At 36.7% G+C, this 72,089-nt stretch overlaps 4 non-coding genes across 4 annotated transcripts; 1 reads left to right on the top strand and 3 right to left on the bottom strand.

The window, feature by feature from the left end:
- Positions 1-20,929: 20,929 nt before the first annotated feature.
- LOC128290055 (small nucleolar RNA R71) lies at positions 20,930-21,036 on the bottom strand. The gene has a single exon (XR_008279696.1). It is a non-coding gene; the product is annotated as a small nucleolar RNA R71 (small nucleolar RNA).
- Positions 21,037-40,901: 19,865 nt separating this feature from the next.
- On the bottom strand, positions 40,902-41,006 carry LOC128289960 (small nucleolar RNA R71). The gene has a single exon (XR_008279600.1). It is a non-coding gene; the product is annotated as a small nucleolar RNA R71 (small nucleolar RNA).
- An 11,945-nt stretch (positions 41,007-52,951) lies between these two features.
- Positions 52,952-53,058, top strand: LOC128289733 (small nucleolar RNA R71). Its single transcript, XR_008279377.1, has one exon. It is a non-coding gene; the product is annotated as a small nucleolar RNA R71 (small nucleolar RNA).
- An 11,989-nt stretch (positions 53,059-65,047) lies between these two features.
- Positions 65,048-65,154, bottom strand: LOC128289622 (small nucleolar RNA R71). The gene has a single exon (XR_008279266.1). It is a non-coding gene; the product is annotated as a small nucleolar RNA R71 (small nucleolar RNA).
- Positions 65,155-72,089: the final 6,935 nt, after the last annotated feature.

The following is a 72,089-nucleotide window of genomic DNA, read 5'->3' as shown; positions in this document are numbered from 1 at the left end:
AAGAGGAATAGGGAGGTGGTAGTTTCGGCTAGAGAGGAAAAAGAGAGGAAAAACAACCCTAAGGTGTTAAAGCAGAAGAAAAACGGCACCACTCAATACCCTAAGTGCCGAAATACTAACAACATAGCCCCCTGCCGATTTTTCCCTCTTCAATTCCCATAATTTGGCCAACTCCTAGCCTCATCCTAATCCCTTAAATCTCTCCCCTTATCCCTCCTTAATCCAAGCATTTAAACCGATCCAACTCTCCTTTAGCGTAATCCACCGAACTCCAACACTTACCCCTCCGCACTAAAAAAATAAATGCATCTATTTGCCAACATAGGAATCGATCCTTGCCTTCCCAAAGCTCCACACGCCACTTTTCTAGGAGCCTAGTGGCGTCACCTTGCCACTTAACCAAGGCTCTTTTGTGATGCAATTTACCCATCACTCCACTTAAGGCCACTTAGCCAGAACCCCTAACTCCTAAGTCTAAAATTCCAAAAATTCAACTGGGTTTTGGCCAACTCATGGGCCTTCTATAAGCCCATTTACCTACTCAAAATACTAATTCCACATCCAAATACAAAATTTAAAAAAAAATCTTTACAAAATATTGAAAATCGCGAATAAACCCGAAAATCAGGATGTTACATTCTAACTGTGCTAATACTGGAGCTTCAGTCAAAAGAGCTTTCAGCTAATCAAAACTTTTCTGACATTTCTCAGACCATTTAAAATTTACATCTTTTTGAAGCAATCTCGTCAATGGAATGGCAATCATAGAAAAGCCTTTCACAAATCGTATATAATAACCCGCAAGTCCTAGGAAGCTACAGACTTTGGATACATTTTTCAGAGGCTTCCAATCTATAATCGTAGATATGTTTCTCGGATCGACTCGAATACCATCAACTAAAACAATATGTCCCAGAAAAACAACCTCACGCAACCAAAATTCACATTTACTGAACTTTGCATATAACTGCTTATCACGTAAAGTCTGTAATACAATTCTCAAATGCTCGGCATGCTCTGTTTCATCTCGTGAATATATCAATATGTCTTCAATAAATACAACTAAAAATCCATCTAAGTATGGACTGAAAATCCGGTTCATTAAATTCATAAAGACAGTAGGTGCATTTATTAGTCCAAAAGGCATAACCAAGAATTCATAGTGACCATACCTCGTTCTGAATGCTGTCTTCGGCACATTAGAGTCTTTAGCTCTCAAATGATAATAACTTGATATCAAATCTATCTTCAAAAAAACTGTAGCCCCTTTCAATTGATCAAACAAATCATCTATTCTGGGCAGAGGATATTTATTCTTGATCGTCACTTTGTTAAGCTATCGGTAGTCTGTACACATTCTCATCGTGCCACCTTTCTTTTTCACAAACAATACAGGAGCACCCCAAGGCGAGAAACTCGGTCTTGCAAACCTTCTGTCGGTTAATTCTTGCAACTGAGCTTTTAATTTTTTTAATTCTGTTGGAGCCATTCTATACGGAGCTATTGATATTGGTATTGTTCTAGGCACTAACTCAATGCCAAACCCAACTTCTTGGGTCGGTGGTAAACTTGGTAACTCTTCAGGAAACACATTCAGATATTCACACACAATTGGCACTGATTCTATCTTCTTTTAAGTCACTTTTGTATCAAGCACATAAGCAAAATAAGCTTCGCAACCCTTTCTCACATATTTCTGAGCTAACATCGATGAAATCACTGCTGGTAAACCATTCAAATCATCTAATTCAATCTGAATAATCTAATTATTCTAACATCTCAAATCATCCGTCTTTCATTTCCAACTCACAATAGCTTCATGCAATGTTAGCCAATCCATACTTGGAATTATATCAAATTCATTGAAAGGTAATAACATCAGATCAGCCAGAAAACAGAAATCTTGAATCATCAACGGACAGTTATTGTAAACTTTATCAACTAAAACACACTTGCTTAAAGGGTTCAATAGGCTAGTTACAAATTCAGTAGACTCTATAGGCAAAGACTTACTAGTTACTAAATTCATACATATATACGAATGAGTAGATCCTAGATCTATCAATGCAATAACTTTAGAATCATAGAGAGTAAAAGTACTGGTAATAACATCTGGAGATGACACTTCTTTGCAAGAGTGAATAGCGTAGGCTGGTGTAGGTGTTCTGGCTTTAAACCTCACAACAGAGTCTTTGGTCATTCTCCAACTACCACTCATATTAACAACATTTCTGGGTGGTCTACCTTTAGCTGCAGTGTTACTCAGCCTTGTGTTTTTAACTGTATCTTACTCAGCTAACTTAGGACAGTTTCGAATGAAATGATCTAATGATCCACATTTAAAACAGGCTCGATCATTCGATCTACAATCACTAAAATGTAGTTTCCCACACTATCTACATTCAGCTCGATTTTGTCTTACGCTGCCAACATTGGCAATAGATGTAGAGTGAGCTTTAGAACTTACAGGTTACTTTTCACGATCCCTGATTGAATGTCCCACAGATGCATTAGAACGATTAAACGAGTCTCGAAATTTCTTCGATGAAGATTGATACGGCTTACTCATCGATCTTTTTCTTGAGTCTCTAACTTCTGAGTCTGCCTTTCTCTTTTCTTTGCTGAGATCCTTGACTTTACAAGCCCTTTCAACCAAAACAGCGAATTCTTTCAATTCAAGTATCACGACTAATAGTTTTATATCTTCATTCAACCCTTCAATAAATCATTTACACATGATTTCCTTAGTAGACACATACTCTCGAGCATATTTGCTTAAACATACGAATTCTCTTTTGTACTCAGTAACAGTCATCTGGCCTTGTTTCGATTCTAGAAACTCATTATGCTTATGATCGAGAAATATTTGACTTATACACTTCTTTTGGAACTCGGATTGGAAGAACTCCCAAGTAACCATTCTCTAGGGACCACAGATGTCAATGTTTTCCATCAATGGTACGCATTATCTCTCAACAAAGATACAACACATTTAATACATTCATCATGAGTACAAGTTAATTCATCAAATACCTGTACCGTGTTCTCGAGCCAGAACTCAGCTCTCTCAGCATCATCATCAACGGTAGCCCGAAACTCTTTAGCTCTATGTTTCTGAATCTTATCAACAGGTAGCTTACTCAATCAAATCAGATCTATCACTTGTGGTACAATTGGAACTTGTTGAGGAATAGGCGGGGGTGGAGGTTGTTGAGTAGCTGGATTCGTTCAAACTAATTTCGTGAACCACTCACTCATCATTTGGAAGAAAGCTTGCTTAGCCTCTCCCCCTTGACTACTTGCAATCGGCCTAGAATCAGCCGGCGTTGCCCCTTGAGCGGGAGTGGGCGCATTACTTTCTACATTGTCAGCTAAAGCTCGACCGAGATCCATTTGCTATACAAAAAACACATTTTAACTATCAAGAATCATGACTATCACATTTTATATATATGACATGTATAGCTAGACTCTCACATGCTACGTTAGTCCTAGAATTGACTAAAATGTAGCTTTGATACCAATAAATGTAACACCCTTAACCCGTATCTATCGCCAGAATAGGGTTACGAGGCATTACTAGATAATACACATCATTCATATACATTTATGCATTCTTATAAAATATCCATTCAACTCATCCACATTGTCCTTTATAAGGTCCTACAAGACCTTAAAACATGCTTAAAAGTGGTTCGGGACGAAACAAATAACATTTGCAAACTTTGAGTAACTTAGAAAATTTTCATACATTTAAGGGTCACACGCTTGTATGAACAGGTCCAGACATGCCTATGTCATAGGCCGTGTGAAATCAGAGCATACATACTGACTTGCACCACACAGCCAGAGACACGCTCGTGTGCCTTGACCATAGTACATGTATGCATGTATGAATAGGATTACATCCCCATAATTAATATGGGCCATATCTCATGGCCATATACAAAATGAATCAACAAATCATTATAAGCCAACACATTCGGCTACAAAAATATGAAATATAACAAAAAGACCAAGTCCCTATACATGCCATACTCAAAATACTTAAATTAACTATACCCAAAAGATTCGTTGATAGTGTGAATCGTGCTCCAATGTCCTTTGATCCCCGAGTTAGCTTGACGACACTATAAGGAAATGGAAAAGGAAAGGGACTAAGCATAAAGCTAGTAAGTTTGCATGTAGATAATTAGCAACATTAACCATGCGATAATATACACATAACACAATAACATTTAGCACAATGTAAACAAGTATCATAGCTACATTTTTAGTCATGCCATTTACACAATGTACAATAAAACTCATGCTCATAATTCATCCATTCACTACATCCAAGGTCTCATCGATTCATAATCTCAATATTTATGAGATTTTTGTACGTACCTATATTCTTTCAACATGATCATTCCTTGTCATCGCTTTGACATAATCGTTGGATTACCCGTTGAACCACTTGGAATACCAAAGGATACTCGAGAACTCTCATACACATGGTAAGATGCCAATTCCATATCCCAAATATGGTCTTACATGGGATCCCATATAGATGCCAATATCATGTCCTAGACATGGTCTTACATGGGAACGTAGGTCGATGCCAATGCAATGTCCCAGACATGGTCTTACATGAGATCACATATCGATGCCGATGGCCCAACTATGCTCATACATGAAATTACATATCGATGCCAAATCCATGTCCCAGACATGGTCTTACATGGGATCGTACATAACCCTAATGTCATGACATTTGTATCCTAACTAATACTAAGGTTTAACTGAGATTTTGAGGTATCGAACTCATCGAATTGTCATCGAGTCATCATTAATTAAATCCATAAAGACAATTATACAATTCATGCAATATTAAAGCATTAAATACATAATAATGAAACATTGCATTATTTACACACAAACTTACCTCGGTACCCAAAATATGGCTACTATTCAATTTAGTCCACAACCTTGTTCTTTCTTTGGTCTAGGTCTAGACTCTATTTTTCTTGATCTATAATAGCAAATTCACCTATTTAATTATCACATTGTTCAAAATAGTGCATAAATCATACTTTGGAAAAATTACAATTTTATCCCTAAACTTTTACATAATTACAACTTAGCCCCTAGGCTCGTAAAATGAAATGTGTTCACTTTATTTGATACCCAAGCCTAGCCGAACTTATATCATACTCATATCAGCCTAAGTTTTCTTTCAAATCAAATTTTTAACCACCAATTTTACAACTTTTACAAAAAGGTCCTTTTTAGGTGTTTTCATGAAAAACAACTTAGTAAAAGATGTTTATCATGCATCAAACTTTCATATTCCTCCATTAAACACCAAAATACATGCAATTTGCTATTCATGCCCATTTTTGTCCAAAATTTTAGAACTTGGTCAATTTGCTATTTAAGGACCTTTAATTAATGATCTAATGCAATTTCATGCTTGAAGCTTCTAGAACACAAGTTTTACAACTTATTCAATTTAGTTCCTAAAGTGAAATTGGACACCTTAGGCATAGAATTTCTTCATAAAAATTTCACACAAACATGCAATCATATCATGGACCGTCAAATAATCATAAAATAATTATTTCTATTTTAGATTTATGGTCTCAAAACCACTATTTTAACTAGACCCTAATTTAGGATGTTATAGTTTTTGTCCCGTCTTTAATTATTTCTATGTTTTTGAGATAGTTGCACCTAGGTCTAGCTGACTTAGGGATTAATTTACAAAACTGTTAAAGATTTAGAAAGTTTTCAATGATGAATAAGCATTTATTCTTATGTTGGATGATAGATTTTGAAGGTTTGATGATTTTTATACAATTTTTATTAAGTGATTTTTTAGTGAAAATGTAAATTAGGGATTAAATTGTGAAAATGTGCGGTTAAATGTGTGAAAGGTTGATAAATGTGGGCTGCTAGGGGCATTATAGTAATTCAACTATCACTGGTATTAAAGAAATTTCGTTAATTTGTGATTTTATGAAATAAGGACTAAATTGTAAAAGTGGTGAAACATTAGGGGCAAATGTGTAAATGTGTTTAAATGTGTGTTTTTGGATTAAATTGAATTGAAAGATTATTAAATAAGTTAATTTTGAATATATTTAGATCAAGAAAAGCAGAATTTAGATCTAGATCGAGGGAAAACTAAAGTTATCGACTAATTGACTTATTTCGTCATTTTCAAGTCCAAGGTAAGTTCGTATGTGATAAATTTTATTATAAGTGTATTTTAAATGCTTTGATATTGTATAATTTGTGAATATGAGACTTCGAATAAGTTCAAAAATGACTTAATGGTAATTTGGCATTCAAAATCCCGGTTGAACCTTAGTAATAGTTTAGGATACTAGTGACATGTCATTAGGGGATACAATGAGTTGGCTTCAGGCCATGATATAAGCACTTCGAGTGTGAGATATACCGATTTGGCTTCGGGCCATGAATATAGACTAATTTGGCTCCAGGCTATGATATCAGTACTTCAGATATAAGTTACCTTGATTTGGCTTCGGGCCATGGTATAGGTACTTAGTATGCGAGACTCCTGAGTATCCGACTCTATTCTGAATGGTTCAACAGGTTAATGAATGATGTGGTTCAGAATGAGATTGGTACAAGGTGTTACAGGTATGTACTTAAACCATATTAACTTTGGATCGGAGAAAAGGTGAAGAAAGTATATAGTTTTATGAATGAGTTGTTGAAAGGTTTGTTAGTTAATGTGAATTCATGTACTTATAATCAATGGTTGAATTATGTATTTATATGAGTTAATTTCATATGAACAAACTAAGCTATAAAGCTTACTTTGTTTATTTTACTATGTTTTATAGTGATTCAAAGCTTGCTTGGATTCGGGGATCGTCGGAGGCTCTGTCACACTATCCAATTATCAAATTGGTACTTTTGAACTTAAGTTTTTAGTATATGGCATGTATAGATACTTTATTTATGTTGGTTATGTTTTGGTAGTGGTTTTAGCCATTTGAATTAGCTTGTAAATGTATATGTTTTGGTTTGTATATATAGCTTGTAACAGTCCGGTTTAGACCCTAGTAGGAATAGTGGTTTCGAGACCATAAATATGAGTCAAAAAATATTTTAATATTATTTTTTGTGCTTATTATATGTGAATTGACATGTGTGAAAGTTTTGTATGAAAATTCGATCAATTGTGTGCTTAATTCGATAAAAGGACCTAATCGCGTAAAATGCAAAAGTTGCCTATTGTTGTTAAAGTGCTTAATTGTTATATCTTTATATATGTGGGTCCTTATGATGCAATTATACCATGTTTTAAATGAATGGACATTTATGGATATGTGATAGTGGATTTTAAATGAATTTAACAAGGTTAAAATGGTAAAAGATGAATTAATTTATTAATTAAAGAAAACATGAATTTTGTTCATATTTTCACCATATTGCCGAAAAACCAAAGAAAAAGAAAAGATAAAAGCAATCTTAGGGTTCGGCTAATAGATTGGGTGATTTAGGTATGTATTTTCATCTATTTTCGATAATTTCTACGTTTTTGTGATTGTTGCTTTGAATACTATCAAGCCCATGTGTTAATTTTTGATTTTGGTGATGATTTTGAAATATGCCATTGATGAAATTGTGAGCTTTATGGAGTTAGATGATAAAAATTGAAAGATATGTGTTGGGTTAGCATATTTTGTCTTTGAAATTTTGATGAATTTGAGTAAAATGGGCTAAATTGTGAAATTTCTAATTTGAGGGACTAAAATATGAAATAAATGAAATATGTGGGCTTGTATGAGCTACAGGAATTTCGGCCAAGCATATGTCTAAAGAAATTTTGTGTATTTTATGATTTTGTGAATTAATGACTAAATTGTCAAAATATGAAAATATTAGGGCTAATTTGTAAAATTCCCTCAATGTGTGTTTTTGGATTGATTTGAATGATTTGGTGAATAAAAATGTTAAATTTGAATTTATATAGATCAAGAACAAAAGAAAACGAAATTAGATCGGGGAAAGTCGAAAGTCGTCAAGTAGCCGATTCTGTCTAACCGAATCCGTACGAGGTAAGCCTATATACAAATAAATGTATTTGAAATGGTTTATTTATGTTTATGTGTTATTGAACAATAATGAATGGCTTTATACTTTGAATATGAGACATCTGAAAAAGTATCGACAAAGTTCCGACATCTGAAAAGTCCTGTATGAACCTTAGGAATAGTTAGGATACATATGTCATGACATAGGATCCAATACGTGTTATCGTGTAAGACCACGTTTGGGATGGTGGCATCAAATTATGATTTACGTGTAAGACCATGTCTGGGACGTTGACATCGTACTTGATTTTATGTAAGACCCTGTCTGGGACAGTGGCATCGATATTTGATTACATGTAAGACCATATCTGGGACGTTGACATTGTACGAGTTTTCTGAGTTATTCGCGTATCCTTATGATTCCGAACGGTTCAACGGGCATTCCAAGATATGAATGATAATATGAAATGTGTATCTGATTCAAGTAGGTTTGAAGTTGTATATCATATTTGATGTTGAAAGGTAAGTTTATGTATCTTTATGATCAAGTGAGTATATGTGACAAAAGTATAAGAAAATATGCATTATGTGCGTGTAAATGAATAAAGAATATGTGAACTGTATTGGAGCTATATGTTTTGTGATAGCATGTGGTTAAAGATTATATGTTTATATTGTTAAGTTTATTTGTATAAGGCTTACTAAGCTTTTGAAAGCTTACTTTGTGTGTGTTTGCATTGTTTTATAGATATTGTAGCTATCAGAAGATCAGGAATTGTCAAGGATCGTCACCATACTATCGAACTATATTTTGGTATCTCTTGAAAATGTATATATTGAAGTATGGCATGTATAGGATAGAGGTAGTTGAATATGTTTTGTGAAGTGTATATTTAGCCATGTGATATGGCTTAATTATGGTTGAACTTATGGTTTGATTTTGATATATGATATGTGATGCAATAGTGGTATGTTTGATGTGTTCATGAATGGCCAAATAAATTGGTCAAATTGATAAGTTTTTTAATTGTGTTTATTTGGAGAAAAGGTAAGATTATGGCATGAGACTGAATGATAGATATTAAGGTTATAAATCATATGTTTTGGTATGTATTTGGCTATGGAATGATATGATTTGGTATGTGTTTCAAGTATGAATTATGTTGATAATGAATTGATATAAATGGTGTATATTTTGTTTGTGAAATGGTTGAGAATTTGGTACAAAATGATATGGTTTTGATGCTTGTAGGGAGGACCCTTTATGGGTGGCAATTTGGCCTTGCAAATGGCCTATTTTTGCCCACACGGGTAGGGATATGAGCATGTGTCTCAGCCGTGTTGCTCGAGGGCCATTTCAAAATAAGCCTGAGCATACCACACGGTCGCACACACGGGCATGTGCTAGGCCGTGTGGCCAAGTCAGTTTCGACCATGGCCTAGACACACTGGCGTGTGGTCAGCCGTGTGATCCAAGTCAGTAACCTCCCTAATTTTTACACGGCCTGGCACATGGGCGTGTCTTGTGGTCGTGTGGAGAAGTCAGTATGTATGCCCTATTTTGACACGGCTTAGACACACGGGTGTGTCTAAAGCCTTGTGAGGCACACAGTCTGTTCACACAAGCGTAGGACTTGTATAACTTTGAAAAATGTTTAAGTTTTAAAAAATTCTGTATGAGCTCAGTTTAGTCCCGACCTCTTTCTAAAGCATGTTTAAGGTCTTGTTGACCTATGTAAGGGACTCTATAATGATTTTATGATTAAGTGTGAATGATGTTTGGGAATTATTTGTGAAATGTTTTTATTTGTCTGGTAACACCTATAACCTTAGTTCGGCAATAGATGCGGGTTAGAGGTGTTACATAGCCATGAGTGATGGCTTATTTTAGGTTATTTTGGTATGGTTGAATCAATTGTGTGTATATGTGTGTCTATGCTTGGTGAAATGTGTTGGATGATTAAGGTTGGATTCATGATGCTTGTTGATAATAGGTAATTTTGAATGTTAAATAGGTGATGATTTGTGAATCAGTATGTTTGTGGAATTGAGCATATTGATGCATAATTGAAGGTATATAATTAGTTTAATAGTATATAAAAATTTTGGTATAAATGGATTGGTCTATTTTGCAACATGTGTGTCTTGAAAAAAAGTGATATAGAATATGCATGAATTATGTTTGAATTGGCTGGTTTAAATGATTAGTTATGCTATGTATTGGTGCCAACTGATGTGGTGTAGGTACGTGAAAGTTTGGGTGGCAAATTGGCTTGGTAAATAGCCTATTTTTGTCCACACGGGCGTGTGTCTCAATCATGTGTGACACACGATTATGTTACACGGTCGTGTGTCCCCTGGTGTTGAAATAGAAATCAAGTCAATATGCTCCACACGGCTTCACACACGGGCGTGTGACTTGGCCGTGTCGCATAAGTCAGTATACCCTACAGTTTTGGCACGGCTAGCACACAGCCTGACAAACGGGCCTGTATGGCCATTTTTAGGGCACATGGGTGTGTGCGCTGGCTGTGTGACCCAAGTCAGAGAGTTACAAGGGGCCGGACACGGGCTGGGACACGACCATGTGCTACCATTTCGAATGTCCACACGGCTTGTGACATGAGCGTGTTTGTGGCTGTGTGAGAGACACGACAGAGCCACTCGAGTGTGGTCTTTTGTTTTGAGAAAAATTTTCTAAGTTTCGTAAAAATTTCTCGCGCTATCAGTTTAGTTCTGAACCACTCCCAAAGTATGTTTAGGGCCTCGTAGGCTCATTGCAGGGACATTATGCTTGAGTTTGATTAATGTTTGCATGAAATGTGAAATTATATGTGAATTGAATGTTTAAATGTTTTGTAAGTCTGATAATACTTTGTAACCCTATTCCGACGTTAAATACGGGTGAGGGGTGTTACAAAGAAAGATGTCATTTAGGTTATTGTTGATCATTTGAAGAAATCCACACATTTCATTCCAGTACGTATAGATTATTCGCTCAAGAGATTGACAGAGTTATATGTTGCTAAGATTGTCAAATCTCACGGGTGCCAGTTTCTATTATTTCTTTTAGGGATCCGTAGTTTACATCTTGATTCTAGAGTAAGTGACATAAAGCTCTAGGTACTCGTTTGTAATTTAGTACCTCATTTTATTCTCTAACCGATAGTCAATCCGAGCGAGTAATTTAGATACTCAAAAATAGCTTCGATGTTGTATTTTGGAGTTAGATGGTAATTGGGAAATATTTTTGCCATTGGTTCAGTTTGCATACAACAATAGTTATCAATCGAGCATTAAAATGACCCCGTACAAAGCTTTGTATGGACGAAATTGTAGAACTCCATTGTATTGGACTGAGCTCAATGAGAAAAAGTTTTTTGGTATTGATTTGATACAATAAACTGAAGAAAAAGTTAAAGTAATATGAGATAGCTTGAAAGCAGCTTTAGATCGACACAAATCTTATGCAGATTTGAAAAGAAAAGACATGGAATTTTGAGTCAGCGACAAAATACTTTTGAAAGTATCACCCTAAAAGAAATTTTTTCAGTTCAGACGTAAAGGAAAGCTAAGTCCACGGTTTACAGGGCCGTATGAGATCATTGAGAGAATCGAGCCCGCAGCTTACAAATTAGCTTTACCATCTGAGTTAGAAAAGATTCACAATGTTTTTCACATATCAATGTTACGAAGATATCAATCAGATCCCTCACACATGATTTCACTTGTGGATATCGAGATATAGACAGATATGACATACGGTGAAGAACCCATCAGAATTAAAGCTCGAGAGGTTCAAGAATTGAGAAATAAAGGTATAGCTTTAGTAAAAGTTCTTTGGCAATGTCATGCTATAGAATAAGCCACCTGGGAACTGGAAGAAGGTATGAATGTGCAATACTCGAACCTTTTTCCTGGTAAGATTTTCGGGGACAAAAATTCCTTTAGGCGGAGAGTTGTAACAACCCGTTTTTAGTGAAATTGGAATAGTGGTTTGGGGACTACAAATCTGATTAGTAAATTATTATTATTTTATTATTTTAATGTCTACGGTATGTTAGTAAGGTCGTATAAAAAATTTGTTAAGAAATTTGGACATTTGCAGGCTTAATTAAGTGAAAAGACTAAATTGTAAAAGGTGCAAAAGTAGGGTTCTATAAATTAAAGGTGTCAAATTGCTATGAATTTTTAAAATAAGTTGATTTAAATGGTAATTAGACCATTATTATTAGTAGTGGACAAAGATGGGCTTGAGATAGATGTTATAATTAGTTTAAGTAAAGGTTAATTAAGTAATTTGATAAATAAATAAAGTAAAATATGTAAAAGACAAGGTATAATCTTCTTCAAGAGAATTTTCCACAAAATTAGAGGAGAGAAAGGTCATAGCTAGGATTCTTGGTTTGGCAACTTCTAATGCTTGCATGTAAGTGAAATTTGTCCAGTTTTTAATGATTTCTATGTTTTCGGGATTGTTGTAGCTTAATATAACTAGCCTAGGGACTAATTTGGAAAATTTTTAAAGGTTTAGAGTTTTACCATGAACATGTTTGTATGTTTCTTGAAGTTTAATGAAAGATTATGAGTCCTTGTTGTTAAATAAACAAGTTTTGTAAAGAGATTTTTGATGAAATTGTCCTTTAGGGACTTATTTGTAAAAGTAATAAAATACCATGGTATATTTGTGAAATACTTATTTGTATGGATTGTTAGAAGTCCTTAGTGAATTTTTCTAGGATGAAATGTGAATGAGATTGCTTAAATCTTATTTTACGAGCTTGAGGACTAAATTGTGAAAAGTTAAAACATTATGAGCAAAATAGTAATTATGCATAAATGTGGATTATGGACTGAATTGAATGTTTGATATTGATTGAAACACTCAATTGAATATAATTATTTATTTAGATCAAGATAAATCTCAACCAAATTTAAAGCGAGGAAAGGCGAAAATCACAAATTATCTTGCTCGTATTTCTACACTCTAGTTGTCAATGTAAGTTCATAGTATTTAAATGTGCAATTGAATTTCTACTTCTATTTTCATATTCTAGTTATGTAACTAAATGATTATAGTTAATTATTCATTGAATTGCACATACGTGCCCTTATTTTTACTTTGGTACCCTAGAATTGCACATATGTACCTCTATTTGTACTTCAGTACCCCTGAATTGCACATATGTGCCCTGTTTGTACTTTGGTACCCCAGAATTGCACATATGTACCCCTTTTTGTACTTCAATACCCCTGAATTACACATATATGCCCTTGTTTGTATTTCGATACTCCTAAATTGCACATAAGTGCCCCTGTTTACACTCCGGTAACTGTGACTCGAGTAAAACATGAATCGTAATCAATTGTTGTTAAATTTGATGATATACTATACTCTTACTAAGCTCTATAAGCTTATTTGTAACACCTACAACCTGGCATAAGAGTTTAGACAGAATCCCAGATGTTACATTGATCACCGAAATGATCGTAGGTGAATTTGTACAAAACAATTGTCACGACAAACTAAACCATTTAATCGTTTTTAAAAAACAAATCCAGTCAATAAAATTTTAGTTAAGTTAAACATATAACTGAACTAAATAAATGGATAAATTAAAACGAAACTTGTACCACAGCTTTATAAAATTTTTCAATTCAAAAATCGAACAACCAATTAAAATCTAAAAATTCAAACTGATGATAATTTATTTCCACTGAGACTGTCTGAGACCTTCGTACGCCGAGTCTAGTGTCAGAATTCAGAAATGTACATGAAAAGAGAAAATTAAAAGGGGATGAGCTACACGAGCTCAGTGTGAGTTCGAAACAAGACAAGAGACAGAATTATAGTATACAAATCAGAAGCGCAATAGAATTTCAAACACATACAGAGTTAGAGAGTATACTAGGAACTAACGTCCCAACCAAACATAACAACCAGAGCACACCAAATTCACACAGAAAACCCTACACGAATGATGTAAAGACGTATAGATTATAGACAACTAACCTTACAGATAGAACTTATAAACTGAATGCAAATGAAATGCAGTCAGATGATAAAACTCACCCATCTAGCCAACACACCTCTCCGTCCCCTAATCACACCCCATAAGAGTTGTTTAAGCTCATCCTTCGAGAACACACCATTTAGGACCTCGAAAGGCCTATTCAAGCCTACATACCACATACGTGGACTAAGCCACTTAGATATTAATATGCAACAAAGATGTCGTACTTACAGTATAGTGCAATGAGGTAATCTGCTTTACAGACGTGTTGCAATTTAAACTGCCAGATCAGATAATAGTGCGCAGCATAGCTAACGCACATGCAGTACAGTATAACTACATTTTGATAAGCCATCATCACCGGCCAACCTAGGGTGGTAGGTCATTGTTTCCGGGCAACCTGATATCACTTTACATGGTGTGTAGGGTTGGATGGGCCTCTCGAGGTCCTATGTGATGTGTTTTGGTTGGATGAGCTTAGTCAGCTCTTATGGGGTGTGATCGGGGGACAGAGAGGTTTGTTGGCTGGATGGGTGGGTTTTGTTGTGTTGCTTGTAACACCGTAAACCCGGCCCAGATGTTATGGCCAAATCTAGAGTGTCACATTGAAGTGTTTTAGCGAAAATCGTGTTTTCATTGAAAACCCTTAAACAAAAAAAAACCTTAATTAACTTAAAAATAAACACACCTTTTAGTTGCGAAAGCCTTGTTTAAAACATTTGATTTAAGAAAACTTTATCATTTAAAATTTAAGTTGCGGAAACGTAGAAAACATACTATTATTTAGGAATCCCATGTTCAACTTCTCGTAATTACAATGAAAATAATAATAATAATTCAAGTTGTAATTGAAAACCTTATTGCAATTTGGTCTGAACACACTTAAAAAGAAATAAAAACTTAAATGCTTAAAAAAAACCAAGTCCAAATTATCTTGCTAGCCGGCCACCCAGAGTCCCTCCAAACATCGAACCTTTTATTGAGCATCACCTGAAAATAAAATAAAAGAGGGGGGTGAGTTTTCGCAAACTCAGTGTGTACAACCCTCGGCAAAGACAAGCATTCAAAAAAAAACATCATTCATCAATCATGCAATGCAATCCCATCCAAATTATCCATCCTCTACACACCAGCTCCGTCCCCCGTCACACCATGTGGGGATATGAATATCGGCCCACCCACCCCACACACCATGGTAGCCCGATTGCGGAACTACCTTTATTTACATGTTGGGCTTTAAAAGCCGTCGGTGAATCCACGATTGTCAAGCAACCATGCGATCCTCATATACTTCCTCCATTCCATAATTCCCACCTCGTATGCAACCTAAGCAGAACATCATATGTATGCATGTCACATCCACAAAACTTACATTCAACACCTAGGGGTATTTTGGTCATTTTTTCCCTTAGGGGTATTTCGATAATTTTCCATTAATTATGGTTTTCACTTACTTTGGCCCATGAACAAGTCCCGCAAGCTAAGATGAACGAATACTATGCACCAGGTAGGATTCCAGAGAAGAGGAGGTGGGTCATTAAGACCCCTTAAGTACCAAGCTCTCCCTAGATCCAATCTTAAACATGCATATACGCGTTGCCACACCTTAACCCTATGACTTGTCAACGGTCTCAATTAATTAATTAAGTCTTATGTGGATATCATATACTATGGCTATTCGGCCAACCTAAGCCAATGGATGAGGAATACTTACCAAAACCGCAACACCTAAGGAGCAATTCGACAATGAGCTAAGATTCGAGATCCGATACTAATTCCCTACCATAGTTGATTAGAAAGAGTGAGGGACAATAATCGATACCTAGCAAAGAAAACCGATTGGAAGAGCAACACTTACACTAGATTCAGTCAAAGAGTATTCAGCCCTTGGGAGATTCGGCTTTTCAGCTTTTCAAACTTAGTATGGTGAATAAGGTTTATTTGGTACAGATTACAGAAGAAGAATAGAAGAAGAAATTTTCTAAGTGAAACAAAGAAAATTGTGTAGAGAAGAATAGAAATTGGCAGGAAGAAAAGAAAGAAAAACAAAAAGGTTTTCAACTTTTTGGATTTTGAAAAGAAAAGGGTTTTCGACTTTTGGAGAAAGGGGTTTCTGGCAACAAGGTGTAGAAGAATTTCGGCAGTAGCCTGGCAACCCTGTATTCGGCCCCTATTTATAGCCCTTATAGCTGAATTTTCCATTCCCAATTACCAATTCGGCTCCATCACTTCTCCCTTCTCATCTCCTCGTTTTTCTCCCTGATGACCCATTGATCTTTTCCTTAATTTTCTCTTTTCAACACTCCCTTTAGATTCCATCTTCACGCCACTTCCATCCTTCTAGAAGGCCAAAATTAAACTTTTAAGAATACTAAGCTAGGATTCGAACCTTGGATCTCCTTGCTAGCTACTAACGCCACCTCCCTACTCCCTAAGTAGCGTCACTTAGCCACTCCTCCACAAGGCTTTTTGATGCTATTTTTCCCCTATTTTTATTTAAAAGCCCAGCTACTTGCCAACCCTGATTCTTTTAATAATTAAACTATAATTTCATTTATTCCTAGGTTCAAACTCAAACCTTAATCAAGACCTACTATACTTATCACATGGCTAGGAACATAAAACACAATTTTTATCAAAACCGAAAACAAAGAAAGTTCAGGATTTCGGGATTTTTGGGGCGTTACATTGCTCGAATATTTTTCATACGCATCTGTTAAGCATTCTAGGTGTTTTATTATCTGACTGTATTCTATCTGACTGAAAACACATATGACCGAGTGTTCAGGGTGTGATGTGGTGTGTGCTTGAAATTTTACGTTCCGTTGGGACGTTGATCTCGAAATTACCTTATGTTCTAGTATATATATCTGTAGTTGTTCGATACTAAATTGGTAACTATATTTTTGTTCCTAATCTTGATTCAGATTCACACTAATCTCATATAGCTCACCCCCTCTTAGTGTTTCCTTTCAGGTACATTTTAGAGTTTTGACTCTAGGCTCGGTATGTGGAGGTCTCGGACAATCTTGGAGAAAAATATAATATAAGTTTGTATTTTCAATTTCTATTCTGTCATTCAGTTTTTGAACTGTAAGGTTTTAAAAAAAATTGTGGTACAAGTTTTGTTTTAATTTTTATTTGTTCATATAATTCTGGTTTTATAATAAACTTAACTGTAATTTTACTGACTGAAATTATTAAATGTTTTGGTTTGACATGATATCTTGATTTGTAAAAATTTACCTATGATCACTTTGGTGATCAGTGTAACATCTAGGATTCGGTCTAAACTTCTAGGCCGATTTTAAGGTGTTATATTTAGTGGTATTAGAGCTAGGTTTCGATCCTGGGACCTGTGGATTATGGGCCCACCATGCTTCCGCTGCACCATGGTCAGTAAAACTTCAGTTAAGTTAAACATATAATTGAAACTAAATAAATGAATAAATTAAAATGAAACTTGTACCGTAGCTTTTGAAAACTTTATAGTTCAAAAACTAAATGACAGAATAGAAACTAAAACACAAACTTATATTATATTTTTCTCCAAGATTGTACGAAACCTCCACATACTGAGCCCAACATCAAAACTCTAAAACGCACCTGAAACGAAACACTAAAAGGGGTTGAGCTATATGAGCTCAATGTGAGTCCAAATCAGGACTAAGAACAGAAATATAGTACCAAATTCAATATCAAACAACTACATTATATAACTAGAACAAAAGGTAATTTCGAGATGAACATCCCAACGGAACGTAACATTTCAAAAACACACCATATCATACCCAGACCAGTCGGTTATATGTGTTTTCATTCAGATAGAATATAGTCAAATAATCAAACACCCAGAATGCTCAACAGATGCGTATGAAAACTGTCAAGCAGTACAACAAAATCCACCCATCTAGCCAACACACCTCTTTGTCCCCCAATCACACCCTATAAGAGTTGTTTAAGGTCATCCAATAAGAACACACCACTTAGGACCTCGAAAGGCCCATTCAACCCTACACACCACATACGTAGACTAATCCATTTAGATATTAATACGTAACAGAGCTATCGTACTTGCAGTACAGTGCAATGCGATAATCTGCAGTACAAACGTGTTGCAGTTTAAACTACCAGATCAGATAATAGTGCGCAGCATAGCTAACGCACATGCAATATAGTGTGATAAATCATTGTACGAATAAGTTGGAGTATAACTACATTTTGATAAGGCATCATTATCGGGAAACCTAGGGTGGCAGGTCATTGTTGCCGGACAACCCGAGATGACTTTACATGGTGTGTAGGGTTGGATGGGCCTTTCGAGGTCCTATGTGGTGTGTTTTGGTTGGATGAGCTTAATCAGCTCTTATGGGGTGTGATCGGGGGATGGAGAGGTGTATTGGCTGGATGGGTGGGTTTTGTTGTGTTGCTTGACTATTTTTCATATGCATCTTTTAAGCATTCTAGGTGTTTTATTATCTGACTGTATTCTATCTGACTGAAAACACATATGACCGAGTGTTCTAGGTGTGATGTGGTGTGTGTTTGAAATGTTACGTTCCATTGGGACGTTGGTATCAAAATTACCTTATGTTTTAATATATATATCTGTAGTTGTTCGATGTTAAATTGGGTACTATATTTCTGTTCTTAGTTTTGATTCAAACTCACACTGAGCTCATATAGCTCACCCCCTCTTAGTGTTACTGATAAACGCCAAATTATACAAATCTATACCCAAAATACTTGGCATATTTATGGATATTTATTACTAGATTTGTGGATTTTGGTGCTCTTAATCCGGTTATTCATGTTTTGTACTCAGGAGAGCACCAAGAGTCGAAATGAGCCAAAAATGAGCTAAAAAGGGACAAAATGGACCAAATCGAGAAGATGACACGGCCTAAGCCTTGCCACATGGGCATCTCACATGCCTGTGTCCTTTGGGGGTGTTGACCAAGGTTTTAAAGATTCACACGGCCTGGCCAGTGAGCCCACACGGCCGTGTGTAATTCAACGAATCGAACACGGCCTAGTAATCACATCACACGACCGTGGCACATGGGCGTGTCCCTTTTTCAAAGAGTTGTATTTTACACGGAAAATGGTACTTAGGGAGGAAGAAAGCCAATCCAAAGCCTATATAAACACCCTAACTGTGACCTAGAAGGTGGCCTCTCTTTCCAGAACTTTTCTAGAATACAGAACCACACGCTAGGAATTACTTGAAGAAAGCTAGACGATCCATCTCAAAAGCCAGAGATACTCCAAGACTGAAGATCTCTCTCAGAATTCCTTCAGGGGTTTTAAAGTTTTCTTTATGTTTTGTTATTTTCATACTCTTGAGATGTACTCTTATTTTATTATGAACTAAACCCCTTAGATACCTAAGGGGGATAAAACCTATGACGGATCTTGTTATTATTATCTGAACTATATGATAAATACTTGATTTGATCTTAATTATGTGTTCTAAATGCTTGAGTTAATATTTCGGGAATTAATTCATGATTTGATGTGCTTATGCAGAGGAGGAATAGACCCTGCCTAAGAGTAGACTTGGCATAATTAAGCAGAGTTGATCGAACGCCTAGAAATAGGGTTACGAGATTTTGACGGATTAGGGTGAAACCTAATATGGGAGTCCATTGAGTGATTTACTGCTTCCCTAGGGGTTTTAATTAAGAAAGAAATTTTGATTAATTTAACTTAGGGTTAGGCATTATTAGTCTCGAAAGGGATAATAACATAGGTTAGGGAGTCTCACGGATCAAGTCAAATTAATAAATCGTCTGGTTCAGAGTCAGATAACAAGTGAAATCTTGGTGGATTCCTCCTTGGGTGTCGTCTTTATCAATTGCTTTTCTTCAAGTCTTTTTCCAAATTTTTTCTTTGCTTTAATTAAATCAGTTAATTAGTTTAAACAATTAGTTAATTAAAACAAACCCTTTTATTCTTAGGCTAGATAATAAAAAGATAGTTATTACTAGTACTTTTGGTTCCCTTGGGTACAATATCCTGGTCTTGCCATTACTATACTATTGTTCGATAGTTGCGCTTGCCTTTTCGTCGTGGTAATAGTTAGTCTAGGTTTGATCTTCATTATAAATATTTATTACTTGTTACGAATCACGCGATCAAGTTTTTGGCGCTGTTGCCGGGGAACAGAAATATTAGGAACACTAAATTTTTATTACTTTAGCCATTTATTTTTTTCTTGCAATTTTATTTTATTTTATTATTTATTAAATTACTTTTTTTCTCTCTCTTGGCAGGTTTTTATAGTTTATGACTAGAAGAAACCCATCAGGACCATTACTCTTTGACAAAGAAATCGATCGCACAGTTCGTAGAGATCAAAGAGAAATAAGGCGTAGTTTACGATACATAGAGAACGAGCGAGAAGACGATACCCAACCCCCAACCGAAGAGATGGCCGAAAACCCAGGAAATCAGCTGCGTCCTGCAATTGCAGCTAATCAAAATCCTTTTCCACGTACTATGTATGATTATACTAAACCTTTTTTAACAGGAATTGAGTCTAGTATAGTTAGACCTGCTATTGCTGCGAATAATTTCGAACTAAAACCTAACACAATTCAGATGATACAACAATATGTTCAGTTTGATGGTTTGCAGGATGACTATCCCAACACGCACTTGGCAAATTTTCTTGAATTTTGTGATGCATTCAAAATCAATGGCGTTTCTGATGATGCCATTCGTCTTCGGTTATTTCCCTTTTCACTGAGAAACAAAGCTGAACAGTGGTTGAACTTGTTACCACGAGGGTCTATCACTACTTGGGAACAAATGACCGAGAAATTTTTACTAAAATATTTTTCGTCGGCTAAAACGGCTAAATTGCGTAATGATATCTCTTATTTTGTGCAGATGGATTTATAAACACTTTACGATGCATGGGAGAGATACAAGGACTTACTGAGAAGGTGCACTCACCATGGGTTACTGCTTTGGCTGCAAGTTCAAACGTTCTACAATGGTTTGAATCCTTCGACAAGACAAATGATTGACGCAGCTGCTGGCGGAACCATCAATAATAAAACACCGGAAGATACCTATGAATTTATAGAGGAGATGTCACTGAACAACTATCAGTGGCAAGTTATGAGGACAAAGCCAACAAAAATAGCCGGCGTCTATAACAACGATTCAGTCACCATGCTCTCTAATCAGGTAAAACTTCTCAATAAAAAGATTGATAATTTTCTTGCTTCTACGTAGGTACATCCAGTAATGAGGTGTGACTCAAGCGGAGGAGGTATACATACAAAATATCAATCCTTCAATCCCACAACTGAAGAGGAACAAGTCAACTATATGGGTAATAATAACTTTAGATCTCAAAATAACCCATACAGTAATACTTATAATGTAGGTTGGAGGAACCGCCCAAATTTTTCCTGGGGAGGTCAAGGAAATCCAAAGCCACAAAATCCTTAGGGTTTTCAACAGCCACCTCATCAACAGGAGAAAAAACCAAACCTTGAAGAGATGCTTTCTAAATTCATCTCGGTGTCAGAAACCCGTTTCCAAAATACCGAGACAGCACTTAAGAATCAGCAAGCATCGATCCAAGGACTCAAAACTCAGATAGGCCAGCTATCCAAACTAATCTTCGAACGACCACAAGGTAGCCTACCAAGTAATACTGTACCTAATCCGAGGGAACACCTCAATGCAATTAGCACTCAAGATACGGAATGATTCATTACACCTGAGCCAGAAATACAGCAAGACAACGCGATGAACAAAGGACGAGAAGAGGTAAATAATAACGATCCCAAATAGGTAAGTACAAATCATGAACCTCGTGTGCCATATCCTAAAGCGATGACGAAAGATAGAACAGAAGAACAATTCGGTAAGTTTGTCAAACTCTTCAAGAAATTACATATTAACTTACCCTTTATCGAAGTTCTTTCGCAGATGCCCAACTCAGCAAAATTCTTAAAGGAACTTTTGAGCAATAAAAGGAAATTAGACACTACATCACATGTGGAACTCAATGCAGTCTACTCAGCTATTCTAAAGAATAAGCTACCTAACAAATTGAAAGATCCAGGGAGTTTTACAATTCCTTGCTTAATTGGTAGTCTATCTGTGAATAATGCTTTAGTTGATCTAGGGGCAAGTATAAATGTTATGCCATATAAAATGTTTAAACGACTAGGTCTCAGTAAACCCAAACAGACTAGGATGAGCATACAATTGGCTGACAAAATAGTTAGATTTCCTAAGGGTATTTGTGACAGCCTTAAAACGACCCTATTCGGAATGTGGTTTCAGGACCACAAAAACCGAGGCATAAAAATAATTTGATATTTATTTTGATGCCTATAATATGTGTTAACTCATGTGTGACATTTTTGATGCTTTAATTTAGAGTTAGAAATGTGAATTTCACTAGAAAGGACCTAGTAGAAAACTTTGAAAGTATGATGGGGGAATGTGTGATGACTAATTAAAGCATGCATGCAAAACAATGGCCTTACATGTCAAATACCCTCTTTTTACAAGTGATGGCCGGCCATGACAAAGAATATGGGCAAAACATGTCATAGACATGTTTTGTTGGTGAATCATGGGTGAAAAAATAAATTAATGAGCATGGGTAATAAAGAAATGGAAAAGAAAAAAATGGTCTCATGCATGCCCCATTGCAGTGTATTGAGGAAGAGAAAAGAAAAAATTTGTTCATCCATTTTCATTCTCTCTTGACCGAAAATACTAGAGGGAAGGAGGAATTTTGCTTCATGCTTGGTTTGGAAGAGGATTAGGAAGAGGTTTGGCTATACTTGCATCAAGATTAAGGTATGTTTGAGGTTGTGCCATGAGATTCATGCATGTTTTTAGTTGATAGCTTGATGCTCTTGTTAGCCCATGGTTCAAACCTTTGTTATATCATGGGGATGGTATTTGGCCAAGGTGGATTTTGTGTTAATGCCATTGCATGTTAAATATGAAGCTTGCTAATGATATATGTGATGGGGATTGATGGCTCTTGGACTTTCTTTTTAGTATTTTTGAGTAAGACATTAAGTTCTTTGTTTAATCATGACCAAAATTATGGTGTTGTGATGTATTCGCCATGGTACATCCAAAAGTGTGATTTATGCTCATTGCATGGAAGGTAAGATTTGTGTTTTGAAATTTTGTTCATGTTTAGTTACAATCAACTTGAGATTCGGCTCTAGCATATATATATGTATATATGTTTGTACATGATGTATTGGTATGACATATATACTATTTCAAGGTGTATATTTGCTTGTGATGATGTTTGGTTATGAAGTAAATGAGAGATGTGTATTGAGCTATGATATGTAATGCGTTAGTTAGTAAAATGTATGCTGTTTTGTGTGGTATTAAGTGTATAATTGGCCTCAACATGGACATGCATATTCGCCACATGAGGGGAAATTGGTGTGCATGCATTCGGTTAGAGGCAAGCATATTGATGCCTATTCTTGGCTTAGAAAATTCGCTAAGAGGAATATTAACTAATGTGTTGAGTTCGATTCATGATTTCGCATACATGCGACTTTGATGCCTAATGAGTATATATATTGGCCAAGTACCTTGTATTCCTCTTCGATGCTCAAATGATTAAATCGATTTATTTGTTAAATTAAGCTCAAGAGCAAAGGGAACTAGATCCGACAAAGGGAAGGAAAAAGTGGTCGAATAGCCATTGAAATCGCTCGACGACATCCTAGGTAAGTTCTTGAGTAATAGAGCTTAAATTCGAATTGATTAGATCATGTTTAAAGCAAATTAAAATCATGCTCTTTGTGTGTGGCTATTGAGCCGAAATTGCAAGTGTGAAAAGTGCCTTGTATTTGAGTTTTGCTAATGAAAATGAAATCTGAATGTGTCATAATTTATTGATAATTGTGCTCGGTTATTGAATGATGTCCGGCTAAGTCCCAAGGCTTTGTGCTAAGTGACTATATCCGGACTAGGATCCGAAGGCATTCGTGCGAGTTAATAAATCGGGCTAAGCTCAAGGCATTTGTGCAAGTTACTAAACCCGGGTTAAGTCCCAAGGCATTCGTATGAAGTCACTATAACCGGGCTTAATTCCAAGGCATTTGAGCAAGTCGTTATATCCGGTTAAATTCAAGGTACGTGATTCGAGAATGAGCGATCTTGCTGTAAAATTTTCGTTAATACGCTTGAAAAATTCCAGCAATGAGGTATGTTCGTATGTGCTTGAATTAGTTGATTCCTTCAATAATATTCGCCATCGAGTAATGAGTTTCCAGTATTTGGCTAAGATGGTCCCTTATGTATGAACATAGGGGTTGGAATGTGAAATGAGTAGGATATTGAGAATTTGTGCATATGAAATTATCCGTTAGCTTTATGAATGCTATGCTTTTGTTGTGTTGGAACTTCTTGCTCAAACTTACTAAGCATAAATTGCTTATTCCGCTTTCTCTGTTTCTTTGTTTATAGATTTTGGCTCGTCACCATCGGACTCGGGATTTTTGGAAGTCAAGTCTCCCACACTATCAAAGCCCCCATTTTGGTACAATTTTGGTTGAACTTTGAAATGGTATGTATAGGACTACCCTTTTGTTGAAGGTCATGTACCTCTCGGTTTTGTGTAAACTTGGATAGCCATGCGAAAATGGCTTATATATCGTTTTAGCATAGTACCATAATCGTTTGTATGTTGATCATTATGAGGTATGGAATTGTTTTGAAACGATTAGCCATTGGAATGGTTAATCATGATCACACTTTGTGCTATGTATGCAAAAGGGCCAATTGAATCATGGAAATCATGAAATAGGTAAAGCCTACCTTAAAGGCGGAATCTTGACAGCAGCAGATGATGTGGATATGAAAAATCACTAAAAATAGTAGGAATGGTATTAAATAGTGAATAAATTATGTAAATGAAATTTGATTAATCTACTTTCATATGGAAGAAACGAAACGGTCATATGAGTTATATGTTAAGATATATTAAAGTTCTCGTGAAACAGGGCCAGAACGGTTTCTGGATCCCCTGTTCCGACTTTGGAAATTCATTGTAAATTAACCAGAGATAATTAGGAGTCATGCCATATATGTATAGATTCCTCTCTGAGTCTATTTTCTATAGAAGCAAACGACATCAGTATTAAATCCCTGTACAAGGAGATATTCAATTCGTAACACATGAAGGTCAGTGTAGTCGAACCCTGGAATAGGGGAGACTTTAACTAATAAACTGTACTAATTGGCTCGACCAAAAATTATAGAAAAAATATGTAGATGGACATATGAGTCTAGTTTCAGGGAAAAATTACAAAACAAATTTTCGAGCTTCAAACTCAAGATATGATTTTTAAGGCTATAAGTGATGCAATTGACCACTAGTCTGGAAATTTCTAAATGGACTGTGAAAATAGTTAAGTCTGTGTGCATTTTGTGTCCGATTCCAGAACGGACTCTGCACGGGTGTTACAATTTTATTGGTATCGAGCTACAGTTTAGTCGATTCTAGGACTACCGTAATACGTTTGGGTCTAGCTATACATGCCATTATGTGATTAATTGATAGTGTGGTGATTTCTGACGTTTGAATTTGTGTTTAATTATAGTAATGGATCCCGATCCCAACCGAAAGCGATAGCGATGATGTGGAGAGTGTGGCGCTGCTCCCCGCACAAGGGACGGTGCCGGCGGACTCTCACTGTTGCTAGCAATCCGAATGATGAGGCTAGGCAAGCTTTTATAGCGTGATGAATGATTGGTTCAACCAATACATTCGAACTAACAACTATTCCACAACCTCCATTCCCAACTCATACGACCCCGCACCTACAATGCTCTCGTAATCGACCAAATAAGGTCGAATAAGCCCCAGCTGATGAATCCAAAACATGGGGCTACTGAATTTAAAGCTACGAGATAGCGACGATGCCGAGCAAGCTGAATTTTGGTTGGACAACACTATCCTGCATTTTCGATGAGCTATCTTGTACACCCTATGAATGCCTAAAGTGTACTATCTCCTTGCTACGTGATTCTGCCTACTATTGGTGGTGTACTCTGACTTTTGTTGTGCCCCGAAAGCAAGTAACTTGGGAGTTTTTCCAAACTGAGTTTCGGAAAAAGTATATCAGTCAGAGATTTATGGATCAAAAACGGAAGGAATTTCTCGAACTTAAACAAGGTTCCATGTCGGTTACCGACTATGAACGAAAATTTGTGAGGCTCACCAGACGCTGCTAGAATGCATTTCTTGAAGTCGTGATGTAAACGCTCAAGATGGACTGAATGATGATATAAAGTCGTATGTTGGCATTTTGAAACTGAGAGTTTGTCGCTCTTGTCGAGCGAGCGTGCAAAGCCGAGGAGCTCAAGATGGAGAAAAGAAAAGTGAAGTGGGAGCAAGGGAGTTTCAGAAGAGGTCTTGGGAAGCCCTTCCCACGATCATCAAAGAAATTTAGAGATGGCTTAGGCCGGTCTAGAGACACTTCGGGCTTTTCTAGACGAGATCACGATCGACCCTCGTGACCACACGAGTCACTTCGATCGCCATGGTGGAAATGATCGTCGAGAGAGAACGGAGTGCCGATGATTGTGGCAAATGGCATTCGAAGTTGTAGATTCCGTGATCGCTCTGTTACAAGTGCGGATCAGTTGACCACTTCATTAAAGATTGCCCGAGGTTGTCCGAATGAATGTAGATCGAGTGGGAATCGGGTGCTACCCGCCGAGGTAGACCGTCTAGAAATACGGCAATGCTAGTGGTGGTCGAGAGGATCTAGAGATGTTACGACTAGATCTCGAGGCTCGCGCTCCTGCTAGGGCTTATGCTATACGCGCACGCGAGGATGCTTCCTCTCCAGATGTTATTACCGGTACTTTCACTCTCTTTGATACTAATGTGATTGCTTTGATTGACCCTGGTTCTACTCATTCTTATATATGCGAAACCTTAGCATCCAGTAAGACTTTACCTATTGAGTCTACTGAGTTCGTAATTCGGTGTCAAATCCCTTGGGTCGTTACGTCTTTGGTCGACAAAGTGTGTAAGAAATGTCCCTAGTAATTCGAGGTTCTGTTTTCCGCGGACTTGATGCTTTTTCCGTTCGATGAATTTAATGTTATTCTTGGGTTGGATTGGTTGACCGTGCATGATGCGGTTGTGAATTGCAAAAGCAAGACTATTGATTTGAGGTGCGCAAATAATGAGATGATCCGAGTTGAGTCTACGGACTTAAAGGGGTTGCCAGCTGTAATATCATCAATGTTGGCCCAAAAATATGTAAGAAAGGGGTGCGAAGCATACCTTGCGTATGTACTTGATGATAAGGAGTTAGAAATAAAATCCGAATCTGTGCCGGTGGTTTGTGATTACCCAGATGTTTTTCCCGAAGAATTACCGGGTTTGCCACCTGTTCGGGAGATAAAGTTTGGTATTGAGCTTGTACCTGGGACCACACCGATTTCGATAGCTCCGTATCGTATGGCACCAACGGAATTAAAGGAGTTGAAAGCTCAGTTGCAAGAGTTGGTGGATAGAGGTTTTGCTCGCCCGAGTTTTTCACCTTGGGGTGTACCAGTGTTGTTTGTGAAAAAGAAAGACGGAACCATGAGGTTGTGCATCGACTATCGTCGACTTAATAAGGTGACAATAAAGAACAAATATCCATTACAGCAGACGATGATTTGTTCGATCAACTGAAGGAGCCTCGGTGTTCTCAAAAATAGATTTGAGATCGGGCTATTATCGATTCATGAATCCGAGATTCGGATATACCCAAACCGCCTTGTAACAAGATATGGTCACTACGAGTTCTTAGTGATGCCGTTTGGGCTCACTAATGCCCCGCGGTATTTATGGATTTGATGAATCGGATCTTCGACCGTATTTGGATCGGTTCAGTAGTTGTGTTCATTGACGACATCTTGGTCTATTCAAGAGATGAGACCGAACATGCGAGCACCGAGATTAGTGTTGCAAATTTTACGGGATAAGCGACTATATGCTAAGTTCAGCAAGTGTGAGTTTCGTTAAGCGAGGTTAGCTTCTTGGGCCATGTGGTATCTGCGATCGGTATTCGAGTCGACCCGAGTAAAATTTCAGCCATACTTAACGGAAGCCCGAGAAATATTACCGAGGTTCGAGCTTTTTGGGACTTGGTTACTACCGACGGTTTGTAAAAGGATTCTCGATGATAGCCACACCCATGACGAAACTACTTCGTAAAGATGTCAAGTTTGAATGGACGAGAAAAGTGTCGAAAAGTTTTGACCAATTGAAAACTCATTTGACGGAAGCTCCAAAGACTAGTACGGCCGAATCGGCAAAGAGTTTGTCATCTATAGTGACGCCTCCCTACTTGGGTTAGGTTGCGATCGATGCAAGAAGGTCGAGTTGTGGCCTATCGCGTCGAGACGATTAAAGCCACATGAGAAAAATTATCCCACCCATGATCTCGAATTGGTCGCCATCGATTCGCCTTTAAAGATATGGCGACATTACTTATTTGGTGAGAAGTGCCATGTGTATTCGGATCACAAAAGTCTCAAATATTTGATGACTCAAAGAGACTTAAATCTGCGACAAAGACGTTGGCTCGAGTTGTTAAAAGATTATGAGCTTGTCATTGATTATCACCCGGGAAAGGCTAATGTGGTTGCGGACGCCTTGAGCCGAAAATCACTGTTTGCTTTACGATCAATGAATGTACACTTGTCTATTCTACCCGACAATGTGTTAGTAGCCGAATTAAAGGCCAAACCATTATTGACTCATCAAATTTGTGAAGCTCAGAAAGTCGACGATGAGTTGGTTGCAAAACGGGCTGAGTGTGTTCCGATCAAGGAATCAGAGTTTCAAATTGATGATGACGATTGTTTGAGGTTTAGAAGCCGTCTGTGTGTTCCAAAGAATTCGGAACTTATTTCGATAATTCTGAATGAAGCCCATTGTAGCCGAATGGCAATCCACCCGGGGAGTACGAAGATGTACAATGATTTGAAACGTCGGTTTTGGTGGCATGGTATGAAACGAGACATCTCCGACTTTGTTTCGAGATGTTTAATATGTCAACAAGTGAAAGCGGAACATCAAGTGCCTTCAGGATTACTTCAGCCGATTACGATACCCGAGTGGAAATGGGAAAGAGTCACAATGGACTTTGTGTCCGATCGCCATTGTCGCAAGTAAGAAGGATGCGATTTGGGTTGTTGTTGATAGACCGACTAAGTCGGCTCACTTTATCCTCGTATGCACGGATTTTTCATTGGATAAACTAGCTGAATTGTACGTTTCTCGATTGTGAGATTACACGGGTACCGATTTACATTGTGTCGGATAAAGATCCGAGGTTCACCTCGCGATTTTGGAAGAAATTGCAAGAAGCTTTGGGTACCAAGTTGCATTTCAGCACCGCCTTTCACCCTCAAACCGATGGTCAATCTGAGCGGATAATTCAGATACTTGAGGATATGTTGAGATGTTGCATCCTCGAATTCAGTGGTTCATGGGAACGGTATCTACCTTTGATTGAATTCGCTTACAACAATAGTTTTCAATCAAGTATTAAGATGGCGCCTTACGAGGCTTTGTACGGGCGTAAATGCCGTACACCATTGTTTTGGACCGAGCTCGATGAAAACAAAATTTTTGGAGTGGATTTGATTAAAGATGCTGAACAGAAGGTAAAGGTAATCCGTGAAAGTCTGAAGGCGACCACAGATCGTCAGAAATCGTATGCGGATTTGAAACGAAAGGACATTGAGTATCAGGTGGGAGATAAAGTGTTTCTTAAAGTTTCGCCTTGGAAAAAGATACTCAGATTTGGCCGTAAGGGCAAGTTGAGCCCGAGATTCATTGGGCCGTACGAAATCTCTGAACGAGTTGGCCCAGTTGCGTATCGTTTGATTTTGCCCCCTGAACTCGAAAAGATTCACAACGTCTTCCATGTTTCAATGCTTTGACGCTATAGATCTGATCCATCGCACGTAATTAGTCCATCAGAGGTTGAAATTCAAGTCGATATGAGTTATGAAGAAGAACTGATTCGTATCCTAGCTCGTGAAGTAAAAGAGTTGCGAAACAAAAGGGTTCCGCTAGTGAAAGTATTATGGCTCAAACACGGAATAGAATAAGCTACTTGGGAACCCGAGAACTCTATGAAAGAGCGATACCCAAATCTATTTACCGGTAAGATTTTCGGGGACAAAAATTTCTTAAGTGGGGGAGGGTTGTGACAGCCTTAAAACGACCCTAGTCGGAATGTGGTTTCAGGACCACAAAAACCGAGGCATAAAAATAATTTGATATTTATTTTGATGCCTATAATATGTGTTAACTCATGTGTGACATTTTTGATGCTTTAATTTAGAGTTATAAATGTGAATTTCACTAGAAAGGACCTAGTAGAAAACTTTGAAAGTATGATGGGGAATGTGTGATGACTAATTAAAGCATGCATGCAAAACAATGGCCTTGCATGTCAAATACCCTCTTTTTACAAGTGATGGCCGCCATGACAAAGAATATGGGCAAAACATGTCATAGACATGTTTTGTTGGTGAATCATGGGTGAAAAAATAAATTAATGAGCATGGGTAATAAAGAAATGGAAAAAGAAAAAAATGGTCTCATGCATGCCCCATTGCAGTGTATTGAGGAAGAGAAAAGAAAAAATTTGTTCATCCATTTTCATTCTCTCTTGACCGAAAATACTAAAGGGAAGGAGGAATTTTGCTTCATGCTTGGTTTGGAAGAGGATTAGGAAGAGGTTTGGCTATACTTGCATCAAGATTAAGGTATGTTTGAGGTTGTGCCATGAGATTCATGCATGTTTTTAGTTGATAGCTTGATGCTCTTGTTAGCCCATGGTTCAAACCTTTGTTATATCATGGGGATGGTATTTGGCCAAGGTGGATTTTGTGTTAATGCCATTGCATGTTAAATATGAAGCTTGCTAATGATATATGTGATGGGGGATTGATGGCTCTTGGACTTTCTTTTTAGTATTTTTGAGTAAGACATTAAGTTCTTTGTTTAATCATGACCAAAATTATGGTGTTGTGATGTATTCGGCCATGGTACATCCAAAAGTGTGATTTATGCTCATTGCATGGAAGGTAAGATTTGTGTTTTGAAATTTTGTTCATGTTTAGTTACAATCAACTTGAGATTCGGCTCTAGCATATATATATGTATATATGTTTGTACATGATGTATTGGTATGACATATATACTATTTCAAGGTGTATATTTGCTTGTGATGATGTTTCCGTTATGAAGTAAATGAGAGATGTGTATTGAGCTACGATATGTAATGCGTTAGTTAGTAAAATGTATGCTGTTTTTGTGTGGTATTAAGTGTATAATTGGCCTCAACATGGACATGCATATTCGCCACATGAGGGGAAATTGGTGTGCATGCATTCGGTTAGAGGCAAGCATATTGATGCCTATTCTTGGCTTAGAAAATTCGCTAAGAGGAATATTAACTAATGTGTTGAGTTCGATTCATGATTTCGCATACATGCGACTTTGATGCCTAATGAGTATATATATTGGCTAAGTACCTTGTATTCCTCTTCGATGCTCAAATGATTAAATAGATTTATTTGTTAAATTAAGCTCAAGAGCAAAGGGAACTAGATCCGACAAAGGGAAGGAAAAAGTGGTCGAATAGCCATTGAAATCGTTTGACGACATCCTAGGTAAGTTCTTGAGTAATAGAGCTTAAATTTGAATTGATTAGATCATGTTTAAAGCAAATTAAAATCATGCTCTTTGTGTGTGGCTATTGAGCCGAAATTGCAAGTGTGAAAAGTGCCTTGTGTTTGAGTTTTGCTAATGAAAATGAAATACGAATGTGTCATAATTTATTGATAATTGTGCTCGGTTATTGAATGATGTCCGGCTAAGTCCCAAGGCTTTGTGCTAAGTGACTATATCCGGACTAGGATCCAAGGCATTCGTGTGAGTTAATAAATCCGGGCTAAGCCTGAAGGCATTTGTGCAAGTTACTAAACCCGGGTTAAGTCCGAAGGCATTCGTGCGAAGTCACTATAACCGGCTTCGTCCCAAGGCATTTGAGCGAAGTCGTTATATCCGGTTAAATTTCAAGGTACGTGATTCGAGAATGAGCGATCTTGCTGTAAAATTTTCAGTTAATACGCTTGAAAAATTCCAGCAATGAGGTATGTTCGTATGTGCTTGAATTAGTTGATTCCTTGAATAATATTCGCCATCGAGTAATGAGTTTCGGTATTTGGCTAAGATGGTCCCTTATGTATGAACATAGGGGTTGGAATGTGAAATGAGTAGGATATTGAGAATTTGTGCATATGAAATTATCCGTTAGCTTTATGAATGCTATGCTTTTGTTGTGCTGGAACTTCTTGCTCAAACTTACTAAGCATAAATTGCTTATTCCGTTTTCTCTGTTTCTTTGTTTATAGATTTTGGCTCGTCAGCTATCGGACTCGGGATTTTGGAAGTCGAAGTCTCCCACACTATCAAAGCCCCCATTTTGGTACAATTTTGGTTGAACTTTGAAATGGCATGTATAGGACTACCCTTTTGTTGAAGGTCATGTACCTTTCGGTTTTGTGTAAACTTGGATAGCCATGCGAAAATGGCTTATATACGTTTTTAGCATAGTACCATAATCGTTTGTATGTTGATCATTATGAGGTATGGAATTATTTTGAAACAATTAGCCATTGGAATGGTTAATCATGATCACACTTTGTGCTATGTATGCAAAAAGGGCCAATTGAATCATGGAAATCATGAAATAGGTAAACCCTACCTTAAAGGCAGATGCTGACAGCAGCAGTGATGTGGATGTGAAAAATCACTAAAAATAGTAGGAATGGTATTAAATAGTAAATAAATTATGTAAATGAACTTTAATGAATCTACTTTCATATGGAAGAAACGAAACTGTCATATGAGTTATATGTTAAGAGATATTAAAGTTCTCGTGAAACAGGGCCAGAACTGTTTCTGGATCCCCTGTTCCGACTTTGGAAATTCATTGTAAATTAACCAGAGATAATTAGGAGTCATGCCATATATGTATAGATTCCTCTCTGAGTCTAGTTTCTATAGAAACAAACGACATCAGTATTAAAGCCCTGTACAATGAGATATTCAATTCGTAACGTACGAAGGTCAGTCTAGTCAAACCCTGGAATAGGGGAGACTTTAACTAATAAACTGTACTAATTGGCTCGACCAAAAATTCTAGAAAAAAATCTGTAGATGGAAATATGAGTCTAGTTTCAGAGAAAAATTACGAAACAAATTTTTGATCTTTGAAACTCAAGATATGATTTTTAAGGCGACAGTGATGCAGTGACCAGCTAGTCTGGAAATTTCTAAATGGACTGTGAAAATAGTTAAGTCTGTGTGCACCTTGTGTCCGATTCCGGTAACGGACTCGGGTACGGGGTGTTACAGTATTATTGAAGACGTTCTCGTTAAAATTAATAAATTTATTTACCCAGTAGACTTCGTTGTCTTAGATATGGATGAAGATAATGAGGTACCTCTAATTTTAGGACAACCATTTTTAGCAACTGCCAGAACCATTATTAATGTAGGCACAGGAGAGCTAACACTTCGTACAGGTGACGACGCAGTAACATTCCAAGCACGCGACTCAGTCAAGACTCAAGATAATGCTCTAAAAATTGTCGATGATAAAACTAATATCCAATCGTACTTGTAGGAACTTCCTCGAACAAAGACAACAGAGACAGTGCACTACTATCATGAAGAGAACAAAGACGTCCATGAAGAACGAGTACTACGGATAAAGGAGCTAGACAAATGGCGAGAATACAAATTGAGAACACATGATAAACCGAAACTACGCAAAAACAAGCCCGATACCTCTCCTAATCAACTTCAGGTCGGCGATGCAGTCTTACTAGATGCCGTTGATCCTCACATCGTCACTACCACACCAAATGAGGAAATCCCTCTTACGGTACTTAGTATTTTTCCATTCAGAACAGTGGAGGTGAGTCATCCTAAGTTCGGCACTTTTAAGGTAAACAACACCCGTTTAAAACATTATTTTAAAATTGACAACAGAAATGAGGAGTATGAACTCCTCGAACCACCATGATCATTCAACGGAGAGGTAAGTTGAGCTTAGACTATAAATAAGTGCTTCTCGGGAGGCAACCCGAGCACTAACATATTTTGATTTCTTTATTTTTATTTTTTATTTTCGCACACTTCAAATCAATTAACTTAGTCTTTGAATTGCAAAGTTTTTCAGCACACACGGCCAGGCACACGGGCGTGCCTAAAGCTATGGCCAAACAAGGGAAGAGACACGACCATGCGATACGGCCGTGTTGAAGCATGACATGATTTCCCCAAAACACGGAGTGAGATAAATCTCCACGGCCGTGCGACATGGCCGTGGGTGAACTTGACAGGAACACACGGGCGTGCCAGGAACAAGGCTCGATTCTATTTCTTATACACGGGCGTGCGACATGCCCGTGTCATTCAGCCGTGTATAACAACACACGGGCGTGCTAGCATAACACACGAACGTGGGAGAAGTGAACAAAGCTAGGCACTACCGTGCGCCATGGCCGTGTGCCACACACGCCCAAGACACATGGGCTTGGGACAGTAGCCAGGCATGACCTAAATTGAAAAATTCAAAAAACACAGGCTCACCCTCAACGTACACGTGCGTGGCCCTAGGCCGTGTGACCCTCTCCTATATAAACAAACCACTGTTCATCTTCTTCCCCCTTTCAAAACCCTAGCCGAAAACTCCTCCTCTCCACTCCTTAATCCTTATTCCGGCCACCATTCCCAAGATTCTCACTTCCTCAACCCTCAAACCACCCTGAAATCCATTCCCCTTGCATTAATCCCCACTTTCCCCTCTCTAGACCCTCTATTTTTCCTCCACACGGCTATACCCCCGCGTCACACGCCCGTGCTCGACATCAACACGCCCGTGCACCGCCATACAGCAGCCTTTGGTTCACTTTCTCAACTTTATTTTTCCAATTTGTATTGCTACATTAGTGTTTTACATGCTTTACATAGATATTGTAATATTTTGCTTTAGACAAGTAAAGAATTTTCCTTAAAATTTTCTATATTTGAATTATTTAAGCCACTAAATAGCATATACTAGTTTTGGGCATCTTGCTTAACTACTAATGTATCTTGGATTCTATCAATGCTCATATATTTTTAGGTACATTATGTCGTCACCAAGAGGAAAAAAGGCCGCGGTCCCATCCTCAAAGAGAATTAGAGGACCGTGTTCTTCCTCGGTGCATGCTAGAGCCGAAGTTCGGTACCCGTTCCTTGAATTTCCACAAGCTTTACAGGAGGAGATATTTCAGATACTACGCGCACAACCCATCACCACAGGTCACTGCATCGACTAGGCTGCCGTAGAGCAAGTCTAGCTCGCTGACGCCATCCGCGCCCTCCTGTCCACAGACCCATGGGAACGGTTCTTCGTTATTACTGAGCCTACTTATTTAGAGCTAACTTTAGAATTATGCTCTACTTTTCATTACAGGTGATGATGACGAACAATGACGACCCAGTCACCATTCACTTTCGATTAGGCGGTCTAGTTCATTCGATGAGTGTCCCAGAGTTTGGTGTTGCTCTGGGACTTTACACCGATGAGTTTATGGAGGATGAGGACATGAATGCACTACCACGCAATATCCACATCTCCCCCTCCTTGTGCTGGAAGGCTTTGGCACCACTCTCTTTCACTACGACTCCAGCCACTTGAAGGCCTCAGCTCTTCTCCCTTCCCTACGATATCTCCACGCCATATTGGCACACACCTTGACCGGAAAGAGAGAGAGCACCGATTTCGTCACCACCTACGATGCCTACTATTTATGGTACACGGCGAATGCACACGTGATCGACTTAGCATACTTTATTGCTTTCGCCATTCGCCATCAGACCGAGTGGCATAGGAAGGGAGTGATCTCCATCGGCCCCTACGTGACGCTCCTTGCCTGACACTTCGTCCTCCTTAACACTGCGGCCTAGTCATCAGCGCTTACCATAATAGGTCAAATATTTCCATAGGGCATCACGACTATGTTACACATGAGGATGATCGAGCGCCAATGTGAGACCGATCCTCCTCAGTACCGTCTATCGCATGCCATTGACGAGGAGGATCTTGAGGACATCCTTGATGATGTTCCCCTACAGCATGAAGAGCCTTCTACCGCACCACCTAGGGAACGACCAGCTCATGTGGCTGCTTCATTGGTACACCTTTCCGACCGACTCGCCCATTTCAAGCAGTATTGCACTACATAGTTCGAGATGATCCACGACCGAGATCGGCGATAGGACCGACAGATGGACAATATGTAGGCCATGATGCAGTAGCTGTGCCAACACTTCCACATCGCCACTCCAGCACCACCACCTGAGGGCCCCACCGACGAGGATCATTGACTCCTCCTATTTTTTTATTCTTATTTTTATTTTATTTTATTTTTATTTTTCTTTTGATTTTTATTTTCATTTCAATTTTCTTATTTTATTTTGAAAGACATATCTATATTAGTAAATTTTACTTTTTCCATCTTCTGGTATTTCTAACAAGTAATTCCACTACGCTCTCTTCCACACCAACTCTTAATAAACTCTTCATGATTCTACAGACTTCCAGGCAAAGCTGCTAGGAATATTTTACGGAATGAGGAAACAAAAGGGAAATAATACCTCACGAGTGCCATGTTCAATGAACCAATTTCTTCATTTAGCAACAATGGCAGCCACCACTTTCCCCAAACACTCCATCCTCAAAATCAAGCTCCACATCCATATAACAAGGAATTTTACCTCCTTTCCTTTTATGATTTTCTTTATTTTGAATAATATATCTTTGTACATTGAGGGCAATGTACATCTTAAGTGTGGGGGGGGTGAACATGAAACCTAACTTTTTGTATTATTCTCAAATCCTTGAAGTTGGTCTTGTGCTTAAGTGATTTTCTCATAATCCTGGTCGAATAAATTCTGATTGATCTATAATTATTGTTGATATGTCATGAATTAGACCATAGGAATTATGCATGATTATTTGATTACAGGACATTAGAGAATCAAGCATGATAAGTTGATATTTTGAGAACTAAAATTTTTTAGATTATTTTCCTAAATTGAGGTATTATCTTGAAATCTTAAGTATACAGGAATGACATAAAAAACCCAAATTTTTGATGACATTTTTAAGCCTTTTGAGATATAGCTTTCTTTCTTGCTCACTTCTTTTGTGGTTTGAGTGTGTCAACATTGAACTGTTATTCTAGAACTTGCTTCGATTATATATATCGAGATCACACGTATGATTTGATATACTGAGATGATAAAGGCACTTAGGATTTAACCCATTTACTCCATAAAAAGCCTTCCCGCATAATTAAACCCTTAGTGAAACCCCTTGAGCCTACTAACCCTTTTTCATTGATTAACCCTCATCATTAACCCATTAACCCATTATTGTTGAAATCCTCCTACTGAATTTTACCCTTTTTATCGAGATTGAATTTAATATTGTTACCTCGCTATGTTTACCATTTTTTGTTACTGAATCATGAAGTATGATTTCTATATTGTATCGACTTGATTTGTTCTTAAAAAAAAACTCAGTATTATATTGTAATTCTCAGCAAGCTAAAGTTGTCATGAACTCATGTAAAATAGTTCTAGATATTTGTTTGTGGTTCACTAATTAAGTTTTTGATAGTGGGGTAATATATTGAAATTATCTCGATTCTAACCTTTGTCTCTTCAGCTTGTACCCATACCTCTAACCAAAACCCCGTTACAACCATGCAAAGACCTTTTGATTAGTGTATTATATCATTTACAAGTGGTGGAGATTTGATTTTCATGCAAGCCTATGGTAATAACTTTTCATGTTAGACAATCGAGTGCTTAATCTTGAACCTTAAACACTTCGAGTGATTTGAGTGAATCTTTAGTGAGGATGTCATCTCTTGTATATTTAGGACTAAAGTTAATTACTTAGAGGAAGGAGATTACCTATGAATTTATTATCAAAATATTCGATTTAGATTGTTTGAGGCTTTTAATGCCCCTATAGTTGAATTCTCACTATATGATTTTCTATGAAATAACTTGTAACATTATCAACAATGATTATGTGATTGAGAAGAATGAATTCTAGCAGTAAATAAGAATTTTGCTTGAGGACAAGCAAATGCTTAAGTGTGGGGGTATTTGATAAATGCCAAATTATACATATCAATACCCCAAATACTTAGCATATTTATGGATGTTTATTACTAGATTTGTGGATTTTGGTGCTCTTAATCCAGTAATTTCATGTTTTGCACTCAGGAGAGCACCAAGAGTCAAAGGAGCCAAAAACGAGTTAAAAAGGGACAAAACGGACCAAATTGAGAAGATGACACGGCCTAAGCCTTGCCACACGGGCATCTCACACGCCCGTGTCCTTTGTGGGTGTCGGCTAAGGTTTTTACAATTCACACGGCCTGTCCAGTGAGCCCACAGGCCCGTGTGTAATTCAACGGATCAAACATGGCTTGGTAATCACATCACACGGCCGTGGCTCACAAGCGTGTCCGTTTTTCAAAGAGTTTTATTTTACACAGAAAGGGTACTTAGGAAGGAAGAAACCCAATCCAAAGCTTATATAAACACCCTAAGAGTGACCTAGAAGGAGGCCACTCTTTCCAGAACTTTTCTGGAATACAGAACCACACGCCAAGAATTACTTGAAGAAAGCCAGACAGTCCATCTCAAAAGCCAAAGCTACTCCAAGACTGAAGATCTCTCTTAGAATTCCTTCAAGGGTTTTAGAGTTTTCTTTATGTTTTGTTATTTTCATACTCTTGAGATGTACTCTTATTTTATTATGAACTAAACCCCTTAGATACCTAAGGGGGATAAAACCTATTGATAAACCGTAAATTATACATATTTTTACCCCATGTTTAATGTATTTAATAGATGATTTCTCATTAGAATTGGTGAATTTGATGCTCCTAATGCTTTAATTTCATGTTTTGTACTCAGGAGAGCACCAAGAGTCAAAATGAGCCAAAAACAAGTCAAAAAGGGACAAAACGGACCAAATCGAGAAGATGACAGGGCCTAAACCTTGCCACAGGGCAGCTCACACGCCCGTGTCTTTCAAGGGTGTCGACCAAGGCTTTCACGATTCACACGGCCTGGCCATACCCACACGGCCGTGTGCAATTTAACGGATCGAACACGGCTTGGTAATCACGTCACACGCTCATGTCACACAGGCGTGTCCCTGCTAAGCCCAAGTTAAGTCTTATTCGAAAAAAGCCACTTTGGAGGGTTTCTAAGCATTCCAAAGCCTATAAATACCCACTAGAGGAGGAGAAAAAGGGAGACGGAGAAGAGGGGTAAGGAATTACCCCAAGGAAGCCGATTGATCCATCTTAGAAGCTGGATTCATCATCAAGACTGAAGATCTCTCCTCAATTTCCCTTCAAGAGTTTTGGGTTTTCTTTATGTTTTGTATTCTTTATTCTTCTGAGATGTTTTCTTATTTAGTTACGAACTAAATCCCCTAAATACCTAAGGGGAATGAAACCTAAGATGAATCTTGTTATTATTTTCTAAATCGTATAATAAATATTTAGCTTGTTATTAATTATGTGTTCTTAATTCTTTCTTTAATATCCTAAGATACTGATTCAAGACACGCTCTTATTTAGAGGAGGAATAGACCCTGTCTAAGAGTACATTTGCCACAATTAAGCGGAGTTGATTGCGTACCTAGAAATAGGGTGACAAGATTTTGCCAGATTAGGGTGAAACCTAATAAGGGGATCCATAGATCGAGTTAATGCAACCCTAGAGTGTTAATTAGAGAAAAGTCTCGGTTATTCAATCTAGGGATTAGACGTTATTAGGCTAGATAATAAAAAGATAGTTATTACTAGTACTTTTGGTTCCCTTGGGTACGATATCCTAGTCTTGCCATTACTATACTATTGTTCGATAGGTGTGCTTGCCTTTTCGTCGTGATAATAGTTAGTCTAGGTTTGATCTTCATTATAAATATTTATTACTTGTTACGAATCACGCGATCAAGTTTTTTGCGCCATTGCCGTGGAATCAAAATATTAGGAACGCTAAATTTTTATTACTTTAGCCATTTATTCTTCTTGCAATTTAATTTTAGTTTATTATTATTATTATTATTTATTAATTTACTTATTTTTTTCTCTTGGAAAGTTTTTATAGTTTATGACTAGAAGAAACCCGTCAGGACCATTACTTTTTGACGAAGAAATCGATCATACAATTCGAAAAAATCAAAGAGAAATAAGGCGCAGCTTATGATACATGGAGAACAAGTGAGAAGATGATACCCGACCCCCAACCGACGAGATGGCTGAAAACCAAGGTAATCAGCTACCTCCCGCAATTGCGGCTAATCAAAATCCTGCTCCACGTACTATTTATGATTATGCTAAAACTTCTTTAACAGGAATTGAATCTAGTATTGTTAGACCTGCTGTAGCTGCAAATACTTTTGAATTAAAACCTAACACTATTCAGATGATACAACAGTTTGTTCAGTTTGATGGTTTGCAGGACGAAGATCCCAACGCTCACTTAGCAAATTTCTTGGAATTTTGCGATACATCCAAAATCAATGGCGTTTCTGATGATGCCATTCGTCTTCGGTTATTTCCCTTTTCACTACTTGGGAACAAATAACCGAGAAACTTTTACTAAAATATTTTTCACTGGCTAAAACAGCTAAATTACATAATGATATCTCTTCTTTTGTGCAGATGGATTTAGAAGCACTTTACGATGCATGGGAGAGATACAAGGACTTATGAGAAGGTGCCCTCACCATGGGTTACCGCTTTGGCTTCAAGTACAAACATTCCACAATGATCTGAATCCCTCGACTTGGCAAATGGTTGATGCAGCTACTGGCATAATCATCAACAACAAAACACCTGAAGAGGCTTATGAATTCATTGAAAAAATGTCACTGAATAACTATCAGTGGCAAGTCATGAGGACTAAGCCAACAAAAACAGCCGACGTTTATAACGTCGACTTAGTTACTATGCTGTCAAATCAGGTAGAACTTCTGAATAAAAAGATTGATAGTTTTCTTGGTTCTAAGCAGGTACATCCAGTAATGAGGTGTGACTCAAGCGGAGGAGGTGTAATAGCCCAAAATTAGGTCTAGTTGGAACAGAGGTTTCAGGACCACAAAATTTGAGATATAAATAATTATTTTATGATTATTTTGAGGTCTATGATATGATTGCATGATTGTGTGAAAATTTCGTGAAGAAATTCTATGCATAAAGTGCTTAATTCGAAGTTAGGGACTAAATTGAATAAGTTGCAAAACTTGCATTCTAGAAGTTTCTAGTATGAAATTGATTTGAAATATTAATTAGAGGTCTTAAATAGAAATTTGACCAATTTCTAAGTTATGGACAAAAATTGGACATGGATGGAATTTTGGAAAGTTTAGTAGTAAGGGTATTTTGGTCATTTAGGGTAAAATGAATTAAAATACAAAATTAAAAGCCAATTTTGCTCATCTTCTTCACCATGGACGTGTATACCAAGGAGACTCCATGGATAGGGTTTTCAAGCTTCCCAAGCTCAATTGTAAGTCCGTTCTAACCCCGCTTTTCAAGTTCTTTACGCTTTTGGAGTCCCTTAACTTGATTTAGCTTATGCTAGCAACAATTCAACCTAGGGTTCATATTTGGAAAAATACCCATAGGTAAAATTTGTGTATTCTGGTGTTTTATGATACAATATGAGGTTTTAAGTTATGTTAGACAACTTGTGCTACTCGGTTTTAAGTGAAAACGAGCAAAAGGGCTTAATCGGTAAAAATACCTAATAGTCATAAGTTTATGTTAGAGTGAGAATTTGATGTTTCCATAGAAGGGAAAAGTGATCATCATGTCATAAAACATAAGAATAAGGGATGAAGTTTAATTCCCGAGCCTAGGGGCAAAAGTGTAAATATGCAAAAGTTTAGGGCAAAATTGTAATTTTTCCAAAGTTTGAGTTAAGGACTGTTTTGAATAGTACATTAATTAAATAAGTAAAATATGATGTTTTAGGTCCCGGAAAACGAGATTTGAACCTAGAATGAGAGAAAAATTGAAAATTGGGAAAGTTGGTAAAATGGGCGTTTTAATATCAAGGTAAGTTCATATGTATAATAAGCATTAATTTATGCATGTTTCAATGTAAAATTGATATATTTACTATGATCTCCGAGGTGTTGAAAGTATGTAAGTTGGTATGATAATAATACAACAATAATGTCTGTAATTTATATTTGAAAGTTAAATTTAGTGAATTAATTGAATTATGTTAAATTAAATGATTATGGTGCCAAGTTTATGAATTGATTTAAAAATATGTCTATGGTACATGAAGTGCATTGAATTATCATACATAAATGTGATATCTATGATTATGGATATTATGGGAAATTGTAAGTTCATATGATTTTTAATAAGACAATGTGTAATTTAATGTTATTGTGTTGATATTAAATGAGATGTAAGTTTATATGTAAGTAATACATCACTATTACTTGTATTATGATATTTTATAAAAATATTGGAAATATGTTTGTGGATAATTACTTGATTGGTGAAATTGTTGGAAAAGATAGAGAAATCCCGGTTGAACCTTCGGAAAGATTGGATGATACAGATGGTATGTAGCTAGGTCACATGTATAGTGCTGAGTGCACATCATGTGTACAAGAGAGCTACAAGACATTATGATGTAGCTAGGTCGCATGGGTGATACTATGTGTACACCATGTAGACAAGAGAGCTACGGGATATATGTAGCTAGGTCGCATGCATGGTTCCAAGTGAAGGACACCATGTAGACAAGAGAGCTACGAGATAAACTGGCTAGGTCACATGGGTGGTACTAAGTGTTCACCATGTGTACAAGAGAGCCGAACTATATGATGGGTGGAGCTATGTGCTAAAACCACCAAGTATCGAGGATTGATCCGAAGTGTTCAACGGGAGACTCTCTATGTATTGCTTTGTGAGTTTTGTGATGAATAAGTGCAGGAACTTGGTTATCTGAATGATGTGTTCATTAAGTGACCAGGATGTGGTAAGGTTATAAACAAGTAAGTTATACATGAGGATGATTTTATGGTGACCTTATGATCATGGGCCTATACTTGTGATGTATGAAATGTGGTGAAAATGATTTGTGATATGTATGTTAAAATGAGGTTAATACAAAGAAAGTGTGAAAGAGTGAATTAGCAATAAAACTGTTTTGGACAGTAGCAGTGACGTGATTTTGAAAAATCACCAAAAATAGTATAAATTGAATCAGAGACTAAATGAGATATCAAATTAAATATTAATGAGTTTATTTTCATATAAAAGAAATATAGAAAGCAAATGAGTTCTATATTTTTAGATATTTATGTTTTTGTGAGACTGATTCAGAATGATTACGTGATCCCCTGTTCTGACTTTGGAAAATCACAAAAATTTGGAGAAAAATAATTAGAGGCTCAAAATTATATTTTTAAAATTCACAATGAGTCTATTTTCAAGATAAATCAACAAGAACATTATCCGAGTTCTGTACTGTGAGATAATTATTTTTTAGTGAAGAGAGGTCAGAACTGTCAGAAAGTGAAATAGGGGAAATTTTAATGAATAAACTGTACTAATTGGCTAAACCAAAAATTATGAAAATTTTATGGTGGAAAGATATGTGAGTCTAGTTTCAGGGGAAATTTACAGATCTTAATTTGGAGCTCTGTAGCTCGAATTATAAATAATTAAGTGTCTATGACTCGTGTGGACAGTTTGATGTGAACATTTATTAGTAAATTGTGAAATCGTACTTACAAGAATGCTATATACATTAAAGATGTGGAATGGAGAGGAGGAGGAGGAAAATAAATATATGTGGAATACATGGAAACTATGGTATATGAAATATTGATATAATGAAATAAATGATATGTGTTTATAAGAAAACAAAAGAGAATGTTATGTATAATGACATATATATATATATATATGACTAGTCTCAATGTAATGCTTGTTGGGTATGGAATTGAATTGAAATGTTTCAGCAAACATGTTATTCTCAGATCTGAATCGTGGTATTTTATAAAGATATGATCTAGCTTTAAATATGAATGCTTGATGATTAAGCTGAAGATATTTGGTAAGATGATAATCTTGGTATAAATATATAAGTGGTACTATAATAAACAAGGTAAAATGAGTATGAGAGACACATGTATGATGACATACAAATGCTATGTTTGTGGTTTAATTGAGGATGTTTAATCATTAAATGAATACCATGTTATATGCTTTTGATTTTGTATAAGTGTGTAAGAGATCAAGGTTGACCAAAGCTTGGAAATTAGCCTAGGTATATTCCACACAGGCAGAGACACGACCATGTGTCTCAGCCGTGTATGGAACACGACTTTGGGACACGGGCGTGTGGAGCCTTAAAGCATGAAATTTCCATGATTTTCGTAAGTTCTCGGTTTAGTCCCAAACCCTTTCTAAAGTATGTTTTGGGCTCCGTAGACTCAAATAAGGGACTATGTGTAAAAGAATGAATGCTTTGAAATATGAATAAAATTTTATGGCTCGTATTTTAGTTTAATGTTTGTATGTTTGTCTGGTAACGCCTCGTACCTTAGCCCGGCCTCGGATACGGGTAAGGGGTGTTACAGGAGGTGTGCATATAGAATATCAATCCTTCAATCCCATAACTGAAGAGGAACAAGTCAACTATATGGGTAATAATAACTTTAGATATCAAAATAACCCATACAGTAATACTTATAATGCAGGTTGGAGGAACCACCCAAATTTCTCCTGGGGTGGTCAAAGAAATCAAAAGCCACAAAATCCTCAGGGTTTTCAACAGCCGCCTTATCAACAAAAGAAGAAATCGAACCTTGAGGAGATGCTCTCAAAATTCATATCAATGTCAGAAACCCGTTTCCAAAATACCGAGACAACACTTAAAAATCAACAAGGATCGATCCAAGGACTCAAAACTCAAATAGGCCAGCTTTCCAAACTGATCTCTGAACGACCACAAGGTAGTTTGCCAAGTAATACCAAACCTAACCCAAGGGAACAACTCAATGCAATTAATACTCAAGATGACGAAGGAGTCGTTGAGCCTGAACCAGAACCGAGGCAAGAAACTCTGGTATGCAAATGGAGAGATGAGGTAGGTCAAAATACAAACAAACCAGTGACTGTCGAATATAAACCTCGTGTGCCATTCCCTAACGCGACAAGGAAAGACCGCTCAGACGAACAATTCGGTAAATTCCTTAAACTTTTGAAAACATTACATATTAACTTACCGTTTATTAAAGCTTTTTCACAGATGCCAAATGCAATGAAATTTTTAAAAGAGATTTTAGTAAATAAGAGGAAGTTGGACGAAGCATCGCATGTGGAGTTAAATACAGTCTGCTCAGCTATTCTACAGAATAAGCTACCCTACAAATTGAAAGATTATGGGAGTTTTGCAATTCCTTGCTTAATTGGTAGTTTAGATATACGTCATGCATTAGCTGATTTAGGGGCTAGTATTAACGTAATGCCTTACAAAATGTTTAAGCAACTAGGTCTTGGGAAACCTAAACAAAGTAGGATGAGCATCCATTTGGCAGATAAAACTATAAGATTTCCTAGGGGTATTATTAAAGATGTACTCGTGAAAGTAGATAAGTTCATATTCCCTATTGATTTTGTTGTTCTAGACATAGAGGAGGATAATAACACCCCTTTGATTTTAGGGAGGCCCTTTTTAGCAACTACTAAAACAATTATTGATGTTGGCATAGGTGAGCTTACACTTCGTGTGGGAGACAAAACGATCACCCTTCAAGCTCGTAATTCTGGCATCACATCGAACATTGAAGGTAATAGTCCACACCAATCTACTAAAACTGACAATGTGACTTTGCAGAAATTAAGCTTAAAAGAAGTTCACGAGCCATGTTCCAGAAATAATAAAGGACACATTCATGAAGTGTAACACCCCTTACCAGTATCCGTCGCCGGAACAGGGTACGAGGTATTAACAAATTATAGTATATACTATTAAATAAAACCCAACAAAAATATGGCGTGCAATTTGATCATGAATCATTATAACATATGCCATTAACAATACAAACCAATTTCAAAGGCTTCGTACAAAATTATTAGTTTGATACTATAAGTAGTATTTTAAACCTAGAAAATTATGGCACGTAACAAAATAACTAAGTCTGCTATACATGCCATATTTCAAAATGTTGAGTTCAGATACCAAGAGTATTGATAGTGCGGGCGGATCTTCAACGATCTCTAACTCCCTGTGCTAATGGACGACACTATAAGACAAAGGAGAGAAAAGAAAGTAAGCTTATAGCTTAGTAAGTAAGTACATAAATAATGAGATAAGGAATCTAATATGTTTACAACATAACTCAATTATATCATATTTTTAATTTTTTACTATTTACTCCGGTTTGATCAAGTTGTCCCTCCTGCGTCATGATCACTAAATAAATCATAACTCGAGTTACTGAAACTCAAAATTCAAATCCGTAAAATTTCCTGAATCTAGACTCATAAAAATTCTTACTAATTTTTTCTAGAATTTTTGGTTCAGCCAATTAGTACAGTTTATTAATTAAAGTTTTCCCTGTTACACAGCTCAACTGATCTGACCTCTGTTCACTACGAATTGAATTTCTCTCAGTACACAATTCAAATAACCATGAAACCTATTTCATTTAAAACTAGAGTAAATAAAGAATTTATTCATATAAACTATATTTCTTAATTTGTTTTATACAATTTTTAATGATTTTTCAAAGTTGGAACAGGGGATCACATAGTCATTCTGAGCAAGTCACACACAATTGTAAATATCTCAAAATATAGAATTCCTTTGCTTGCTCTGTTTCTTTTATATGAAAATAGATCTGTTTCTTTTATATGAAAATAGACTCATTAATATTTAATTTCACATCTCATTCAACCTATAATCAAATTCCTTCTATTTTTGCTGATTTTTAAAAGTCACATCACTGATACTGTCCAAAACAGTTTTAATGCTAATTTCACTCTTTCACACATTCTTTGTACTAACCTCATTTTAACTTATATATATATATATATATATATATATCACAAATCATTTTCACTACATTTCATACATCACAAGTATAGGCCCATGACTACAATGTCACCACAAAGCCATCCCGTTGAACAATTCGGATTAATCCTTGATACTTGATGGTTTCAGCACACAGCCCCACCATCATATTTCATTTAATTCGGTTCTCTTGTACACATGGTGAACACTTAGTACCACTCATGCGACCTAGCCGATTTGTCTCGTAGCTCTCTTGTCTACATGGTGTCCTTCACTTGGAATCACGCATGCGACCTAGCTACATTTATCTCTCACGTAGCTCTCTTGTCTACATGGGATACATCCCGTATCACACATGTGACCTAGCTACTACATAGTATCTCGTAGCTTTCTTGTACACATGATGTGCACTCGGCACCATACATGTGACCTAGCTACGCCCCTCTATTTTATTCGATCTTTCTGAATGTTCAACCGGGATCTCTCTCTCTATTACTTATTTCCATTTTTCCAATAGTCGATTTATACTTCAACATCATCTAACATATATAATAGGCTGAAATATAAGAATGTAAATGAAATTAATGTATTATTTACATACAAACTTACCTCGGTGCAAAATATGGGAATTTTGCAATTTAGTCCAAAACTTTCTCCTTCCCCCGTTCAAGGTCGATTCCACGCTTTTCTTGATCTATAACAACATATTTAGTTCATTTAACTCTCGAACTATTTATTTTAATCCAAAAATCACATTATACAAAAATTACATTTTTGCCCCCTAACTTTTACAAAATTATGATTTTGCCCCAAGGCTCGAAAATTTAATTTCAGCCATTATTCTTATGTTTAATGACCTACTGATCATTTTTCTCTTCTATGGCAACATCAAATTCTCACTCTAACACATAGTTATGAACAATAGGTATTTTTATTGATTTTGTCGTTTTGCTCGTTTTCGTTAAAAATCGCTTAGAAAAGATCGTTCTCCTAACTTCAAACATTCATATTCTACCATCAAACAACACAATACATGCCTATCATTCATGGGTAAATTTTTAAACATACACCCTAACTCGAAATAATGGTAGAAATAAGTAAACCGAGCTACGAGGATTTCAAAAATGTGAAGAACATTAAAAACGGGGCTTGAAATCACTTACTATGAAGCTTGAAAAGTGAAGAAACCCTAGCTATGGAGGAGAGCAAATTTCGGCAGCAACTAGTGAAGATGATGACCAATTTTGTGTTATTTTTCCCATTTTATTTCATTTAATATACAAATGACCAAAATGCCCTTACTACTAAACTTTCCAAAAATTCCCTCCATGTCCAACTTTTGTCCATAACTTAGGAATAGGTCAAATTGCTATTTAAGACCTCCTAATTAATATCCCAAAGCAATTTCATACTAAAAACTTCTAAAACACGAGTTTTACAATTTATTCGGTTTAGTCCCTAATCTCAACTTAAGCGCTCAATGCATAGAATTTCATCACAGAATTTTCACGAAATCATGAAATCATATCATAAGCCCCAAAATAATTATAAAACAATTATTTCTATCTCGAATTTGTGGTCACGAAACCACTATTCCGATTAGGCCCTAATTCGGGTTGTCACATGAAGAACGAAGGCTACGAATAGAGGAGCTAGACGAATGGTGAGTACACAAACCGAGAACACATGATAAACCAAAACTACTTCAAAACAAGGCTGATACCTCTCCTAATTAACTTAAGGTTGGCGATAAAGTCTTACTAGATGCCGCAGATCCCCATATTGTCACTACCACACTGAATGAGGAAATCCCTCTTACGGTAGTCAGTATTTTTCCATTTGGTACGGTAGAGGTGAGTCACCCCAAGTTCGGCACTTTTAATGTAAACAAAACCCGATTAAAACCTTATTTTGATGAGATTGATAGTAGGAATGAGGAGTATAAACTCTTCGAACCACCCTGACCATTCACCGAAGAGGTAAGTCGAGTTTAGACTATAAATAAGCGCTTTTCGGAGGTAACCCAAGCACTAGCATATTCTGATTTCTTTATTTTCAATTTCTAACACTTTAAATCATTAACTTTATCTTTGAATTGCAAAGTTTCTCAGCACATACGGCCAGGCACACGGGCATGCCTAAGGCCATGGCCAAGCAGGAGAAGAAACACGGCCGTACAGTACGGCTGCGTGGAAGCAGGACATGATCTCCCTAAAACACGGGATGTGATAAATCCCCACGACCGTGCGACATGGCCGTGGGTGAACTTGATAGGAGAACACGGGCGTGGTACCCTAACATACAGGCGTAGGAGAAGCGAACAAGGCTAGGCACAACCGTGCAACATGGCCTTGTGCCACACACGCCCCAGATACACGGGTGTGGGACAGTAGCCAGGCACGACCTAAATTGCAAAATTCGAAAAAAACGAGCTCATTTTCAAAGTACACGGGTGTGGCTTTAGGCCGTGTGCACCTCCCCTATATAAGCAAATCACTATTCATTTTCTTCTTCCTTTCAAAACCCTAGCCGAAATCTCCCCTTCTCTATTCCGTCATCCCTATTCTCAGCCACCACTACCCTCTCGTCCAGTTCATGTGGCAGCTTCATATGCTAACATCTCTGAGCACCTCACCCGATTCGAGCTTCAGTGTTTTCAACAATTTGACAACATTGATGTACTCTACGGCAGAGTTGTCAGGACCTCCACATCTTATTGCCAGTCCCACCTCGCAAACCATCCAGCGATAAGGATATTTAGAAATATTTATTTATCATTTTATGTTTTTAATTGAAACTACTTTTTTTTTAGATTTTAGAATTTTATTTTTAATCATGAATTTTGGCTATTCCTTTTCGAGTACTTATTCTTCCTAATATCGTCGGAGTATCCTCCTCCACTCTCAAACCGATCACTCTCTAAAACTCTAAGTTCGAGGAATTCATCATACAGGAAGTTTCACTTCTCTCCCTATCTTATTTTTATTCTCTAACATCTATCTTTGTACATTGAGGGCAATGTACATCTTAAGTGTGGGGGGGTATTCATTAATAATCACCTTGTTCTCATGAAAAACTCTCATATCATATTTAGGATAAATTTTAATTGATTTATGATTCTGATTGATATATCTTGAATTAAAACATAGGGATTTACACATTGGTTCTTTAAGCTTTAAGACATTAGAGAATCAAGCATGATAAGTTGATTTTTAAGAATTCAAAATCTTAGGTTGTTTCCCCAAGTCTAGGTATTACTTTGAATTGGAATTCACGAGTCTAAACATCAAAAAACCATAATTTTTGTGAGATTTTTGAGCCATTTGAGCATCTATTCATCCTTTCATGCTCACTTTTATTATTGCTTTGGGTGCGTCAGAATTGAACTGTTATTCTAGAACTTGCGTGATTATGCATGTCGAGACCACACCATTTAATTTGATATATCAAAATGATTAAGGCACTTAGGATTAACCCACTCACGCCATGAAAAGCCTACCCCCACGATTAATCCCTAGTAATCCTCCTTGAGCTAAAAAGCCATTTCTTGTATTACCCTTAATATTAACCTTTAACCCATTATTGTTGAAACCCCCTAATTTAATCCCTATTTTTGTCGAGATTTGAGTTGAGGAAATTGCTTAGCTATGTCTTGTTTGTAATGAGTTAGTCTATGAATATTTAACTTGTTCTTAAAAAAAAAAGTGAAAGAAATAAAAATTATGTTTGCATATCTGTAATTTCATATTCTGAGAAAAGCTCTGTTGTACGCAAGTGAAGATTAACTCTTTTTCTAGTTAGGCAACTTTTCAATTCAATCTCGATTCTAACCCTTTCTTTCAGCTTGTGACGACACCCCTTAACCAAGCCTCTCTACAACCCTCTAAAGACCTTTTGATTGATGTATCATCTTAAATTATAGTGGTGGAGATTTGATTTTCATGCAAGCCTATGGTAATAACTTTTCATTATTGACTATTGAGTGCTTCATTTATTGTCCTTAAACACCTTGAGTGATTTGAGTGAATCTGTAGTGAGGATATGAAACTCTGTGATATTTTGAATCAAAGGTAATTACTTAGATAAGGGGAGACACCCATGTTTGCATGAATAAAATACTCAACTTGGAATGTTTGAAACTTTTTATGTTCTTTTAGTTGAACTCTCAATGTATGATTACTTGTGGATTATTTTGAGATATTATCGATAAGAGTTACAAGTTGAGAAGAATTTATCTTGATTATGAGTTGAGAATTTTGCTTGAGGACAAGCAAATGCTTAAGTGTGGGGGTATTTGATAAACTGTAAATTATACATATTTTTACCCTATGTTTAATGCATTTTATAAATGATTTCTCATTAGAATTGGTGAATTCGATGCTCCTAATGCTTTAATTTCATGTTTTGTACTCAGGAGAGCACCAAGAGACAAAATGAGCCAAAAACAAGCCAAAAAGAGACAAAACAGACCAAATCGAGAAGATGACACGGCCTAAGCCTTGCCACACGAGTAGCACACACGCCCGTATCTTTCGAGGGTATCAACCAAGGCTTTCACGATTCACACGGCCTGGCCATATGCGACGCCTCGTCCAATCTCCGCTTATTTGCTAAAAGTTCTTTTAAGAATTTCATTACGTTTGGCATCTGTGATAAAGATTCAATACACGATAAGTTAATATGTAATTTTTTTAAGAGTTTAAGGAATTTATCAAATTGTTCATCTGAGCGGTCTTTCCTTGTCGCGTCGGGGTATGGCACACGAGGTTTATATTCGATAGTCACTGGTTTATTTGTATTTTGATCTACCTCACCTTGACCTTTGCTTACCACAGTTTCTTGCCTCGGTTCTAGTTCAGGCTCAACGACTCCTTCGTCATCTTGAATATTAATTGCGTTGAGTTGTTCCCTTGGGTTAGGTTCGGTTTTACTTAGCAAACTACCTTGTGGTCGTTCGAAGATTAGTTTGGAAAGCTGGCCTATCTGAGTTTCGAGCCCTTGGATCGACACTTGTTGATTCTTAAGTGCTGTCTCGATGTTCTGAAAACGAGTTTCTAACACTGATATGAACTTTGAGAGCATCTCATTAAGGTTTGGCTTCTTTTCCTGTTGGTAGGGTGGTTGCTGAAAACCCGGAGGATGTTGTGGTCTTTGATTTCCTTGGCCTCCCCAAGAGAAATTAGGATGGTTACTCCAACCTGCATTGTAAGTGTTACTACATGGATTGTTTTGAGGTCGACGATTATTATCCATGTAGTTTAGTTGCTCATTATCCATGTTATGGCCATAAGGTTGATATTCCGAATGGCTTGTTCCACCGCTACTTGCTTCGCACTGCATTGCTAGGCGAACCTGTGAAGAATTAAGAAAACCATCAATCTTTTTATTTAAAAGTTCTACCTGATTAGATAGTATGGTGACCAAATTGACGTTATAAACGCCGGCTGTTTTCATTGGCTTTGTCCTCATGACTTGCCACTGATATTCATTCAGTGACATCTCCTCTATAAACTCATAGGCATCTTCTGGTGTTTTATTGTTGATGGTTCGCCGCCGCTAAGGCGTCAACCATTTGCCGAGTCGAAGGATTCAGACCATTGTGAAATGTTTGTACTTGCAGCCAAAGCAGTAACCCATGGTGAGGGCATCTTCTCAAGAGGTCCTTGTATCTCTCCCATGCATCGTAGAGTGTTTCTAAATCCATCTGCACAAAAGAAGAGATATCATTACGTAATTTAGCCATTTTAGCCGGCGAAAAATATTTTAGTAAACATTTTTCGGTCATTTGTTCCCAAGTAGTAATTGACCCTCGTGGTAACGAGTTCAACCACTGTTTAGCTTTGTAACTCAATGAAAAGGGAAAAAACTGAAGACGAATGGCATCATCAGAAACGCCATTGATTTTAAATGTATCGTAAAATTCCATAAAGTTTACTAAGTGAGCATTGGGATCTTCATCTTGCAAACCATCAAACTGAACAAATTGCTGTATCATCTGAATAGTGTTAGGTTTTAATTCAAAAGTATTTGCAGCTACAGCAGGTCTAACTATGCTATATTTAGTTCTTGTTAAAGAAGATTTAGCATAATCATACATAGTGTGTGGAGCAGGATTTTGATTAGCCGCAATTGTAGGAGGTAGCTGATTGTCTTGGCTTTCAACCATCTCTTCGTTTAGGGGTTGAGTATCATCTTCTTGCTCATTCTCTATGTATCTTAAGCTTCGCCTTATTTCTCTTTGATTTCTGCGAACTGTGCGGTCGATTTCTTCGTCAAAAAGCAGTGGTCCTGACGAGTTTCTTCTAGTCATAAACTATAAAAACCTGCCAAGAGACGGAAAAAATAAATAAGTGAGTAATAATAATATAAAATTAAATTGCAAGAGAAATAAATGGCTAAAGTAATAAAAATTGAGCGTTCCTAATATTTCAGTTCCCCGACAACGGCGCCAAAAACTTGATCGCGTGATTTTGTGATAGGTTTTAAATATTTATAATTACTCGTTCTTGAACTAACTATTATCGCGATGTAGGCAAGTGTACCTATCGAACAGTAGTATAGTTTTAGCAAGATCGGATTGTTGAACCCAAAGGAACTAAAAGTAGTAGTAATGACTATCTTTTTATTATCTAGCCTAAGAATAAAGAGGTTTTGTTTTAACTAACAAATTGTCTAAACTAAGACTGCACAGAGAAAAGAATTGGAGAATTTCTTTTGGGAAAATCGATTGACTTAAGACAATACCTAAGGAAAAATCCACCTAGACTTTACTTGTTATTCTTGCTCCGAATCGGACGATTTATTCATTCAACTTGTTCCGTAGAGATCCCTAAGTTATGTTATTATCCCTATTCAAGACTAATAACGTCTAATCCCTAGATTGAATAACCAAGACTTTTCTCTAATTAACACTCTAGGATTGCATTAACTCGATGTAATGCCCCCACGCCCGAGACCATCGCCGGAGTCGAGCTTGAGGGGTTACCGAACATAATTTATCAAATTAAGAACTTCAAATCATTTATTTCAACATTCATAGCTTTCTAGCTACCCGCGTCACAGTTACAAGAAAAATCATATCTCGAGTTACGAAACTCAAAATCAAGATCCGTAAATTTTCTCTAAATCTAGACTCATATATATATTTAAATACTATTTTCTAGATTTTTTGGTTGGGCCAATTAGTACAGTTTATTAATTAAAGTCTCCCCTCTTTCAGGGTTTGACTGCTCGACCTCTGTGTATAATCTAATCATATATCTCTATACAGAATTTCAATGACTATGAATTTGCTTATATTAAAACTAGGCTCAATAAGAAATCTGTAAATATAAAGAAAAACTTCTAATTATATTTGTAAAATTTATTATGAATTTTTAAAGTCAGAATAGGGGATCCAAAAATCACTCTGGCCCTGTTTCACAAAAGTTTAAATATCTCATAAAATATAATTTATATTCCTGTTTTGTTCAATTCATATGAAAATAGACTCATTAGGCTTCAATTTCATAACTTACTCATCATTTAGTTCCATTTATACTATTTTTAGTGATTTTTCAAATATATGTCATTGCTGCAGCAATATTCTGTTTTAAGGCAAGTTTCATCTTTCCATGAATTTTTATGAACTAGATAACCTATTAAACTTCCATACTATCAAACACGATCTAAATTAGCCATCACCATGACTTATCAATATCAAACATTTTCTCAACCAAACATGGCCATATCCTAAAATTATTTACACAAAATAGGTATATTGCTATACGTGTCATACTTAAGTAGTTGTACAAGCCATTTACCAAGATAAAAGTCCTTTGGATAGTGTGATCGAACTTTCGACCTGTCCCGATTCCTGAGCCGGCTTGTTCAAGACTACAGTGAATGAAAAGGAAAGAGTAAGCATAAATGCTTAGTAAGTTCATATGCAAATAACAAGTAACATAACAATACAATCATACCAAACAACCTTAACCTAGTATCACCAAAACATTTATCATATTTCTAAATATCATTCATCATCTTACGATCTTATCGTTGATGTATCTATTTCCAACCTGAGAGTTAAGAACATACCTGTCCAAAGTGTCGATTTCACAACACTTACCCAAAACGTCACTTATATCTTAAGTGCTCTTCCATTAAACTAGAAATTTCACCCGTTGAACACATCGGAATATAACTCGGATACATGGATAATTTGCACATAAGTGCCACATATGTAATCAAGAAATCATGTAACCCGCCCCTAAGTGAACTCGGACTCAACTCAACGAGCTCGGGCATTTGCATCCATAAATGAACACGGACTCAACTCAACGAGCTCGGATGCTCAACCATCCTAGTGACATGTCACTTGTATCCTAATCTATTCCTAAGGTTCAAACAGGCTTTTTCCCTCGATCTCACATTTGCCGTCTTTCATGGAATATCAGAACCGATACTCGGTAGCAATTCATATTTATCAAGTAGTAAACATAATTTGCATATTACTCAACATTAACCATAAAGCATAATATTTCACGATTAAAAATCAGCATATCATATAATTAACATCAATAACTTAAAAATAACAATTATGCTACATTATTTACACATGAACTTACCTTGGTACCAAAATATAAAAATTTTGCAATTTAGTCCATAATCTTTTCTTTTCCTCGATCGCGACTTGAATCTCGTTTCTCTTGATCTATAATACCAAATTAATCTTATTTAATACATACATTCATCAAAACAGCATTTAATATGAACTTTGAAAAAATTACACTTTTGCCCCTAAACTTTTGCATAATTGCACTTTTGCCCCTAGGCTCAGGAATTAAACTTTATTCCTTATTCTTATGTTTTATAACATGCTGATCACTTTTCCCTTCTATGGCAACATCAAATTCTCACTCTAACATATACTTGTGACTATTAGGTATTTTTGCCGATTAAGCCCTTTTACTCGTTTTCACTCAAAACCGAGTAGCACAAGTTGTCCAATATAATTTAAAACCCCATATTCTATCATAAAACATCAAAATACACAAATTTCACCTATGGGTATTTTTCCAAATATAAACCCTACGTTGAATTATTGCTAGCATAAGCTTAATCGAGCTTCCGGGATTCCAAAAACGTAAAGAACATTAAAAACGGGGCTTGGAATCACTTACTATGGAGCTTGAAAGTTGAAGAAACCCTAGCTATGGAGAGAGGGAGAATTAGGCAGCAACTAAGGAGGATGATGACCAATTTTGTGTTATTTTTCCCATTTTATTTCATTTAATATCCAAATGACCAAAATGCCCCTCCTTACTAAACTTTCAAAATTCCTTCCATGTCCTAATTTTGTCCATGAACTTAAAATTGGTCAAATTTCTATTTAAGACCTCCTAATTAATATTTCAATGCAATTTCATACTAAAACTTCTAGAATGCAAATTTTGCAACTTATTCGATTTAGTCCCTACTTTCAATTTAAGCACTTTAGGCATAGAATTTCATCACGAAATTTTTACACAATCATGCAATCATATCATAATCATCAAAATAATTATAAAATAATTATTTCTATCTCGGATTTGTGGTCACGAAACCACTATTTCGATTAAGCCCTAATTCAGGATATTACACTCGAACTATGGATCCCCTTATTAGGTTTCACCTTAATCCGGCAAAATCTTGTCACCCTATGTCTAGGCGCGCAATCAACTCTGCTTAATTATGAAAAATGCACTCTTAGATAGGGTCTATTCCTCCTCTGAATAAGAGCTCGTCTTGAATCAGTATCCTGGGATATCAAAACAAGAATTAAGAACACATAATTAAAAACAAGTTAAATATTTATCATATGATTCAGGAAATAATAACAAGATTCATCTTAGGTTTCATTCCTCTTAGGTATTTACGGGTTTTAGATCATAAATAAATAAGAAAACATCTCAGAAGAATAAAGAATACAAAACATAAAGAAAACCCAAAACTCTTGATGGGAAATTGAAGAGAGATCTTCAGTCTTAATGATGAATCCAGCTTCTGAGATGGATCAATCGACTTCCTTGGAGTAATTCCTTACCCCCCTATTCTCCATCTCCTTTTCTTCCTCCTCTAGGGTGTATTTATAGGCTTTGGAATGCCTAAAAGCCCTCAAAATTGGCCTTTTCCGAATTGGACTCAACTTGGGCTCGACAGGGACACGCCCGTGTTTGATTACTTCAGGCTGTGTTCGAGCCTTCCAAATTGACACAGCCGTGTGGTCTACCCATATGAGGAGGCCCAGGCCATGTTGATTTCATACTTTGGCCTATTTTCTCCATTTTTGGCCCGTTTCTCGTTCCTTTCGCTCTCCTATGCTCTCCTAAGGATAAAACATGAAATTAAAGCATCAAGAGCATCGAATTCACAATTCTAATGAGAAATCATCCATAAAATGCATTAAGCATGGGGTAAAAATATGTATAATTTACGGTTTATCACCTATACATGCCACTCACTTGATAATTCTAGCATATGTGTTTATATTGTCAAGGTGTTGGTTTGATAGTGTGATGCTGCCTCCGATGATCTCTAACCCCGAGTTAACCTAACAACACTAAAAGAAATAGAAAGGAGGGGGTAAACTTTATGCTTAGTAAGCTCGCATGAAACTAATAAGCAATTTACTAACATGCTTTCCATAGTAAAATTATCCCAATTGTACATTTACACATGTTCTGGTTAAGCTATTTTCTTGAGTCATAGTAACTAAATCATTTCTATCTAGAGATATGGAACTCCAAATTAAGATCCATAAATTTTCCTAAAAACTAGACTCATATATCTTTCCACCATAAAATTTTTAGAATTTTTGATCCAGAAAATAAGTACAGTTTATTATTTAAAGTCTCCCATGTTTTGCTGTTTGACAGCTTCGAGCACTCTTCACTAAAATTTAATTATATTTTTATACCAAATTCAAATGAGATTCTTGTTTTTTTTTATAAAATAAATTAAATAAGGAATTCAACCATATAAATTATGTTCCTTAACTATTTTTTTACAATTTTTAATGATTTTTACAATTCAAAATAGGGGATCACGAAATCAGTCTGAACCAGCCTTATAAAAATATAAATATCTCAAAATACAGAATTTCTTTGTTTGCTCTATTTCTTTTATATGAAAATAGATTTAATACACTTTAATTCCATATCCCACTCCACTTCTAGTTCAACTTCTACTATTTTTGGTGATTTTTCAAATTCACTCCCTTACTGCTGTTTTAGACCGTTTATCCCAAATTTCATTCCTTCACTAAAATTTCTTATTATCAACTTTCAAGATAATATTTATCCATATTCATCTTATCAAAAATTCAATCACAAATCTAATTCATAATTCAAAACTCATATATTCATATTCCGGTGTTATCTCACATTTTTTTTCACATTAAATTTCATTTAGCAAACTTGTTTCTCCTGGTGAACACTTCAAAAAGTAACAATATCCAGTGGTTTTAGCACATAGCTCCAGAATATTGGGCTAACATGTAATTGTGGCATACGCACTTAGCGCCACTTTTCAAATTAACATGTATAACCGTGTCATAGCCACTTAGCACCACGTTAAATGTTTAACCGTGGTATATCCACTTAGCACCATGTTAATGAATCAATATATGTAACCGTGGCATGTCCATTTAGCACCACGTTACATGTTTAACCGTGGTATATCCACTTAGCACCATGTTAATGAATCAATATATGTAACTGTGACATATCCACTTAGCACCACGTTACATGTTTAACCGTGGTATATCCACTTAGCACCATGTTAATGAATTAATATATGTAACCGTGACATATCCACTTAGCACCACGTTACATGTTTAACAGTGGTATATCCACTTAGCACCACGTTACACGTATAATCATGGTATATCCACTTAGCACCACGTTTTTTTTTCATTTCGAAGGTTCAACCGAGATTTCCTCATTTAATCTCAATTCATCAACCACAAATCACCGTTTGTGTCCATTAATTGAACAATACTAAAACTTATTTCATTTGCACTCCCTTCACATGTCCATTTCATTTCACATGTCAAACATGCACTCATGAGTGTCGAGTACGTACCTGTGCTATCTCTTAGCACAACCACTCATGCAAACAGGACAATCATATGCAAGATCTCATATTCTCGGTAATCACCCATTTCTTTTAAATATCATATTCCATCAAATTTCTATTAACATCAAATTCAATACAATTATAACAAATTATATTTCATGTATATCAATAATAACATGAATAATAGACTTATTACATCACATGAACTTACCTTGGATCCAGAAATGACAATTTACCATTCTAGTCCATAACCTTGTATTTTTCCGATTTAAGCCCAAATCTCGATTTCCTTGATCTATAATATCACATTTAGCCTACTAATTAGTCACACTATTCATATGGATCTAAAAATCATATTTTTACAAATTTTCATTTTGACCCCTAAATTTTGCATATTTTCACTTTTGCCCCAAGGTTTGGAAATTAAACTTCTTCCTATTTTCTTATGTTTTATGACATGCTGATCATTTTTCCCTTCTATAGCAACAGCAAATTCTCACTCTAACATGTACTTATGAACATTAGGTATTTTTACCGAGTATGTCGTTCTACTCGTTTTCACGTAAAATCGCTTAGCAAAAGTTGTTTAACACAATTTCAAGCTTCATGTTCTATAATTAAACATCAAAATACATGCATATCATTCATGGGTAAATTTTTAAACATAAATCCTAGCTCAAAATGATGGAAGAAATGAGTAGATCATGTTACCGGGATTTCAAAAATACATAGAACATTAAAAATGGAGCTCTGAATCACTTACTATTAAGCTTGGAAGCTTGGCCAAACCCTAACCATGGCTGCTCTTGGTACATTCTGCTGTAGCAAGAAGAAAGGGACACATTTGGGGTTTAAAATTTATCTTTTAATTCATTTTACCCCTAAATGACCAAAATGCCCTTTTTACTATTCTTTCAATTTTACCCAACCAAGGCCATTTTTGTCCAAAAAGTTATACAATGGTTTAATTACCATTTAAGGACCTCCCATTTAAAATTTCATGACAATTAGACACCTCTAACATGGAAAACTCATTTTTTGTACTTTTTACAATTTAGTCCTTTTTACTAAATTGAGTGCCCAAACGTCGAAATTTTCAAACGAAATTTTCATGAAATCGTAGACCATAAAAATATAATAAAAATGAAAATTTCCTCATTGGATTTGTGGTCCCAAAACCACTGTTATGACTAAGCCCAAAATTGGGATGTTACACATGCAGGTCTCGATACATCTTATTTCTGCCAGGTTGCATTCCATAGGGGCTACTATGCACCTCTCTCAGTATCAACTACCTCAATTTAGTTTCTTTCGATACACAGATTCTCCCACGGAAATAGAGTACCCTTTCACTATTCAGTCCAAAGTCCTCAGTAAGCCCACTCTCAACCTGTCGGAAACGAAGACCCAACGATTCATCTTCCAACTACTTACCCTTAATCTGCTCAATCCACGTAGGCTTAACCTAAAGCTCAACGAGCATACTTCAGTTATCAAATAAACTTAAGCGAGCAAACATTACCCTTTAATCAGTCACAACCTTACGGCTTAGTGCGTCGGCCACATATTGGCCTTACTAGAGTGGTATTCAATCGAACAATTATGGTCTTTAAGCAGCTCAATCCACCTACACTAGCTAAGATTTAGCTCCTTCTGAGTGAGGAAATACTTGAGGCTCTTGTGATCCGGGTAGATGATACACTTTTCACCATATAAGTAATGCCTCCAAATTTTTAATGTGAACACCACTGCGGCCAACTCTAGGTCGTGCATTGGATAATTAGCCTCATGAGTCTTAAGCTGACGAGACGCATACACTACCACCTTACCCTTTTGTATTAATACACATCCTAAACCGATATGTGATGCATCAGTGTAGATAGTAAACTCTTTTTCAGACTCTTTTCAAAGCTCTCTTGTTGCGCATCATTCCAATTAAATGCCACACCCTTGCATAGCAGCTTAGTCAAAGGTGCTGCAATCAGTGAAAACCCTTTTACAAAACGTCGATAGTACCCTGCTAGTCTTAGAAAACTGCAGATCTCAGGTACAGTCTTAGGCTGCTTCCAATTCAAGATAGCTTCAATCTTTCGAAGATCGACTCTATTCTCCTCAGTAGAAACCACATGTCCCAGAAGCGCTACTTCACGTAACCAGAACTCACACTTACTCAACTTGGCATACAGTTGTTTCTCTTGCAGAACCTATAGAACCACTCTGAGGTGTTCATCGTGCTCATCCTCAGTCCTCGAGTACACCATTATGTCGTCAATAAATACCACTACGAACCGATCCAGATAGGGCTAGAACATTCGGTTCATCAGATCCATGAAAGCTGGTGATGCATTCGTCAGTCCAAATGGCATCACTAGGAACTCGTAATGACTATATCGAGTCCTACATGTTATCTTGTGTACATCAGTCTCCTTAACCCTCAACTGGTGATACCCTATCGGAGATCAATCTTAGAGAAAACTGAAGCTCTTCAGAACTAGTCGAACAGATCATCTATCCTCGGTAGGGGGTACTTATTCTTTATGGTCAACTTGTTCAGTTGTCGGTAGTCAATATACATACACATGGATCTATCCTTCTTTTTCACAAATAGAACTAGTGCTCCCCACAGAGACACACTAGGGCGGATGAACCCACGATCCAGTAACTCTGAATCTGAGCTTTAAGCTCCACGAACTCCTTCGGTGCCATTCTATATGGGGTGATGGACACTATAGTTGTACCAGGAAGAAGCTCAATCCCAAACACTACTTCATGATTTGGAGGAAACCCAGGTAGCTCTTTAGGAAAAACGTCCGGAAACTCCTTAACCGTCTTGATATACTTAATCGAAGAATCCTCATAATCTGAAATACGCCTCACATCCCTTACAAACTAACTTTTTCACCCTCAGTGCAGATATTACATTCAATAAGTAATTTCGACGTTTCCCAATTACAACTACCTCGCTGTCCTCCTCTATTCTCAGTACAACCCTTTTTGTGGCACAATCTAAGCTCACTTAGTGTTTGACCAACAAGTCTATTCCCAGTATTAGATCAAACTCTCCAAAAGGCAGTTTCAACAAATCAACCAGAAAGATAGCCCCTTGAACCTCTAAAGGAACATATCTAAACAATTTGTTAACCCTTATTAACTGCCCTAACGGGTTCAGTAAAGTGACCTCACTCATAGTGATCTCACCCAGTATACCCAAGTTTTCAGATACGGTACAAGCTATATAGGAGTGAGTGGATCCTATATCTATCAGTGCAGTATATGGTACATTATAAATAAAGAACGTACATGTAATGACGTCCAGAGCATTTCCATCCTCTCAGCATTGTGCAGCATAAACTAGAGTTAGTTTCCTTGCCTCAGTATGTCCAACAACCCTGCCTAATGCTTTTTGACCACTGCCTAAACCATTCCCACCTCTGGTCTGACCACTGCCTCTCGGTGGCTGCTAAACTACCCTCAGTGGTGGTGTAGTACCTATGCCAGAATCTTGCATTTGATCGAACCTCTGCGGACACTCTCTAATACGATGCTCTAATGAACCGCACCTCAAACAAGCCCCAGTTCTTTTCTAGCACTAGCCTTGATGGCATTGATAAACCGTAGATTATAATATTTTTACCCCATGTTTAATGCATTTTATGGATGATTTCTCATTAGAATTGGTGAATTCGATGCTCCTAATGCTTTAATTTCATGTTTTATACTTAGGAGAGCATAAGAGAGTGAAAGGAACGAGAAACGGGCCAAAAACAGAGAAAATGGGCCAAAGTACAAAATCAACACAGCCTAGACCTCCTCACACGGGCAGGCTACACGGTTGTGTCAATTTCACAGGCTCGAGCACGACCTGAAGTAATCAAACATCAGCGTGTGCCACGGGTGTGTCCCTACCGAGCCCAAGTTGAGTCCAATTTAGAAAAGGCTAATTTTGAGGGCTTCTAGGCATTCTAAAGCCTATAAATACACCCTAGAGGAGGAAGAAAAGGGAGACAGAGAAGGGGGTAAAGAATTACCCCAAGAAAGCCAATTGATTCATCTCAGAAGCCAGATTCATCATTAAGACTGAAGATCTCTCCTCAATTTCCCTTCAGGAGTTTTGGGTTTTCTTTATGTTTTGTATTCATTATTCTTCGGAGATGTTTTCTTATTTAGTTATGAACTAAATCCCCTAAATACCTAAGGGGAATGAAACCTAAGACGAATCTTATTATTATTTTCTGAATCGTATGATAAATATTTGACTTGTTCTTAATTATGTGTTCTTAATTCTTGTTTTGTTATCCCAGGATACTGATTTAAGACATGCTCTTATTCAGAGGAGGAATAGACCCTGTCTAAGAAGTACTTTTGTCATAATTAAGCGGAGTTGATTGCGCGCCTAGAAATAGGGTGACAAGATTTTGCCAGATTAGGGTGAAACCTAATAAGGGGATTCATAGATCGAGTTAATGCAACCCTAGAGTGGTAATTAGAGAAAAGTCTTGGTTATTCAATCTAGGGATTAGACGTTATTAGTCTTGAATAGGGATAATAACATAACTTAGGGATCTCTACGGAACGATTTGAATGAATAAATCATCTGATTCGGAGCTAGAATAACAAGTAAAGTCTAGGTGGATTTTTCCTTAGATATTGTCTCAAGTCAATCGATTTTTCCAAAAGCAATTCCCCAATTCTTTTCTCTGCGTGTTCTTAGTTTAGATAATGAGTTAATTAAAACAAATAAAACCTTTTTATTCTTAGGCTAGTAATAAAAAGACAGTCAAGTACTTTTAGTTCCTTTGGGTTCGACAATCCGGTCTTGCTAAAACTATACTACTGTTCGATAGGTACACTTGCCTACACTGCGAAAATAGTTAGTTCAAGAATGAGTAATTATAAATATTTGAAACCTATTACGAAACCTTACGATCAAGTTTTTGCCGCCGTTGCCGGGAAACTAAAATATTAAGAACACTCAAATTTTATTACTTTAGCCATTTATTTTTTTCTTGCAATTTGATTATTACTAATTAATTTACTTTTTCTTTCTCTTGGCAGGTTTTCCTAGTTTATGACTAGAAGAAACCCGTCAGGACCATTACTTTTTGACGAAGAAATCAATCGCACAATTCGTAGAAACTAAACAGAAATAAGGTGTAGCTTAAGATACATAGAAAACGAGAAAGAAGATGACACTCAACCCCTAACTGAAGAGATGGCTGAAAACCAAGGCAATCAGCTACCTCCTGCAATTGCGGCTAATCAAAATCCTACTCCACATACTGTGTATGATTATGCTAAACCTTCTCTAACAGGAACTGAATCTAGCATAGTTAGACCTGCTATTGCTGCGAATAATTTTGAACTAAAACCTAACACAATTCAGATGATACAGCAGTTTGTTCAGTTTGATGGTTTGCAGGATGAGGATCCCAACACTCACTTGGCAAATTTTTTGGAGTTTTGCGACACTTTCAAAATTAATGGCATTTCTGATGATGCATTCGCCTTCGGTTGTTCCCTTTTTCACAATCTAAACAGTGGTTGAACTCGTTACCACGAGGTCTATCACTACTTGGGAACAAATGACCGAAAATTTTTTACCAAAATACTTTCTGCCGGCTAAAACGGCTAAATTACGTAATGATATCTCTTCTTTTGTGCAGATGGATTTAGAAACACTTTACGATGCATGGGAGAGTTACAAGGACTTACTGAGAAGGTGCCCTCACCATGGTTTACCACTTTGGCTTCAAGTACAAACATTCCACAATGGTTTGAATCCTTCAACTCGGCAAATGGTTGACGTAGCTGCTGACGGAACCATCAACAACAAAACACCTGAAGAGGCTTATGAATTCATTGAAGAAATGTCATCGAATAACTATCGCTGGCAAGTCATGAGGACTAAGTTAACAAAAACAATGGCGTTTATAACGTCGACTCGCCATTATTTGTCAAATTAGGTAGAACTTCTCAATAAAAAGATTGATGGTTTACTTGGTTCTACGCAGGTACATCTAGTAATAAGGTGTGACTCAAGTGGAGGAGGTGTGTATACAGAATATCAATCCTTCGATCCTACAACCGAAGAGGAACAAGTCAACTATATGGGTAACAACAACTTTCGATCTCAAAATAATCTATATAGTAATACTTATAATACAGGTTGGAGGAACCACCCAAATTTCTCCTAGGGTGTTTAAGGGAATCAAAAGCCAGAAAATCCTCAGGGTTTTCAATAGCCACCTTATCAACAAGAGAAGAAATTGAACCTTGAGGAGATGCTCTCAAAATTCATATCAGTGTCAGAAACCCATTTCCAAAATACCGAGACAACACTTAAAAATCAACAAGCATCATTCCAAGGACTCAAAACTAAGATAGGCCAGCTATCCAAACTAACCTTCGAATGACCACAAGGTAGCTTACCAAGTAATACTGAACCTAACCTAAGGGAACACCTCAACGCAATTAGTACTTAAGATAAGGAAGGATTCATTGTGCCTGAGCCAGAATTGATGCAAGAAACTGTGGTGAGAAAAGGTAAAAGTGAGGTAAGTCAAAACAAAATGGTGAATGAATAATATAAACCTCGTGTCCCATATCCTAACGCGACAAGGAAAGACTGCTCAGATGAAAAATTAGGTAAATTCCTTAAACTTTTGAAAAAATTACATATTAACTTACCGTTTACTGAAGCTTTGTCGCAGATGCCAAATGCAATGAAATTTTTAAAAGAGCTTTTAGTAAATAAGCGGAAGTTGGACGAAGCTTCGCATGTGGAGCTAAATGTAGTCTGCTCAGCTATTCTACAGAATAAGCTACCCCACAAATTGAAAGATCCAGGGAGTTTTACAATCCCTTGCTTAATCGGTAGTTTAGATATAAGTCATGCATTAGCTGATTTAGGGGCTAGTATTAAATTCATGCCTTATAAAATGTTTAAGCAACTAGGTCTTGGGAAACCTAAACAAACTAGGATGAGCATTCAATTGGTAGATAAAACTATAAGATTTCCTATGGGTATTATTGAAGATGTACTAGTGAAAGTAGATAAGTTCATATTTCCTGTTGATTTCATTGTTCTAGACATAAAGGAGGATAATAACACCCCTTTGATTTTAGGGAGGCCCTTTTTAGCAACTGCTAAAACAAATATTGATGTTGGCACAGGTGAGCTCACGCTTTGAATAGGAGATGAAACACTCACCCTTCAAGCTCGCAATTCTGACAACACATCAGAAATTGAAGGTGATCGTCTAAACCATTCTATTAAAACTAATCACATGATATAACCCACTTTGCAGGAAATAAGTCTGAAGGAAATACATGAGCCATGTTCTAGCAATGATAGAGGACACACTCATGAAGAACGAAGGCTACGGATAGAGGAGCTAGATGAATGGCGAGCACATAAACCGATAACACACGATAAATTGAAACTACACCAAAACGAGCCCGATGCCTCTCCAAATCAACTTAAGGTTGTTGATAAAGTCTTACTATATGCCACAGTTCCCCACATTGTCACTACCATACCGAATGAGGAAATCCCTCTTACGGTACTCAGTATTTTTCCATTCTGTAATATCTTGAATTAGGGCTTAATAGGAATAGTGGTTTCGTGACCACAAATCTGAGATAGAAATAATTATTTTACAATGATTTTGATGTTTATGATATGATTGCATGATTGTGTGAAAATTTCGTGATGAAATTCTATGCCTAAAGTGCTTAAATTGAAAGTAGGACTAAATCGAATAAGTTGCAAAACTTGCATTCTAGAAGTTTTTAGTATGAAATTGTTTTGGAATATTAATGAGGAGGTATTAAATAGCAATTTGACCAATTTTAAGTTCATGGACAAAATTAGGACATGGAAGGAATTTTGGAAAGTTTAGTAGTAAGGGTATTTTGGTCATTTAGTTATTAAAATGAATTAAAACAAAATTAAAAGCCAATTTTGTCCATCTTCTTCATTAGGCCGAAATTTCAAGGGTTCTCCATAGCTAGGGTTTGTTTCAAGCTTCCAAGCTCCATAATAAGTGATTTCAAGCCCCGTTTTTAATGTTCTTTACGTTTTTGGAATCCCGGAAGCTCGATTAAGCTTATGCTAGCAATAATTCAACCTAGGGTTTACATTTGGAAAAATACCCATAGGTGAAATTTGTGTATTTTGATGTTTTATGATAGAATATGGGGTTTTAAATTATGTTAGACAACTTGTGCTACTCGGTTTTTAGTGAAAACGAGTAAAAGGGCTTAATCGGCAAAAATACCTAATAGTCACAAGTATATGTTAGAGAGAGAATTTGATGTTGCCATAGAAGGGAAAAGTGATCAGCATGTTATAAAACATAAGAATAAGAAATAAAGTTTAATTCCAGAGCCTAGGGCAAAAGTGTAATTATGCAAAAGTTTAGGGCAAAAGTGTAATTTTTTAAAGTTCAGATTAAATGCTGTTTTGATAAATGTATGTATTAAATAAGATTAATTTGGTATTATAGATCAAGAAAATGAGATTCAAGTCGTGATCGAGGAAAAGAAAAGATTGTGGACTAAATTGCAAAATCTTTATATTTTGGTACCAAGGTAAGTTCATGTGTAAATAATATAGCATAAATGTTATTTTTAAGTTATTAATGTTAATTATATGATATGCTGATTTTAATCGTGAAATATTATGCTTTGTGGTTAATGTTGAGTAATATGCAAATTATGTTTACTACTTGATAAATATGAATTGCTACTGAGTATCGGTTCCGATATTCCATGGAAGACGGTAAATGTGAGATCAAGGGAAAAAGCCCGTTTGAAACTTAGAAATAGATTAGGATACAAGTGACATGTCACTAGGATGGTTGAGCATCCGAACTCGTTGAGTTGAGTCCGAGTTCACTTATGGATGCAAATGTCCGAACTCGTTGAGTTGAGTCCGAGTTCGTGAGATGTAACTAGGCATCCGAACTCGTTGAGTTGAGTCCGAGTTCATTTATGGATGCGAACGCCCGAGCTTGTTGAGTTGAGTTCGAGTTCACTTAGGGGCGGGTTACATGATTTCTTGATTACATATGTGGCACTTATGTGCAAATTATCCATGTATCCGAGTTATATTCGATGTGTTCAACGGTGAAATTTCTAGTTTAATGGAAGAGCACTTAAGATATAAGTGACGTTTTGGGTAAGTGTTGTGAAATGGACACTTTGGACAGGTATGTTCTTAACCCTCGGGTTGAAAATAAATACAACAACGATAAGGTGGTAAGATGATGAATGATGTTTAAAGATGTGATATATGTTTTGGTGGTACCATGCTAAAGTTGTTTGGTATATTTGTATTGTTATGTTACTTGTTATTTACATATGAACTTACTAAGCATTTATGCTTACTCCTTCCTTTTCATTCACTGTAGTTTTGAACAAGCCGGCTCAGGAATCGGGACAGGTCGAAAGTTCAATCACACTATCCAAAGGACTTTTATCTTAGTAAATGGCTTGTATAACTACTTAAGTATGGCATGTATAGCAATATACCTATTTTGTGTAAATAATTTTATAATATGGCCATGTTTGGTTGAGAAAATGTTTGATATTGATAAGTCATGGTGATGGCTAATTTAGATCATGTTTGATATCATGGAAGTTTAACAGTTATCTAGTTCATAAAAATTCATGGAAAGATGAAACTTGCCTTAAAATGAATATTGCTGCAGCAATGACATGAATTTGAAAAATCACTAAAAATAGTACAAATATAACTAAATGATTAGTAAGTTATGAAATTTAAGCTTAATGAGTCTATTTTCATATGAATTGAACAAAACAGGAATATAAATTATATTTTATGATATATTTAAACTTTTGTGAAACAGGGCCAGAGTGATTTCTGGATCCCCTGTTCTGACTTTAAAAATTCATAATAAATTTTACTAAAATAATTAGAAGTTTTTATTTATATGTACAGATTCCTTATTGAGTCTAGTTTTAACAGAAACAAAACTCATAGTCATTGAAATTTTTTATAGAGATATATCTGATTCGTAATACACAGAGGTCAGAGCAGTCGAACCCTGAAATAGGGGATACTTTAATTAATAAACTGTACTAATTGGCCAAATAAAAAATTCTAGAAAACAAGTAGTAAATAGATATATGAGTCTAGATTCAGGGAAAATTTACGGATCTTGATTTCTAGTTTTGTAACTCGAGATATGATTTTTCTTGTAACTGTGACGCGAGTAGCTAGAAAGCTGTGAATGTAGAAACAAATGATTTGAAGTTCTTAAATTGATAAATTATGTTCGGTAACCCCTCAAGCTCGACTCCGGTGATGGTCTCGGGCGTGGGGGCGTTACACATTCGGTACAGTGGAGGTGAGTCATCCCAAGTTCGGCTCTTTTAAGGTAAAAAACACCTGATTAAAACCTTATTTTGTCAGGTCTGATAACAGGAACGAATAGTACGAACTCCTTGAACCACCATGATTTTTCAACTGAAGAGGTAAGTCGAGCTTAGACTATAAATAAGCGCTTCTCGGGAGGCAACCCGAACACTAACACATTTTGATTTCTTTATTTTTAATTTCTAACACTGTAAATCATTAACTTTATCTTTGAATTGTAAAGTTTTTCAGCACACACGGCCAGGCACACAGGCTTGCCTAAAGTCGTGGACAAATAGGGAAAGAGACACAGCTGTGCGATACGGCCGTGTGGAAGCAGGACATGATTTCCCAAAAACACAGGATGTGATAAATCCCCATGGTCGTGCGACATGGCCATGGGTGAACTTGATAGGTGAACATAGGCGTGGGAATAGAAAAACACGGGCGTGCTAGGGACAAGGCTCAATTCTGTTTCTTCGATACGGGCGTGAGACACGCCCGTGCCATTAAGCCGTGGACAATAATACACTGGTGTGGTACCCTAACACACAGGTGTCAGAGAAGCGAACAAAGCTAGGCATGACCGTACGACATGGCTGTGTGCCACACACGCCCAAGACACACGGGGGTGGGATAGTAGCCGGGCACGACCTAAATCGTAAAATTCAAAAAACACGGGCTCACCTTCAGAGTACATGGGCGTGGTCCTACGCCATGTGGCCCTCCCCTATATAAGTAAACCACTGTTCATCTTTTTCCCTCTTTCAAAACCCTAGCTGCAATCTCCCTTTCTCCACTCCCTCACCCTCATCGGCCAGATGTCTCCACAAGGCATCTCGAGCATGCTTAGCATGAGGATGATCGAGAGGCACCGAGGAACCTACCCTCCCCAGTATCGTCTCGCCCAATCTACCGAGGAGGAGGCCTATAAGGACATTCCTGATGATGTCCCCCCATAGCATGAGGACCAACCGACTCAGCCACCACCACCCTCTCATGCGGCGGCTTCATATGCTGACATATCTGAGCGCCTCACCCGATTCGAGCATCAGTGTTTTCAACGATTTGACAATATTGATGCTACTCTACAGTAGATTTGTCAGCACCTCCACATCTCATTGCCAATCCCACCTCGCGAACCATCCAGCGATGAAGATGTTTAGAAATATTTATTTATTGTTTTTAATTTTTATTGAAACTACTGTTTATTGTTGTTAGATTTTAGAATTTTATTTTTAATTATTAATTTTGGTTATTTCTTTTCGAGTACTTATTCTTCCTAATATCCCTTAAAAAGTTCCTGATTTTATCACAGTTATATAGAGCTCTTAAGCTCATCATCACATGGGAACTAAAACTCCACCGAGAAAGGTTCTCCACGACTGCCATGTCCTGCTTGACCACGACCATAGCTACCACCAGATATAATATTCTTTTGGCGCAGGACTTATGGCCTAATAAACCTCTACGACTGCCGGAGTATCCTCCTCCACTCTCGAACCGATTCCTCTCTAGAACTCCAGTTTGAGGATTTCATCATATAGGAAGTTTCACTTCTCTCCCTATCTTATTTTTATACTCTAATATCTATTTTTGTACATTGAGGGCAATGAACATCTTAAGTGTGAGGGGGTATTTATTTCATTATCAAAAAAATCCCTGAATGATCACCTTGTTCTCTTGAAAAGCTCTCATATCATATTTAGGATAAATTTTAATTGATTTATGATTTTGATTGATATATCTTGAATTAAAACATAGGCATTTATGCATTGATAGTTTAAACTTTAAGACATTAGAGAATCAAGCATGATAAGTTGATTTTTAAGAATTTAAAATTATAGGCTGTTTCCCCCAGTCTAGGTATTACTTTGAATTGGATTTCACGAGTCTAAACATCAAAAAGCCATAATTTTTTGTGAGATTTTTGAGCCTTTTGAGCATCTATTAATTCTTTCATGCTCACTTTTATTATTGCTTTGAGTGCGTTAGTATTAAACTGTTATTCTAAAACTTGCTTGATTATGCATGTCGAGACCACACCATTGATTTGATATATCAAAATGATTAAGGCACTTAGGATTAACCCACTCATGCCATGAAAAGCATACCTCCACGATTAACCCCTAGTAAACCCCCTTAATCCTAATAAGCCATTTCTTGTATTACCCTTAATATTAACCTTTAACCCATTATTGTTGAAACCCCCTAATTTAATCCCTATTTTTTTTGAGATTTGAGTTGAGGAAATTGCTTAGCTATGTCTTGTTTGTAATAAGTTAGTCTAT

Source organism: Gossypium arboreum, chromosome 2, assembly GCF_025698485.1.
Source record: "Gossypium arboreum isolate Shixiya-1 chromosome 2, ASM2569848v2, whole genome shotgun sequence".
NCBI classification, from domain to species: Eukaryota; Viridiplantae; Streptophyta; class Magnoliopsida; order Malvales; family Malvaceae; genus Gossypium; species Gossypium arboreum.
This window is presented reverse-complemented; position numbering and strand designations above follow the sequence as displayed.